At 41.0% G+C, this 60,948-nt stretch overlaps 2 protein-coding genes across 2 annotated transcripts; both read left to right on the forward strand.

Moving 5' to 3' along the window:
* Positions 1-20,471: 20,471 nt before the first annotated feature.
* fndc5b (fibronectin type III domain containing 5b) lies at positions 20,472-60,212 on the forward strand. Its single transcript, XM_085445447.1, has 7 exons — positions 20,472-20,996; positions 24,610-24,728; positions 30,078-30,276; positions 38,687-38,776; positions 48,139-48,331; positions 51,751-52,101; positions 59,630-60,212. The coding sequence occupies exons 1-5, from the start codon at positions 20,921-20,923 to the stop codon at positions 48,276-48,278; spliced, it is 624 nt and encodes a 207-aa protein (XP_085301573.1). The 5' UTR covers positions 20,472-20,920; the 3' UTR covers positions 48,279-48,331; positions 51,751-52,101; positions 59,630-60,212.
* On the forward strand, positions 45,462-47,708 carry LOC146683671 (E3 SUMO-protein ligase ZBED1-like). Its single transcript, XM_085445448.1, has 2 exons — positions 45,462-46,745; positions 46,909-47,708. Exons 1-2 carry the CDS (start codon positions 45,679-45,681, stop codon positions 47,582-47,584), a joined length of 1,743 nt encoding a protein of 580 aa, XP_085301574.1. The 5' UTR covers positions 45,462-45,678; the 3' UTR covers positions 47,585-47,708.
* Positions 60,213-60,948: the final 736 nt, after the last annotated feature.

A 60,948-nucleotide genomic window follows, 5' to 3' on the forward strand; every position in this document is an offset into this window, starting at 1 on the left:
GAACAGACTTCAGCGTGAACGACCAGTTCCCCAAAGAGATCCTGGATTCACGCATGGTCCTGTTCCCAGTTCAACGTAGCTTCATCCAGAGAGGCTCCCGGGCTGTCATTGCCATGGACCGGCTCTACGTGGATGGACAGCTCTACCGCGACCCCGGCACCACACCGTGGTTATATTGACTGCACTCCAGATAAGAACCCGCTACACTCTTTTCTTATTCACTCACACTCTACTTTAACATGTGTTTAACCTTGTAATATCAGTATGATGTCATAGCCGATATAACACCGTCACCCTCCTTCATTGCTTTAATTGGAAAGTTTCCATTTTTTTCTTTTTTTCTTTTTTTGTTGTCGCTCACCGTTCTCGTGGTTTCTTTCTTTCTTTTCTTTCACTGCGGTGATCACCTACTTCCCCACTCACCTACAAACAACACCCTCTATTTCTGCATATTCACACACCACAATCAAGCAAACACATGCGCTCAACGGCAGCACATTTACAACAGCCTCACAGTGCACACAGACTTATAGGACACACACGCAAGCCACGCTTGTTCATATTAGTGAATAGTCAGACTGATGGAGCCTCTCACCACACATTTGTTTTCTCTTTACAAACAAGTGATGTTTCCACATTCTCTTCACCCGTCTAAACGAAACACCCAGCGTACATCATTAGACATAGACACACAATTATGGGCACACTAAGGTTTGTTACATGGAATGTAAATGGAACTGGCACCAGAGAAAAGAGGTTAAAGATATTTAACCAGCTTAAAATACAACAGGCAGATGTTGTTTTATTACAAGAAACTCACAGGCCTGTCACAGGGTTTAAACAAACTTAAAACACCTGAGTTTCCTAATGTATTTGCAGCCTGTTATAATTCTAGACAAAGGGGAGTAACAATTTTACTCGATACAGTTATAGATCCAGAGGGTAGATTCCTAATTATTAAATTATCAATATTTAACAAAAAGCTGTTGGGGTGGGTACAGTTTCCTCTGCGGTGGGGTTGGGTGGGCTGCCCAGGTCCAGTGGGGCTTGGCGGTGCTGCTGCCATAGGCCCCTGTCTGGATGGGCCTGGGCTCCCTTGCCTTGGTGGGTGCCGAAGGACAGGGGTGCCTACTGGGGTCAGCGGGGGAGCTGGCCCTTCTTTTCCTCCCCATCCCCAGCTTCCTCCCTCTTCCCGCTCCGACACACCCACCCACACAAGTAGAGCCTTGGGGTGCGGGTGTGTCACCAGGGTGCAGGGGAGGCATTTCCCTCCCCTCTGTCTCCTTCTGGCCACCTGTGCCTCAATTTTATTCCACAACTTAGACATCCACATTACTCACACTCTCATAACACATACATATAGGGCCTTGAGGGTGGGCACGTCAACGGCGTCCAGTGGACAGTCTGTGTATTCAACCCCTCCTCTGGCGCCAGTGCCCACCTCTCAATTTTAAATCCATGTAGACATTGAGGAACCCTCGGGAGGGGCCGTGCTAACACCTGCTGTTCTCTGGCAACAGCACCATGCTCTCCCATTTTTTAAATCCACCTAAGAACAACACGCAGCAACACTACACATGAGCGAGAGGAGGGAGGTTTGGGGTCTTCACACACCCCCGTTCTCTGCTGGCCATCGGGGCGGGGGGGCTGGGAGGAAGCGTTGGCCGTTCGATTGGGATCTGGGATGCGGGGCCTCCCTGCTGCTGCGGAGCCCGGGGCGGTCTGCTTGCCTCCACCCCGGGGGAAAGGGTAACATTTCCTGGGTCTAGGTGCCGTTTCCCCCTCTGGGGGCGAGGGTACCTGGACCCGGGGTATAGAGTATGTTTGGGGAGGGTGATTGTGTGTACATGTCCATTTATGTCTATCCTTACGTTGGGTGAGTGCTGAGTATTTGTATATGTGTGCATGAGGGTGGGAATGCATGTTTGTGTCTGTGTGTGCCTGTTTGTCTGTGTCTATGTGATCAGGTCAGGTCTTACACTCCACCTCTCTGGGAACTCCCAGGCCCTCCAAAGTATGGAGGCCTATCTCCCCTCACCACACTCCCTGCCGGTGACTGATGCCCTCAGGGGTCGGTGCGTTGGTGGTTCTTGGTGTCCGGGGCTGAGCACTCAGGTATGTACCAGCTCACTCCTGGTGGCTACTTGGCAGGGACGGCGCCTGTTGCTCGGTCAGGGCTCTGGAGTAGGGGGCCCTCCGGCCTCTGGGCCTGCGGCTTGGTTCACTCTGGCACAGCTGGCTGCCGGCAGAGCCGGCGGGCATGCCAGTGCAGCCCCCTCTAGTTTCTGCTCCGTGGCTACTGGGTGACCCCTCATCTGGGGCTCTCCTCAGCTCTTCCCAGGAGGGTGGCACGGATGCCCCTCTGGTGGTCCTCCTTGGGCTCTCACACTCTGGGGCCTCTGGATCTCTGGAGCCTGCTCCAGACATCCAGACATCCAGCCTCCATGCCTGCTTCATGCCCTGGGGGACAGGGCTATGGCTCTCTACACCCTATAGCAGACCATTACATGGGGAAACCTTTTGAATACAAGCGCACTGATCCACATGGGTGTGCACACGGGTGTTCACTGTTCATAGACATAAACGACACCTTTCTTGACTGCTACTTCAAAGCACATTGTGCGCTGTCAGTCCTAGATTAACGTGATGGTGTTGTGTTTAGTATGTTGCTCTGTTTTGTTTTGCTTGTTTTCTCTTCTTTTTCTCTCAACAGGTGATCCAGGAAATTTTTTTTCTTCTTTCTTTCTCCCTTTCCTATCCCTCAGTCATGTCTGTCCCATCTGTAACAACTGAAAATAAAATAAAATAAATAATAACAGCAAAGGTCGATCAAATGCACCAATACGGCAAGGCCGTCATGATCCATTTGAGAACCAAATGGGACAGGCAAAAAAAATGTTTGTATTTACACTCACTCTTTCAAATAGAGTCAAGTAAAACACAGCAGAAAATAAATAAAATCAAAGATTCAGCAGCAGTCCTGTCGCTCTTAAATCTATTTTCACCTGTTTAGCAGGAGTGGAGCAGGCAGAGGTTTGCTCTGGTGCATGTGTTACATACAGTACACTACAGTTATGATAGTAAAGATTATAGCTTAACTCACAAAACCAAACTGGGTCAATTAAAGTCTCGGTTGTTTGGGGTTCTCATCATAGTGTGATATGTAATATATAAAGTTCAGGTGCCAGCAGTTGATTTCATAAGAATTTTTCAATATCTACAACTTAAATTAGTGGGTGCTGTTTTGAGGGAGGCATAATAGTTTTTATTCACGTATCTGAAGTTTCCTTATTATTTTTAAATTTCAGAGAAATCTGCCCTGAATAAAATCAGCATTAGGTTACAAGATGCTGTTTTATGGTTTGTTTTTTTTATTAAGTGCCATAGCCCCAGAACACACCTGTGCACCTGTGTGAAGACAAATTGCTATCACAAAGCAAACAAAGCAACATACTTATTACCATTCGGTTTCATCATACCCACAAAAGTCACTTTATCTCTTTTCTGAAGTTACCTGGGGACTAAAAAAAGGCCAAGACTGTGGTTGTTATTGAAGTTATTAATGTTATGTCCTTGTAAGCTATGCAGCATCCTCACTGGTATAAAAATAGGCTGTGTGTCTTTGTTTACTGTAGCAATGACTGTATGATAAATTAGGCCTTGCTGTTCATTAAAACAGAAAGTGTTTATGAGTGCATATAATATAACTTTTTCCCCAGTGACACAAGCACCATAACGCCTGATTGTGAAAACAAAACTAACCTGGTTTATATCACTACCCCCACCCCTACCCCAACCTACCCCCCACCCCCCTCCCTGCACAAATTCAGGCTGTTCAACACTTAAACCCCCGCGGAGCCATCATTTTGCGTTTCTACCTTTAAAAGCCGGAGAGCAGTCAAATGCTGGAAGTGGAAGCTAAATTGGCTAGTCATTCATATGTATATTAGGTTGTTACCTAGGAATTCTGGAGGGAGGGGAGTGGGGGTGTGTGAGCTAAAAGCTGTGAACTTCCCTTTTGTGTTTCATCTTGATGCATTCTCAATCATCCAGGGAAATAAATCTCCAAAAGTCACCAACTTGGAGTGTTACAGTTTGCCATCTTAGGGAGAAATCAACACACATGGGTGTATGTCCTTTGTTGCTGAGATTTATTGATAAAAACAGTACAAAAAACCAACCATTTGTACACATATTTACAAATAATAATAAAAAGCGAGTGAGTACATTACAACATTTTCAGCAATCACTCACAATCCTGATGACAATTGCAATAAATGCCATTAGTTCAGGGAGGTCCATGAACCAATGAACATGCTCCGTTTGCTGTGCATGTTGAATAGTCCATTCTTGAATGCTATGAAGCATGTCAAGAGTGATGAAACACAGGAAGCTCTGAAGGCGACTCGAGATACTTCTCCTGGCCTTAGCCGTTGGCTCTCCATCTGCAGCGTATGCTTCTATTGGGGTGAAAGGGAGACAGGTCCCCACCTGTTCTTCACGCCACACTGTGCCATCTTTCGCTGTCTCAGTCCCCAAACAAGCTCTCTTTTTCGGTGGAGAAGCAGTCTCCTCATCTGCAGTGTGAACAAATTCAAATTGTGAGCAATGGGAAGGTCAAGCAGCATGCACAGCGTGGTTCAGACTGATAACACTACCAAAAGGAAGCCAAACACTGTCACCCTTTACAACAAAACAAAGTGTGGCGTGGATGTGATGGATGCCAGGATTGTGAGTGATTGCTGAAAATGTTGTAATGTACTCACTCGCTTTTTATTATTATTTGTAAATATGTGTACAAATGGTTGGTCTTTTGTACTGTTTTTATCAATAAATCTCAGCAACAAAGGAAATACACCCATGTGTGTTGATTTCTCCCTAAGATGGCAAACTGAAACACTCCAAGTTGGTGACTTTTGGAGATTTATTTCCCTGGATGATTGAGAATGCATCAAGATGAAACACAAAAGGGAAGTTCACAGCTTTTAGCAGCTCCCCCACCCCCTCAATCACACACCCCCACTCCCCTCCCTCCAGAATTCCTAGGTAACAACCTAATATACATATCTTCCACTTCCAGCATTTGACTGCTCTCCGGCTTTTAAAGGTAGAACGGTAGAAGCCTGGGACTCCAGGTGTCAAGCAACTGATCTGCTTGCTCCCTTTTCCCATAAGTATTTCAATCGACGCCCTTTAATGGGACCAGTAATGGATTCCAGTTGACACCAGCTCAATCACCATTACATATAAACTGCACTCCAGCCCGCCTCTCGCCGTTTCATTTGTGTTCCATAATGTATGTTTAATGACGGCGTTTAATTGTCATTCTGAGATTCTGTTGTCATCTCTCAGTCATTTCTGTTGTGGCTGATTATGACTTTAATTGAATATTGGCTCAACACACACACTCATTAGTGTGTTGAGTTGATAAGGTGCAAATTGCAAAGTAACTTTGCCAGAAGTCAGTTGGCAGCCCCAAGCATCAGCCAGAGAAAATAGTGGGAGTGTTTGGCTGCCAAATCACACCAGCTCTAGTGCGGCTGACTGCATCCCTCAGCAGTAAGCAGTGGGTTGTTGCCATTTGCATCCTTACTCATATTTTGACTTTAGGCTAATACAAATGTGAAATGCATCAAAAAAAAAAAAACATTTACAAACCGAGCAAGTATGAAATTAGTGGAATGGGGGAAAAAAATACTTTCCACCTGTCAAAGGCACCCAGTGAGTCACATTTCCTGAACATTTTAAACGAGCGCTGATTTGGTCTCTCAGAACATCTCCGACTTTCTCAAATTCTCAGAAAGACAAAATGCAGCTCTTTAAGTGCACAGAGTGATTCCTGTAAAGCATATTTAGGTGCTTCAATACGAAACATTAACTGTGCTGCAATTAAGCCTCATTTCACCACACTTTGCACAACAATCACACGTGATGAGCACCATTCAGAGCTGTCACCCCGTTCAGCACCGACACTTCAAAAGCCACTGCGTCATCATTCGGTAACAGTCAAACTATGAAGCCCCTTTGATGGAGCAAACGTGGCATGCAATCTGCTCCTGTGTCACCTTTCACTCGCCAGGCTGCTCGATGAAGAAAAGACCGTCTGAATGATAAGTAGAGAGCAGGGTGTTTCAGTACGAACACTGTTTATTTTATTGTTAAAAAATACCTGTAAGATTGGCTTTTTAAGCTTTTCAGGGAATATCTGAGTTATTCATTGGAGGGAAAAAAGATCCTAGAATCTCTTTAAAATCTAATCCATGCTGACCGAAGGCAAAAATACCAACATTTGTATCTATCATGACTTACATTTTCTAAAAGCACTAATTTATACTTATATCAGGTGCACATCTGCATGTAAGTAACACTTGTGCTTGCATGTGTTTTAAACCTGAATGTGTTTTTCAGTTTAATTCCAAGTTTGATGTATAGATGGACAATTTCTACATGTTTAGGGCTGCTGTGCATGTCTCCAGCTTTCTATCCAAACTCTGTCCATCAATATTTCTGCCAATGTTTATCACGCTCTCTATAAATGAAGATCCACTGATATTGTATTGTTGTTGTGTATTGATATTGAAATCCACGTGCTTCTTTTGCTTTTACCCCACTAAGCATCACTCAGTACTCTTAATAAATTTCTGTAGATATTAATGTCTTTCTTTAATAGTAAAAACTATCAGCACAACCAGACTGAGACGGGCTTTGTGCATGTTTAGAGAGACTGGAGGTTTTACATGACTGATTCAGTTGCCTTCACAAAGTGTTGGTTAGTAATAAAATGAACAGGGCTCCTCTGGGTTGCCCTTCTTGGATCCTTAATAATTTTACCCAGGATGGACAGAAAATAAAGTGACACATTAAAAGAGATTTAATTGTGTCTCATATTAATCTTTCATTTCCAGTTTATTGTTTTGAGAAATTTAAACATACACAAAAGTCTGTACACACAGTGTATCCTGTGTATCCATTGTAAAAAACAAACAAACAAACAAACAAACAAACAAACACAAAACAGAAAAAGGGGGGGAAAACAATTTTTTTCATATTCATTATTTTATTATTTGGGTGTAGCATGAATAACCATGTGGGAGGTTTTTACCAGTAAAGATAAAGCTGTAAAATTTATGAAAATGTATGCCTTCCTTCATGTTTTCTAGTGGGGCCTGATTGGAGTCTGTGCTAGACCGATTCTGGCCCCTGGGCCCTATTTTTGAAGCTACTGTATTTTTCCTAATATTTCAAACAATAGGAAAAAACAACATGTCATAATTTCCAATCTCTAAATCTTATGGAAAATTAACAAATGCTCTGTTTATAAAGTTGTGGAAACCTGCTGAAACCTGAGACTGAAGAAGTCACTTGTGAAACGCTACAAAATGAACAGAATCAACTTTTTGGGATAAAACATTAACCTTTACAAGCACTAAATTTAGGAAAATTAAGCTGTGAGGCCTGATGAGTTAAGCAAAAATGTACCTTTGAGTTAACATTGAAATACATCATCAATAGCCTCGAGAGTATATCCTCAACTAGAATATCTTATAAATAAAAAACATATATTTGATAAATACTGGTGTAATAAACATGAAGATTTTTAAGTCTCTAAAATAAAGGAGCAGACAGGGTATATATATTATGTATATATCGTTACTTTTTTACTTAGGATTTAAGTATAGTAATAAAATAAAGTAACACTGTCACAATACTAAATAATACTGTTGACTAGTATCTTTCCACCACAAAAATCATACTAAAAAAAATCATACTAGTATATTTTTACGTGTTATTCTAAATGTAATGAGCTGACTACACCTGTGTAAGGCACACATCGTTCTTAATGTAACACAGCACCTGTGAACCTTTTAATACCCTGCTTTCTTTTGCTGTTTGCAGCCAGTTGGTGCGCTTTTTGAGCTCGCCCCCTGCTGGTTACATTTCAGAAGTACAATTTTTACGTGATGGAAAACAGCGAGTAATTCTCTTCCATATTCAAAAATACATGAAAAGCTTCTGGGAAGAAAAGATGTGTGTCTGCATGTGTTCCAGATGACTTGTGACAGCATGCAGTTATCCAATCCTCCCACTTCTCACAGAGCCACTGTTGTGAATTAGTAATGACTCCAGCTGGAGTCCCAGAGCTGCTACCTTTTTGATGTCTTGCTGCCAAATACGGGAGTAGAAAGAAGGGGATTATTACGCAACCGCCGCTGACCTCTACATCTGGACGCGCTTCATCAGTGTACAGTGCAGCACTGCGTGGACTGAGGCTGCACTACTGGTCCTCTGTTTTGATCTTCTGTTAATACTCGATGCGTTTTTTGGCAAGGTGCCTTGAGGGTGGTGGCAGTGCCTCCAGGTGGTGTCACGCGGAGCTGCCGTGGGTTTAGGTTGAGCTAATGCACACACGTTCATTTCTGCTCAGCCACGCACTTACGCTGCCCACGTGTCATCTTTTTCGCTGTCCTGCGCTGTCATGAGTAACATCCTCACATTTTTTCTGTGTTATCTCCTCCTCAGGATCACCTCAGTGTTAAAAAAAAAACAACCCACAGATATATAGAGTCATAGCATACATATGCACTTAAATATAAACGCAGTGTAACACACGTGTAGATAAAAAGAAAAAAAAAGATAAGAAGGCAACTTATCTTGCTTTCTTATCTTTATTATCTATATGTGTGAATGTGTGTGTGAATGGGTGGATGACTGGATATGTAAAGCGCTTTGGGGTCCTTAGGGACTAGTAAAGCACTATATAAATACAGGCCATTTACCATTTATCTGACAACACATGAGGACATTAGCAAGAATTTATTGTGGGGTTTTGTTTGTTTTTTTTGATCCAGTTTTAATCTGAATCAGTGTGATGGCCTGTGTCTGATGCTCAGGACACCGCTTTAATAGTCCTTTAGATTAAATACGGTTTATGATGATTGCATGGAATTGCTGGACCTTCTTTACATGTTGTTTCCTTCTGTTTTTCACCCTTAAGCACCAACAAAACCCAACTTTAGAGGATTTTCTGGGTCCTGTTTCCATATTTTAAAATGCACATTAGAACTGCAGTGATCAGGTTACAATAGGAAGAATGTCAGCATAATGAGTTACTGCTAAATTTGCCACAGCAGTAAATATAGAATAATAAAAAATTATCTTAAAAAAACAAAACTATTGTTAACTTTCATTAAAATAGTTCTGTAGTTCACTAAGTTAACCGCCCCCTTGAATCTATTGTCTAACAATGTGGCTCAGGCATCAGCACATTTCTTTCTGACACTTAAAAGCTGCATAAAGCGCAGTTAAATACTCTGGATAAGACAGCTTAGTGACAAAGGGGACCCAGAAGTACTTTGATGTCATCCTTAATCTTTATGTTATACGAATGGTCTTGAGTTGGTAAAGCTGGATTTAGAATCACACATTTGTGTGGCTCCCAGGCTGTGCAGAGAAAAGGATTATGGGAATTCAGTCAATGCAGACACAGGAATGTGTTCATTCTTCTATAAAAAACACACACAAAAAACAGACAATGTATGTAAGCGAACACACACACACACACACACACACACACACACACACACACACACACACACACACACACACACACACACACACACACAAATGCAGAGCTACATATTTGGACATAGACAGAGTGACCCACCTCCTCTCTCTCCTCCCTTTGGATTTTATTACAGGTTAAAATTAGACTATTGGTAAACCTCAAAGTTCACTTTTTTCCCACTGCCATAGCCACACCACATACTTGTGCAAGAGGGTGAATTTCTAAGTTAAAACTACATGGGTACATGACACAGGCCAAGAAATTAGTACTATGTGCCTGATTTCACTCACAAAATGATGCTGATGTGAAAACTTGAGCAGTACCTCACAGGTAGCCACATAATTTGGCAAATCATTCCATTAAAATGCACCAAAAGGCACCAACCCCACAAAATGCAGCCGGCAGATACGTTTCAGTGATTTGAATTGGAGATGGTGAGTGATGGTGACATTAAACTGCAAATTGCTCTGTCAAGCAAAAGTTTCCCCAAAGACTAAATTTTTTATTAAACACCCTTTCTATTCTACCCGTTCTATTTTACTACACTGAGATTGCACTTTGTGTTTTCTGTTCATCGTGCAGTACTGTTGAAAATGTGCTTCTGTGCTTACATCTGTGATTCTATTAAGTTTACAATAGCTAACAAAAGAAATGAATTCTCCCTGATGCTGCTTTGCTTTGTTGGCAATGATACAAGGGCGAAAACCCCCAAAAAACTAATGCAGTCGTTGAGCCAAACCAGTTGTTTTAATTGTTAATTTTAGCTGACTGAGCACAACACATCCAACTGGGCATATTCACAGTTGAGTTACTGGTGGCTTGCACCTTTTGTCCATTTCCATCATTTGACCTAATGGTCAGCCCCACAGTGTGTTCAGCTGAAACTTAAAAACTCAAACGCTTTGTTTTGAAAAGTAAACTTCAGAGTTATGTCAGTAATTGTCGAGCTGCCGGCAATAATACGCAACCCCTGCAGATGAAGATGCAATGGTAATGATTTGTACTCCTGAGCAAGGAGAAATCATACAGATCGTATGATTTCTCCTTGCACCTTAATATGATGGACTGAAAAAGGCTCTCACATCAATACGCTGTTCCCAGCGGCTGCGACATTACTGAAATGCTAATGAAGGAAACGCTCGGTGAATAGTAGGATCATTAAACTGTGTGGAGAGGGAGGAACAGAGTGGAGAGGCAAGGAAAGGAGCCTGATGGTGGGGATGATGATGATGGTGATGATGATGGTGATGTATGGATGTTTCCTAGATATGAAGCCCCAATTTAAGCTGTATTTGCTCAGCTCAATCTGGCAAAGATGCTAAACGTGCCCCCACTCCACCCACCTAATGAGAGGACACTGGCAATAATGTTCAAGCCTGGAGCCAGAAGAGAGACAGAGAGGGAGAAAGAGCACGATGGCATGTGTGTTTGTCTCTCGGAGGAATCAGTGGTGCGTTAGAGATTGGAAAACGGGCCCGTGTAGTGAACAGATGAGAAAATCAAGATTGCTCAGTGTCAGCCTGTGCTGGTGCTCGAGTCTTAAGAGAGAAAGGTGGGGAGGAAGACGAAGGAGTGAGAGTCAGGATGGTGGGAAACTCCCATTCATCAAAAACTCTTCAAATAGTCGGGAATGAATGCTGGAATTGGTTTAAAAGCAGATATGACGACAGCAGAACCAGTACTGATGGATCCCTGGTTCTCGTCTGATAGACAGAGACACACAAACAGACACGCACACACACACACACACACACACACACACACACGGTCTCTTACTGAAGTGTGCTGTCAGCATCAGTACCGCAGTTATTCATCAAAGGCTCTCCCCCCCTTCGTCTCACCTCGCCTTCTCTCCTCTTCTTTACACACTTTCACATACATGATGGTGCAAAAAGGGGGCGAGAGGACACCCGTCTCCAATAAGGTTAGCGTGAAAGAGCAAAATAGCATCAGACTGCAAGGTGTTACAGTAGTCAATTTCAAAGTCAGTGAACACGACTGTTTGCTAAGCCCTCCCTACCCCCAAAAAGAGTTATTTTACTGAATTAATATTACATACGTAAAATTGTGAGTGCACTGAAAACTCATCTCTGGCTGACTTTTAGTGTTTCTATATAAGCGAATGAGTTCAACCTTTGGAGGCATCAGTCACACAGACCTAAAGACTCCCTGGCAACCTCCAGCTCCCAGTTGACGACTGGTTGCTGATAGCTGCTAGGTGAAATCAGTTGCAAATAGGTTCTCCCCCAAAAGTCTCTTTGTTAATACATGGTTGCTGCACCTGAAATTTTATCCTAATTTCACTCTTATATTGAAGGATAAGGCCTAAGTCCATGGAGGACCACTATAGAAAACACGAATGCCTCGTTTTTACCAACCCCTAAAAAGGTTTTAGGGTATTCTTCCAAAAGAACTATGTCATCATTTGTGTAAGATGTTACAACCACAGACTGTTTATAAAGGATGTAGTTATCACCCATTTTTTATTAAAGTCTCACCTTGAAGACTGTGTTTTGAAACCGTAAGCAATGAGTGAGGGGAATCAGTTCGAGAAACAGTACACCCTGTCAATCACATGACAATAAAACCAAGAATAAACCAAAACAAGCATGCCCTGCTTTGTCAACTCAGACAATGAACACCATTTTGCATTAAATAACACCTGAAGTTCAGGTGAAGTTATTAAGACTATGAACTTATTAAGTAATGAAGGTACTACAAACTGGTTTCGCCTTTTAAATCTGGAAGCTACATACAGCAAACTTATACTTTGACACCTTTGTACCAGAGTGCAAACATGTTAACACACCAGTTTCCCTCAGAGCTCACCTGTTTTGTGTTTTGTTGAGGCTTAGGGGCATGCTTTGAATGACAGGTGTGCCAAAATAGGCTTCCTCTGATTCGAGCTAATTAACTGGATCGCGCCACAGTATTTGTGGTCATGGAGACTTTAAAAGCATTTGTAATGCAATTATCTGGCTAATACAATGGGCTGCTGTGTGGTACAAACTAGAGATGGACCGATCCGATATTACGTATCGGTATCGGTCCGATACTGACGTAAATTACTGGATCAGAGATCGGAGAGAAATAAAAAAATGTAATCTGACTCTGCTCATAACCGTAGCATGTCGGAGCAGTGTGCTCACATCATAGAGCGGCTGTGTGTATTTGAAGCCTGCTACCAAACCAGCATTTCATCTCTGAGAAGGTTATCCCAGAGATAAGTAAAGCAAGTGTGTAAGTTCATCTCTGAATGTTTGTAAAGCGTTCCTGCGTTAAGCTTAACAACCAATACCTGGAGCGACTGCCTCTTCTTGCTGCTACTTCAATCATGAAACTGCTTAATGATCAGCTGATCGGCTTTTCTGTCACGACTCCGTCTCTCTTGTTTGTTTATTGCCCACTTCGCGCCAGAAAGAGGAAACCAGCGGCTGAACAACAGCAGCACGTTTAAGCTTGATAAGCTGTTGTTAGAATTTATTTAATATTACTTTCTACACCAGGATCTTTTTCTACGCAGCTGACGGCTGGTAACTGTCCAGGGGCGGATCTAGCAAAGTTTAGCCAGGGGGGCCGATAGGGCATGAACAGGGAAGAGGGGGCACAAAGACATACTTTTCTTTCTTATTCTCATTTAAAATGTCTGGCTTTTAATCAATAATTATCTGAATCTTACACCCAAAGTCCATTACTGTATATAATAACTGTTAAGTCTAATATACCCTAGTAAGCTATATTACTTTTTCCTTTGGGAAGATACCATCTGTACAGTCTGCAGTTCTGTTGAAGGAAGATGTTGAATCTATTTAATTATTTTTCAAAAATAATTTCTTTCTGTGCATTTTTTTTCCACACTGCATCAAATTAAAGTTGATTACGTCGATTAAGCATCATGAGGTGGAGGTTTGGGGGGTGGTTCCCTATTTTTTATTTTTTTTTGCTGGGAGTTTGCAACCCTATTAGTTAGGTTGCTTAAGATTTCTGCTAAGTACTCTTTAAAATACCAGAATAGGAAGGATTGAGTAGGTTTACGTTTATTAGATTGATCAGTATTGCTGAACTATGAAATATTTTGGGTGCAGTGTATTTTTTACATACAGGTATAACAGAATAGCTTTAGTGTTGTTGTTTATTTAAACTTGAGTATGAACTTATACAAAATTCAGCAAGATATTAAAAAACAGTTTTATTGATTAAAAAACACTATATCGGATTCATATTGGTATCGGCACATATCCAAATTTATGATATCGGTATCGGACATAAAAAAGTGGTATCGTGCCATCTCTAGTACAAACCACCCAGGAGAGTGAAATTCTAGTAATTTATTAGTCCATTACTTAAGCTGCATCCATAAACTGTACACACTGATCCCTTCGACTGTTGTTATTTAAGCTGGTTAGTGTTAGCTGGTAACTTTGCCCTTTACCCTCTCATCCAGGTATGATCATTTCTGACTCCATTAAAACCACACATGGCTCACCTGGAGTCAGATTGTAGATTCCCGAAACAAGCAGCAGCATGGTGGCTTGTCCATCTTTTATATACAGTCTAGAACCAGCCACCTCACTATGCTCAACATTAACTTAGCTGTTGTGTTAAAGTGGGAAAAACTTATTATGCATACTGCCCCAGAATGCAAAGAAATCCAGAGCTTTGCAGGTCGGTAAGGGCTTTAGTGGGAAAGCCATTTGGCTTGAATAAATCTTTGATGGGGGATTAGAGGGTTGAAGATGCTGATATGAGAGTAGCTATATTTGCTAAAGAGGAATTCCAGGTTGGAGGGGGCTCCTGAGGGGTTCTCCCAGCAAAATGAGTTTAATTCCATAATAATTTCATTTGCCAGAGCATATCCCATTAGAGCCTGAATGAGGAAGGATGATTTAATAATAGACATCAACATTAGTGGTATTATATCCCTGGATACATAGCTAACTGTTCTACAGTTTAATACCAAACAATCAACTATAGTGTGATGTGAGGGTTCAGGGGCTAATTAGATCAGTCTACTGGGCCTAATCTCAGATTAACTGGAAGGCCAAGTTTAGCATTTTTTGAATATAGGGATCGGCAGACATGCAACATTTCAGTCCAGCTCCATTATAGTTACAGTTAAACCTTTGAGTTTGGAAACCCTGCACGAGTTGAAAGTGACTTTAACATGTCGACACAACGTGATCATGCTATCGCACACATGCATGAAATGTGACAGCACCCGAGCCAGCGGCTTCCTGTTAGGTAACACAGGGGCTTCCACCCTCAGCGCTGGGCATCTGTCCTTGCAGGAAGAGAGACATAAAGGGATGCTAAGAAAAGATGCTTACGTCAGGAGCAACCGTGGACTTCTCTTTCTCTCTTTCTTGCTCTCATATGCTTTCTAACTCATCGCGCTCTCTCCCCAGCTTTCCTTGGTTTCTCCTTCTAAGGAGGACAGCCTCTTTAGCTGATGCCAGCACTTCAATCGGAGCCACTTAAGAAAATAAGCTGTTGCCATCTTTGTGCTGCTGGTTGGTGCTACGGTCACATGCTGTAACACTCTCGGGAGGCAGGTGCAGAATTCCTCATAGGAACAGTTTCCTGTCCAAGAATGAACTAAAATGCAGGTTGTTTACCACAAAACAACTGAAGAATTGTATGTGCTCATTATATTTGGTGCATCTCATAATGTCAAGATAAAGCTATATTCACTGAAGTGTAAGCGGCTGACTGAAATTATGATATAATTTATAACTTAGACTAAGATTGTGGCTCAAGAGTTGGGAGTTCGCCTTGTAATCAGAAGGTTGCCGGTTCGAGCCCCGGCTCGGACAGTCTCGGTCAATGTGTCCTTGGGCAAGACACTTCACCCGTTGCCTACTGGTGGTGGTCAGAGGGCCCGGTGGCACCAGTGTCCGGCAACCTCGCCTCTGTCAGTGCGCCCCAGGGTGGCTGTGGCTACAATGTAGAGTGGGAGTGACCGTGTCCCAGTACTGAAAACCACAGTATTAATGAAAGTATTGCCCAAAGGTAATGTTTCCACCTCTCTGCTAGACTGTGAGAATGGCTTTCTTTGGTTCATACTCAGCATTTTCCAAAATACAGGGGGGTTGAGTTGATGCCAAAGACTTTTACTTTAGTTTCATCTGACCACAGCACTTCTCAGAATCATTTAAATGTTCTAACCCTAAGATTGGCCTGTACATGCGCTTTGCAGGTTCCGGAAGATTCCATTATAGCACAGGTACGATCTGATATTGTTGTGTTGGAGTTGTTTCTGGATCAACGGCGGTAATGTTGATCCAAGTTCAACATTTCAAGGAACTAATCACATTGTAGTGATGTCATAGTTTAGCATCTTGGAAACACCATCACACCAAACCATAACCCTAACCCCAGAACTCTAACCCTAACCGTAACCACGATCATATCTTAACCCCAACCCTAATTTTGACCCTAACAGCTCCTTTTTTGGATTTTCTTCCTGAGTGGACATCGGCAAGTATTCTTCTCTAAGTCGCAAAGCTATGACATCGTAACAATGCGACTGGTCAGATGAAATGTTGATCCAGGAACAACACCAAAACGAGAATATCAGATAGAGCACAGCGTATTGTGTTACCAGGGGTGTTCTTGGTAACAGTGGATCCAACTGCCACATGGATACACAGCCGATCTGTAGCTCCCTCAGATGCCTCCCTGGGTAATTTCACAGAAAATCCATTTCTAGCTTTTTTTTGGCTGAAGTATTATTATGATTGTCTCTCTATATTAAAATTAAACTGCCATAAAAATTTGAGAGACTGTTCATTTCTTTGTATGTGAACAAATTTACAAATTCAGCAGGGGATCAAATTATTATTTGCCCATGTGTATTTGAGAGTTTTTACGAAAGGATGCAGAGGATGAATACATGCATAGACTTATTCAAAACGGTTTCATAACATACAGCATGTAAATACCATACAAACACTCTATACATAACAGGTAGAAGTTTACCGCATAAAAACAGAATTCAGAAATATTACAAGGAAAAAATTGAAATAATGAACCTTTTCAATTTCAGTTCAATTCAATTTTATTTATATAGCGCCAGATCACAGCAACAGTCCCCTCAATGCTTGGTAGACCCTACAATAATACATACAAAGAAAAAAACCTCAAAATCATATGACCCCCTATGAGCAAGCACTTTGGTGACAGCGGGAAGGAAAAACTTCCTTTTAACAGGAAGAAACCTCCAGCAGAACCAGGCTCAGGGAGGGGCGGGGTCATCTGCTGTGACCAGTTGGGGAGAGAGAAGAAAGACAGGATAATATTACAAAGAAGAACACATTTTTGTTGCCTTTGGTTCAGGTCAGATCATGTTGGGGAGTGCACTTATCCCCTACTGGGATTGCATAAAATTTACACATGCACCCCACTGTCAGTAGCATCCTCGGGCAAAACAATAACCTACTTATGTGACGTGGTGGAAAGCAGGCTGCATCAGTCCTACATATGACCAACTTCCAAACTTTCCATTTACGGAGAATAGTTAGTTAACAAAAGCTGTATTACCAGTAATTTATTATTGATGGGTTTTTTTGGCAATCCAGAGAGAGTGTAAAAGGCAGTGTACACTTTCAGAGCAACTAAATTCACTTGCAAACACAAAATATGTTTCCGTGTCCCTGCTGTGCTGCCTGCTCGCTCACCTGCAGGGAAGACAGGAGTAAGGTGAATTGCTTTAGTCTCGTGAGCCTTAAAATTGAATTGCATCGCCAAGGAGAGAAGGGCCAAATATTCAAGAATGAGAAGAGATGTGATGATGTCAGCAGCTCTGAGGCAAGCACTTTTCCCCTTTTTTTTCAGGATAGCAGCATGCATGGATGATGTGCATGTGTTTGTGTGTCATTGTAGAGATGCCTCTATGCTGAGTTGAACAGCCGGATGGGTTCAGGTTGTCATTAAGGGAAAGTTGAGTAAAGCAATGGGCTGAAACTCATTTTTATTATCTCCATATCACACTCTTGACACTTTTCCTTCTGCTTTTTTCCTCTTCCTGACCTCTCCCACCATTATTCCCTCTGCTGGACTTAAATCTTCCTCGCTCACCGTCTGCCTTCACTTTTGTGTTGTTCGAATTTCTTTCAAGTCATTATTTTCCGTCCAATTTCCACCACAATTTCTCACCTCATTTCACTTGAGATCCTTTTTCGTCTTCATTTGCATGGCTCAACCATAAATATTCCTCTGTCCTAAACACATACACACACGCACACACACACACTACCATACACTGTAATTAAACTCCCCCAGGGGCAGTTTGGGGGTTAGCAGTGAGAAGAGATGAGGAGAAAGTGAGCGATAATGCCACTTCAAAGCGGCTGCAGACTGGCTCATTCCCCTCAAGCTTCAGATGGATTAAGGCCACTTCTAGCCTTTTTTGTACCCCATCAGCTCCACTTGAGTTCAACACAGAGCACCCTCTTCGACAAATGTATCCCGGTACACTCCAAACTCAACAGGCAACGGAAAACAACTCCTCAAGAACAAAAAGTAGGCACAATGAGCCGTACTTTGAGTGCTACACACTAATTGCAAATGTGGGAATAATTTAATGATTTGTTATTTTACTGTGAGGTTGACGTGATTCAGTCCAGATTCAACAAACATTTTTTTATAGCTTATCTAGCAAGCTAAGTAGTGAGATAAAGCTAATTCTCGCTAAGCTAAAATGTTGTATATCCACACAGCTATCTAAGATCATCAAAACACTCTTTAACACCCACTGGACAACTGTTTTTCTCATGTTGTCCAACAAATCGATCATATTAAAGCTTTGTTCCTGCTGCCTGTGTCTGTAAAGTGAAGCCAGCCGTTTTATATAAATCACTGGCAGCTGCAGAAGCACCTTAAATCTGCATTCTTTCTAATGAACAGTAGGGGGCGACGTCTTTGTTTTAAAAAAAGATAAGCTCCAATCAAGTACCAGATCCTACATAGGACAAACAGTTGATAAGATTTGCCTACTAATTAGGCAATATGCTTGGTTTATTGACAACTACATGTGAAGCCATATTCTTTGATAACTGCATGCAGAGACTGCTGAGATTACAAGTTTATTCCAGTTTGCAAAGACGTTTGTATTGTTCATGTTCAGCTCAACGACTCTACACAGGGGGGTCATACTGACAGTAAATGTAATACTATGACTGCAGTGTTGATCTTTACCATCTCCCTCTGATCTCTGGTAAATGATGAAGTATTCCTCTTATTTTAAACCTGACATTAAATCTGCATATGATTTCTTATCATTTCTCCAAACACATTAACCTCTAAAAAGAAGTTCTCCAAAAATAAATCTGTCAGCATCATGCTTCATGAAAACAACTGGCGTGACCACCAGTAAGGTGAAGATTCAAGGGTGGGGTTTTTTTTTTGTCTCTTCTTTTTTTATTTTGCAAGCTGAAACCAGAGGTCACTGGAGGAGACTGTGCTCGTCTGAACCTAAGTTGAGTGATAAAACTGTCAGCGGCACAGCAAAGAGATATGAATGTTGTCATCTTAAATTGTTCTTATAACCTTGAAAGACACTGAAGAGCAAAGAGAAGAAAGGAGAGGAGCAGGGCGTCACATCGGCATCTTCTCCCTGAAGCAAAAGAGACGTTAAAGGGGCGTCTGTTGAGAATGTTAATCATGTATTGATCTGTGTAATCTGTGTCCCTGAGTACCTATACATGAGCACAACGGACAGCATTTTGCCACACTCCAGGAGAAACACTGGCCCAATTTTATTCTTAATAAGGTGCACAAGCTTTGCAGGACCCTTGTGTCCCCTTTATTGACCTACTACTGCATGTTATTCTCTTTAAGAGACCATATAGGATACACAATTAGTAAGATTTTATGTGCCTGCCAGAGCCCTTTCATTTGATTGAGTGGGTATGGGATCAATAGGTCCTTCGATTGCACATAAGAGCCCTTTTACTGACAAATCGCACTCACAATTGATTTCCTGTTTATAGATTCATTCCTATTATTAATTTCTACACATATACAGTTCATGTTTTATTAAACGTTGCATGGGATCACTTTTTCCTTCCTTTAGCTTCTGGAATCCCATTCCAGCTTATGTAATGTTAGGAATCATTAAATGTCTTTAGAAATGTTTTACCTTTGTGTTGCATCATTTGTAAATGATGTACAGAGGATTCTAAATTAACGGTTGTGTCGCAAGGTCTAAGAGAGGCTGAAGCTATGGCATTTAAATGCATTTATTGCACTATCATAGACATCAGTGTTTCTCTTACATCCACAGGAAAGTGAAAGTTTTTAGTGCAGTTTTACTATTGGAAGATCACTGGCACCAGAATTCGGTAAGGCTGTTGGTGCACAAAAGATGATGGGGGGGGCAAACTAACAATCCTAAACAGCAACAGTGACATCATCACATCACAAATGCATTTTTTTATTTAGATATTGTAACTGTCCATACATTCTCACCCAGCTACTCTTCAGTTAGGGTCAGGCATGAAAAACTACTTATTTGACTTGGGAAATCATAATGTAAGGCATAATATGCATTATGTGTTAAAAACTTAGCTTAAAGTGGTGTTAAGGCAGCAAGGTGACATGGTGGATAGCACTGTTGGCTCACAGCAAGAAGGTCCAGGGTTCAGATCCACTCGGATCCAGTCTCTGTGTGGCCTTTCCAGCGTCCTCTCAGATCCAGATGTATTGATATTGCAATAACACATGTGCACAGATAGAACAGTGAACGTCTGTGCTTTATAAATGATTGATTGGTTAAAGCGTTTCAGACTGCTTCATTAAAAATAGCTGACAACAGGCACGGATATGTTACTTTTTGTCTAAAATGATGATTTCTCTTTGGAGGATTGGTTTGTTTTTCGCAAGTAACTTATAAGCGAGGACTGATGCAAGTGTGTGCGTGTGTTTGTGAGGGAGAGAGAGAGAGAGAGTCATAAGCCGTGGCTGCACGTTGCACTCTGCAGCACTTGCGCACTTCTTCCACCTCTCCGCATACTGAAATCCTCTCTGCGCCGACTTTCCATCACAGCCAGCCTGGAAGTCCGCCGGTGGTCGAAGGGCCGTCGTTGTGAGGTGTCCACCGAGACAACTGAGAACGGCATCGTGCACCACCACCACCCCGTCCCTTTCCCCACCCTCCCCTTAACCCTCCTCCTCTCCTCTGGCCGTTGTTGCGCTTCTGCTGCTGCAGAGTCCAAGTTCAGGTGAGCCCGGTCTCCGGTACAACAAGTACCTCCTCTCTCCGGTACCCTAACCGGGGGATGCTCGCCTCCTCCCGTTAAACGCCATGCTATAAATGGGCCGCACAGGATGTGAAGCCTCACCAGAAGAAGCAGGAGGATGGCTAAACCAGGCTTGTCTGCGGCGGTGCTGCTGCTCCTGCTGGGCTTCCTCTCAGCGTCCTCCGTTAATGCCGGTGAGTTTTACCACAGGTTGATGAGCGATCGTTGCGAGTAAATGTGAGTTGATGCAGCGGGCCGATTAAACACATGTCGTTGTGCTTTTATTTTAGTGTTATTTGGCAGCAGCTGACTGATGTCATGCATTTGGTGTGCATTTCATCCCTTTTTGGGAAGCCACCTGACGTGACACACTGCATGTGCGTGCATCAGCTATAGGTGGACACAGTGAGCTTTAGTGATGCCAAAAAAATGGCTGACACAAGTTGGTCTCACACTGCATCAGAGTGACAGTTTAATCCCAGTTTGTATAAATGTTTCTAGAAAAGTGTCATTCAAAAAAAACCCAGTCTTTGTGGCACCGTGTGATTGGCTCAGTAAGTTCTCAGATGACTGTTAAATTCAAGTAAAGACTAAACGAGCATTAGAGCTTTACATTTTAGTTGACTAACTGACCAATCAGTGGTCATTTTCTCAGATGTGAGTATTTGCCACTTTCTCTTGTGTCAGACAAAACAAGATATTAGTGAGCATCATTTTGGCTCCTGGAATATTTCAGTTGGCATTTTTTCACCATTTTCTGAAAATTCTTCATTGTTTGGGGAGATAATCTCTAGTAGCTGCTTTAAAAATGTGCAGGTTCATCCATCCAGTGTCCTGAAGGGATGTGAAATGTGATTGAGTTACTTCCATGTAAAGCCTCTACGTACAGCAGGTCCAATCCTCCTATATGTTCATGCGTGTGTGGGGTTGGGGGCTGGGGGACTATCTCATCTATCTTGTACGATATCGCATGTTTCTAACCTGCGGCAACATATGTTCATCTCATGCGTAAGATCTTGGTTACACTGCATCCTGATGATAAGCTGATAGATGACAGTCGCGTGAAAAGCCCAAATCTTGGCAATAAGCTCATGTGGGATTTATCTCGGCCTCTAGAGATTTGATATTTTGGCTTCCCGAGGCTGGGAATGGATGTAGTTTTAAGAGGGAATTTTTGTTAATCTGCAGCAAACGCTTTAAGAATGGACGGGAATCCCTCTCTGCCATTGCATTGTTTCTGTGTCTGTGTGAGAACAGGAAGATAAACAGCGAGAAAATGGCCAGTCAAACAGGGAGTCATAGCGATGGATCATGCCCGTACAGTACTTGGGAACACATCACACATTTACTCTGCATCAGCAAACACACACATACACACACATTCACATGCAGCCTTTGGGAGCCACTCAACTGAGTTTGTCGCCTACCAAAAATGAATTTCACCAACATGATGTAACACACTGTACTGTGATGATTGTGTTATCAGCAAGCAGAAAGGGAGGGAAGAAAATAAAGTACATTCTTGTTTTTCCTGTAACAACACTTTTTAACTCCAAGAACAAGTCTCAAGATTGTGTGCTCAATATTTGCAGCGGTTTAATGCAACAGTGTCACATGACTGACGGCGTTTCTCCTGGTAACAATATTTTCAAAGAAAAAGCTTGAAAGGAGCTTGTCCAGTCAGAGCTAAAAAATGGTGCAAATAAAATCAAAAATTGTTTTTCCTGTGCAATTGTGCAACAATGGGCTGACTTCAGCGGGAGGACAGATGGTAGAGCGGCCAGGAGTTATAATAATAATAATAATGGATTGGATTTATACAGCGCTTTTCAAGGCACCCAAAGCACTTTACAATGCCACTATTCATTCACTCTCACATTCACACACTGGTGGAGGCAGCTACAGTTGTAGCCACAGCTGCCCTGGGGCAGACTGGCAGAAGCGAGGCTGCCATATCGCGCCATCGGCCCCTCTGGCCAACACCAGTAGGCAAGTAGGGTAAAGTGTCTTGCGCAAGGACACAATGACCAGGACAGAGAGGCCAGGGATCAAACCGACGACCTTCCAGTTACAGATGCGATTCCCAACCCCTGAGCCACGGTCGCTCAGGGGTTGGGAATGACCATTAATTTCCTTTTTTAATGGCACGAAATGACAAAAATAGATAGTGAAGTACAAACTGTGCACAGGCCAGAAACAGCTATCCACTGCTGCTGACCATAGACTGTATATAAAAGACAGACATAGCAGTGGCGGCATCACCCATTGATTCCTTGCTCTCTGTTTTTTAAAGTCTTCTGGCTGCCATCGTGTTAGTTTTATTAGAGCCAGAAGTGAAGATATATGAACAAACACTGGTGTTCAGTTCACCGGTTCACCTTTTGAAATGTGTTTGGCTGCAGCAGTAAGACACAGGTTTCACTCAAGTGGTCTCCAGTTCTGGTTTTCACCTCATCTTTTCCACGTTTTACTACCACTCAGCAAGCAGTTGATGAATATTTGCAGACAAATCCTTCATGCAAGTTACAGACAGCCACCACAGTCTGCAAGCAACCAAAGCGATTACAAGGATTTTTTTTGTAAACCCATGGCATGAAGCTCCTGGTGCACAGCTTTTATGCTGATGTTAATATCAGAGGTTTGTAGCTCTGCAATTACAGAGTCAGCAGAGTGTTGGGTCGAGTTGCTGTGGTTCTTAAATATATATGTGCAATAATACTGTGTGCAGTTTATTGTTGAGTATCTTGAACTGGAAGAAATTTCAAAAACGGACTTGTTGGTATCATCCTATTACAGCGAGCTCTTTAGAATAACTTGTGCTAAAGAGGTAGACTGCATGAATGGGTGCTTGACCTTATTCAGCTATGGCCATGGGACTGAAAACACCTGAATTCAGAGATAAAGAGGTGTGGCCAAATATTGGGTATATGCAAATTAGTGCCAACTACCAGACTAATAAGAAGCACAAAATTCTTGAATGGTTTTTACTCCTCATAAACATCCACTAAAATGTCTCCAAAAGACTCAGCAGAAACACAGTGGACAGTTCAGTGACTCCAGTTATAGTTTGCAGGTGTCATTTAATCTATCAAAGATTTTGATTAACTGGAATTTCCGCGTATTCAACAGAATATTTATGTGACAAAATAGATAAATGTCCCTCTCAGTGACAGTTTCATGTGTGTGTGCACATGGGCGTTATCATCCTTGTGTGTACGATGTCAAGGTCTGATTCTGATGTTGCTTTACAAGTCAGGCTCATGGGAAATACAACTCTGTCTGTAATCGTAGAAGACCATGAGTTGGTCTTAACTCTCACATAACCATACACACTTTACTCTCTGCTACCTTCGCAGCTAAGAAATGAAAAATGTTAAGAAAGACTGTAATTTAGTCCGTCAAAGTTAATTTTCTGATTGATAAATGCATCGTGTTTTTGTTTTTTGTTTTTCCTCAAGAGTCATGGTTTAATGAGATATGTGGAGGAGAAAGAAGAGAGGAAAAGTTAAAGATGCGAAAGTGTGCGTGAAAGAAGAACAGAGAGAGAATGGAAAAAGTGTTTTTTCAAGGGAAACACCAGGAGACATGTATGTGCTTTATTAGGGCCGGTATTAATGAAAGGAGAGGGATTAATTTGTAGGAGGTGAAGAGAAGATCTTAAGGAAGGAGAGAGCGAGAGCACAGCGAGAGAGAGAGTGAGAGGGGGGACGATTTGTTCAAGTTGTAGCGTTTATAGTTATAAAGTGTAAAGAATATTTATGGCCTGTCTCTTTTTATTTCTTTCCTCTGGCCGTGCATGTGCGTCAGACACCCTGCTGTCAGCACCGCTCAATGTGACCATCAGAGAACTCGAGGTTAACTCTGCTGTGGTTACGTGGGAAATCTTGGAGGGAGACCCTGTCATCGGATTTGCCATCACCCAACAGGTACCGCTACATGTGTTGTAAAGCCCAGCAGGACTGATATAAATATCAATATTTGGTGATTTAGAGATGCGATTTACCGGCCGATATATATTATTTTTTAACTTTCAGCATACGTAACATAAGTAGTTTTCGCTAACGTTTGTTATGTGTAGTTTCTTATAAGCCACTAATAAGGTAATATGACGATGCAGTTTAAAAATAATCTCATTTCATTGTCACAAGCCATGGATTGCGCATTTACATTCTGCCCAGCTATGCTCGCATCAGCTGGTTTGTGTTTGCGTGACAGAGTTACAGAGTGCCCTCTGGTGGACAAACTATGCAACACATATATATTTGCAAATGCCTAATAACGCCCTACATATTGCCGATGCTGATATATTGTTATATAGTATATACAGGGAGTGCAGAATTATTAGGCAAATGAGTATTTTGTCCACATCATCCTCTTCATGCATGTTGTCTTACTCCAAGCTGTATAGGCTCGAAAGCCTACTACCAATTAAGCATATTAGGTGATGTGCATCTCTGGAATGAGAAGGGGTGTGGTCTAATGACATCAACACCCTATATCAGGTGTGCATAATTATTAGGCAATGTCCTTTCCTTTGGCAAAATGGGTCAAAAGAAGGACTTGACAGGCTCAGAAAAGTCAAAAATAGTGTCTCAAAATTGCAAAGCTTCTGAAGCGTGATCATCAAACAATCAAGCGTTTCATTCAAAATAGTCAACAGGGTCGCAAGAAGCATGTGGAAAAACCAAGGCGCAAAATAACTGCCCATGAACTGAGAAAAGTCAAGTGTGCAGCTGCCAAGATGCCACTTGCCACCAGTTTGGCCATATTTCAGAGCTGCAACATCACTGGAGTGCCCAAAAGCACAAGGTGTGCAATACTCAGAGACATGGCCAAGGTAAGAAAGGCTGAAAGACGACCACCACTGAACAAGACACACAAGCTGAAACGTCAAGACTGGGCCAAGAAATATCTCAAGACTGGTTTTTCTAAGGTTTTATGGACTGATGAAATGAGAGTGAGTCTTGATGGGCCAGATGGATGGGCCCGTGGCTGGATGGTAAAGGGCAGAGAGCTCCAGTCCGACTCAGACGCCAGCAAGGTGGAGGTGGAGTACTGGTTTGGGCTGGTATCATCAAAGATGAGCTTGTGGGCCTTTTCGGGTTGAGGATGGAGTCAAGCTCAACTCCCAGTCCTACTGCCAGTTTCTGGAAGACACCTTCTTCAATAATTCTGCACTCCCTGTATGTTGTTCAGGCTCTAATGTGTTGTGTGAGTATGTTATGTGTGGAGAGCGAGTCAAAAATGATGACTTAATCAAACGGAGTACGACTTTTATATAGTGTAGCCCCATTCCTAGAATATCAGTACTCCTGGAATTCTGAGTACTGATTTGGTACTAATACTTTGACTTTGGGTATCTGCTAAATATGCCAGTGATGCACTTGGATCCTGCAGCAGGCCAATGATCTGAAACACACCAGCAACCTCGGAGTCCTCTACCTTTAAATCTGGTTTAAGTCTGACGTCATTAGCCGTGTACAGGTCCAAACTCCTATTCAGGTCCCAAAGTCAAATGAACACTGCGGCATCACTGAAAGTTAAAAACTGTCTAAATTTTTTTATCTTTAATAAAATGATCAGTGTGGCTGCTTTACCAGGTGCAACAATTAAGCTTAACATCCAGACATCCATGAAAACAGAATTTATGAAATTTAGCAGTTAGAAGTTAGCAGAGAGCTAGCTCGCTAGTTTCCACCTAAAAATAATGCATCACGCTCTGACTGAAGGAATTCTGAAGAAATTAAAACGTACAGCTCTGCTATCGCTTCCGACTTAAATGAAGACAGAAAACTAAACAGTAGTGACGTTTGTAGGGTTACATGAAGTTGTGCTACGTGGTGGCTAGCTGCACAGCTGTGGTTAGCATAATATAAACACATTAGCACAGTGAAGCTGGAGGATGAACGCTAACTTTTTTCCACTCGATAAAAGTTAATGTGAGGGTTCCCGAGGGTTAGGGACAAATGCAATCGCATGGCAGGATGCTGTAAACGGACCAAACTTCAGTCAGGAGAACAACTGAGATAATCCATCCACAATACGAGGTTAGTCATTAATATACTGCTGGATTGGCTGGGCTCTAGTTACATTGTAAGGTTTTAAAATGAATAGTGGTAGATCGAGAGAGGCCGACAGTGATCACTGACTTTTTTTAGGGGCTTGGTCAGATTGAATAGAACAAAATACAAAAGCATTAAAACATGTTAAAAACACAACAGCCTTAATAAACGCAGAGTAGTTTGGACCCGGAAGCAGGATTCATACGTCACTTAAAGACCAGGTAGCTTAAGAAAAACAAAATGAATACCTTGGAGTGTCAACGTCTTGACCTGAATCCGATTGAGAGGCTGTGACATGACCCTAAAAAGGCAGTTCATGCTAGAAAACCCTCCACTGTGGCTGCATTACAACAATTCTGCAAAGATGAATGAGCCAAAATTCCTCCACAGATGTAAAAGACTCAATGCCAGTTGTCACAAACGCTTGATTGCAGTTGTTGCTGCTAAGGGTGGCCCAACCAGCTATTAGGTTCAGGGGGCAATCACTTTTTCACACAGATCCATGTAGGTTTGACACAACTGAGGAAGCTCCTCAGTTGTGTCAAACAATTTGAAAACTGTTTCTGGCTTACTCAAAAACGACTGCTTAGGAAAAACAAAACACTATAGGCATCGTAGGCATGAATGAGCCCTGCAAACTGTTCTCCTGCTCCCAAATGGTGTATTGTTGCTACAGTACAGAACAGATTTGAGTAGATTAGACCGTTGTCATCTTGGGTTAAATTGGGCTGGAGCAATTCAGGACCGCATTCTGGTATGGAGTTAAATACAAAATAATGTCAAAAAAGTTCATTTTTCATGCAGCTGATGCCATGGGGACAGTTAAGTCACCACCTGGTTCCACCTGCCCACATAGTTTTCTCTTTTTTGTCACTGTCACTGCATCCATGCTGCAGATGTCAGTAAAGTTGAGTCTGTGGCGCTTCAGCTCTACTCAAGGGAAGCGAGAAAAAGCAGAGTAACTTTTTTTAAAAAATTTAAATGCAATGTGTCAAACAGTTCAACAAACAAACAAACCATTTCTGTGGTAGGTAACGACTGCTCAGCAGGTGACATTTGATGAACTGGAAATGTAAATTTTAATCACACATCAGATCTCTACATGTGATGCTTATTAGGTTATTTCATATTGTGAAATGGCTTTGACAACACATTAAATGATCATTTAAATGTTATTCAGAGGTCATATATCGCTGCTACTTTAACCTCCTAGGACCTGGCGTCCACATATGTGGACATCACATTTTAGGGTTGTCTAGACCAAAATAATACATTTTTCTCTACAAGGGCCTGATATCCACTTACGAGGACATTATACTGCCACTGTTCTATCAAAATATAAAGCGAATGTCCTCATATGTGGATCTCATTTTTCTCAGAAACGAAAATCAGGTTAAAAAAAAATCACGTAATTCTTTGTTTTTACATACCATCAGGTCCCAATCAGCCCAAATAGCAAAGAGAAATTAAAAATGCATGCCGTGGAAGAGTTCGGGTCTTAGGAGGTTAAGTCCAGGATAGCTGCAGAGATGTAAGAGAGTGAGAGAGAATAAAGATGGTGGTAAAAAAATAACCCCCACAAGGAAAAAGCTTTAAAAACCTTATTTGTGGGCAAAGTCTGCAAAACCTTAAATTATTTTTGACAGTTCTAGACATAGGATAGTCTAGACATGCAGTTTTTGACCACAAATGGAGTTCATTTAGCTAACGCTTGAAAATAACAGGACTTAATTTTAAAAGGAGTCATCAGTCTTCTGCTTTATGTTGTAGAACTGAACCCATAAAGAGCAGCATACCTCAGAACAAGCAGCCAGCTAACCACAGCCTGTTCACCAAACAAATCTACTAGAGATCACAGTCCAGTGATTATGTCACTTATTACTAAGCGAGTCATATCCCCACTTTTACTGTTACACCAGAACTTAGGGTTGCACCACCTGCCAAATCACATTTTAACCCCTGTTTGTCACCAATGTCCAATTATTGGATATTCGGATCCCTACTTTAGATATCAATATCAAATAAATACCCATGAATCTGTTTAAAATTATTTTTTAAAAGTATTTGTATTACGACGGGAAAAGTTGCCAGAAGATCATCACATTTGAGGTTTTCTTCACAGTTAAAAAGGTCCAGGGATAGTTGTCTGTACATCTATTGGCTAATGGCTAATTCCATATATAGTGTGAAATATGGCACCTTCAAACCACAGGTTTAACATAAATAAACACCAAAAAAAAAAGCATGTGAAATCCAAAGTCAGAAAATCATAGCTTAAAAAAAATATCAGAAACTTGTATTTGGCCGTATTGCCAAATACAAATCCAACCTTCCCAAATGCACATGTAGATACAACATATGAGGAGAAGCTGGCATGAAGGTGGGTTGCAAAGAAGCTTGCAGATGCACGGCCACTGTGGTCAAGCCAAAGCGACTAATGTGCCATATATGAGATTTTCCAGTTGGTTTAATATTAGAGGGTTCTCTAGGCCAGTTTCTAGTTTAGTTTCTGAGGCCACATTAAGAAACACTTTCAAATGTACTTTTTCAAATGCACCTCTTGTCTACATGAAGTTTTAATGGTTTAAGAAATCTGCTTCTTTAATTGCCTGGTAAACAAAAGTGCCCCCAAGGTGCCTTACTTTTAATCTAGCAGGAGCCAATTGACCTGAGTAAGCAGCCCTAGCTGGATAATAATGTACATTTCTAGCAGAGTGTACACTGCCAGAGAGGCTCTCTCTCTGTCTGTCTCTCTTTCTTTATGCTTAATTACATTGTAAAAAAAAAAAAAAAAACCCAGAAGGCTTTATTTCAGCATTTTCCTTTCTATTAACCAAGAGAGACGTGTTTGCATTTGCACCACATCAGACCTAACCAGGAAAATTGGACTTTGCCACTAGAAATCTGAACTTGATAAAGCGTGCACCCTGGGAATATTCACTAACAAGAAGAAAGGAAGTATTGCTAAGCCTATTATTTTAAGTGGAAATATATATATATATATATATATATATATATATATATATATGTGTGTGTATATATATATGTGTGTGTGTATATATATATATATATATATATATATATATATACGGAAATGTATGGAAATGTCACCCTTTTCATGCCAAAGAATTCACAAGTGGGTACTGGCATATCGGGGGAAAAAACAAATACAAAATGTACACTTCTGCCTTTCTGATCTTTGTGCTTCTGCAGAAGAAGGATGTACGCATGCTGAGGTTCATCCAGGAAGTGAACACCACCACACGCTCCTGTGCATTGTGGGATCTGGATGAGGACACCGAGTACATCGTCCACGTTCAGAGCATTAGCATGGGAGGAAGCAGCCCTCCAAGTCAGCCTGTGCTATTCAGAACGCCAAAAGAGTCCGAGAAGATGGCTTCCAAAAGCCCTGGTGAGAGAGAGAGTAATACTTTTTTAAAAATTTCAGAATCTAGATATTTTAAAGTCTAACCCTGGGTGAAAACTTTACCACTGCCTTGTCCCCAATTTTCTCTTTGCTTGCGTAAAGTTTCCCAAATTTTTCTCGTAGTTTCTCATTCGAATCTGTCCCTTTGAAGTGCTATTCTTCAGACGTTTCTCAGCCAGACATAACCTTCGTATGCGTGCTTTACTTCGACAGCACACGCTACAAACACACTCGTACAAATCAATAATTTTAATTCTGTGCATGCTGGGCTCGCAAATCTATAAAAGCACGCTGAAAAAGCAATCGTGCATCAACATAAGGACACTCGAAGGGAGGAAACCAACATTCTGCTCGACTGTCCTTCCCCTGCTGACGAACATAGATCTAAATCTGCCCGTTCACAGGTAGGAGCACTTAAATAGCAGCTTTTAAACACAGACAATAACGTGGAGGGCTAATCTTCTCTTAATGTTTCATCGTCACAAAAATAGTCTCTTTTTTGACAGTTAAATCCAACAAAACACAGGAATTGCCATCTTTGCTAGAGTCCCTCCCACCTCCTATTCGATGCATTGTTCTCACTCTCAAGCACAGAGGCTGCTGTTATCAGAAGCGCCTTGCACTGCTTCCAATTTTATCATGTCCGACCCAGTTACTGTGCCAAAAGCAGCTGCTTCAGAGGGACACGGCGAATGCTAAATGCTCATCAGCAGCAAAGTGATAAGAGTGGAAACAGGAGACATTAGGGAGCGGTGGATTCCCTGGAAACATCACAGTGAGGGAGCTTGCTGAGGGTCTTGTGAGGCAGGAATGTGTTGATAAGTGGTCTAGAGTATAAAAAATCAAAGAGAAATCTATCTGAACTTATGTAAGCAGTAAAAAAGCAACATATTAGTACATTTTTCACTAGCGCAGACAAAGAGTCATTTTTAAGCCAGCTGATTGTTATATGACTGTTAACATTTAATTTCTTGCTGTTTAACGGCAGCAACAGGGGCAAACTTGAAATTCTTGGTGATTGATGACACAGTAGGTTCTTAATTTCAAGATATGCATGCGGGTAGACGTGGGCAGATTTATCAGCTCTGCGACCACCCATTTTCTGTGGGCGGATTTTGTCCCCTGTAGCTAGGCAGGTAATTAAGTTAAGCTGTGTGAGCTGGCCGCGTCCAGCTGACTATATAATGCTTCCAGCTGACTTCATTTTAAATCGAGACTCATGCAAAAAAGGGTCTCACATACTTTATGGACTTCATGAGCAACTGCATGTCCCTGAATAAACAAAAAGTTATTTTTATCACATGACGTTGCACTTAAATGATATGGAAATGATACTTTTGGCTATTTAACTCATTCACTGCCAGGGTTTTTGAGCATTTTTACTCATTTTTGAAGAGCCACAGAAAACTGTGTGTTATGATCATATAAACGCTGAACCTACCAAAATGAAGAACAGACTCTCTTCTTCCATCCAAAAAAAAAAGCTTGTTTCTACCATTTTCCATTCTTTAGTAATCAGCTGTAGAAGAGAGGTGGGTTCCACCAAAAATGCCTGTTTTGACCACAAAAAGGGAGAAAACGAGCTTTTTGTGAAAAATACATTTCAAGCAGTCTGATGTTCACTGACAAGCTGCCCGAGGTTGTATTCTAGCCCCTCCCATTGAAAAACGTAATTGATGTCTATAGACGTCAATGGCAGTGAATGAGTTAATTGTCATGGTTGGCTGTGTGGCAGGCAGGCAAGCAGGAGTGGTGGATCCAAAATGCAGGACTCAGACACAGAAGTACAACTTAAAGCGCAGCTTTATTGCTGGGAAAACCTCTTACTAAACTAAACTCACCAAAAGACAAACAAAAACGCTGGTGGACTAAAACACTGTATCAGAAACACTGAACTGGAGCTGGAGACAAAACACTGGCAACACGGAGGCAAAACACACAGCTTGTTGAGGGTACGACGCAACACTGACTCAGAGAAACACAGGGACTAAATACACTGGGAAGTAACGAGGAGAATGAGACACAGAAGGAGAGCACAGCTGGGGGAAATTAGAACTGACGAGACAAGCAAATCAGGACACATTCACATAAGACACGGACCTTCAAAGTAAAACAGGAAGGATCACACAGAGACGCGAACTTGACGCAGTGGAGACAGCAACTAAGAAACACAGAGACATAAACCATAAGGCAGAGGACTCTAAGAACCGAGAGACACAGAGGGGAACTCAAACATGCAGCCACAGACTTACACAGAACAGAGGGGACACAGAGAAACGAGAAGGGCAAGGGATCGAAACTAGAAACCATAGAATAACTCACACCAAGTACAACAATACAAAAATCACAAAGAACTAAAACGCTGGGTCAGGAGACCCAGGACCCTGACATTAATAATATCCTGTATATAAAAGATGGACATCGTAACATCACCCATTGGTGTATGGACTCTTTCTTTTTTAGACTCAAGTCATTTTTGAATTCTTGGCCTTTTTTTGAGCTGCAAGTGACCAAAGTTTAAAGACAGGCTGTGCAGCCTTAGTTAGTTATTAGGTAACAATATCTAACGAGCAAAGTGTCCTGTGATTAGATATTCGCTAATTCTTGTTAACTACAGCTGGGCGATATAAGATTTTTTCATATCACGATATGTTTTTTTCATTTCAGGCGATAACTATATCTATCACGATATAAGCCAAATAACTATATTTGTAAGATTTAAATGTGCCGTTGCTCACAAGTAAAATGTGAAATAATCAGCAGCTTGTTTTTATTTAAATATTTATTTCCCATAATAAGTTCAACAGGGTAGATGTACTTAAGGAACATGAGACTTTTTCAGATAAATAAAGGCAAATATTGCAAACTACACAAAAGGCAGCCGCTAAAGCGTTTAAGTTTCAAAATAGAACAAACGAAACAGACTAAATTGTCAATTCCACTTAGAAACAAAATATTAATTCTAAAAATAAATCTTAGTTTGTTTTACAGAAGAACAGACAAAATTGACTAACTTTTGTCAATATCAAATAAACTGAGAACTAAAAGGAAATTCTCAATCTCTCCTTGTTGTATAGCTTAGCTTTTCAAACAGTTTTAACAGTTACTTTAGTCTGACAAAAGCCTAATGACGAATTAGCGCTTCCAGTCAGAGACCGAGGCTACGTCCACACGTACACGGGTATTTTTGAAAACTGAGATTTTCCGTTTTCGTTTTAAAAAATAATCCCGTCCACACATAAAGGCAGAAATGAAGGAAAACGCTGCTATGAACATGACAAAGTAGCAGGTGGCGCTAGATTCCTAACCGTGTAGAAATGTTGGCCAATCAGAAGTCTAGAAGCCTCGGTGGGAAAAAGTAAACAAAGCTGGGGCATAGAAGCAGAAAGAAAGAAAGTGTACTTTATTGGTCCCCGTGGGGAAAATCCCTCTCTGCATTTAACCCATTCACTCAGTGAAGCAGTGGGCAGCCACTGGGCGCCCGGGGAGCAGTGTGTAGGGACGGTACCTTGCTCAGGGGTACCTCAGGGTAGTTGTTCAGGGGAATCGAACCCCCGACCTTCCGATCATGGGGCCACCACTCTACCTACTGAGCTATCCCTGCCCTGAACCAAGTCGTATGTGTGGAGGGACAGTAACTGTGTGTATATGTAAGCATTTAAACACTGCAGAGAGTAGAATTAACGGTAACAGTATTGTAGAAATTCATTTCACCGAAACAATAACGTGGTGCACAGTGTGACGTCAAAAAATGCGCACACCTTTGACGCTGCGTTTTCTCCGTTTTTCTAGTCCACACGTAAATGCAAAAACGGAGTTTTCAAAAATATCCACCCTGGCCGGAGTTTTTAAAAATCTTCATTTTCAGTGACCAAAAACGGCGTTTACGTGTGGACGAAAGGTGCAAACGCATAGAAAACTCTGCGTTTTCAAAAATACCCGGGTACGTGTGGACGTAGCGCATGCACCAGTTTATTGTATTTCCAGACTTGCTTTCGGCACAATTTACAGTGCGCGCTACTCTGTGTTTTGTCAGACTTGAAATAGCCGAAATACCTTCACACTACGGAACTTCTATGGCTCTTCAGTTCGACAATCTCTCCGGCATTGGAACCATCATCTGTTTTCTCTTCGGTAACCTTCGGTCACACTCGGTTGATTTTTCTAGTCGGCACACTCATTTCCTCCATTACCCGGGCGGTACGGTGGCTGGCTGCTTCCCAAACAAATACACATGTGCGGCTTGGCACTTGTGCTGTACGTAACAAGTCATGTGACGTGACGCTGCGGCTGTGATTGGTTCGGCTCTGCGCTACTTAATTTGGATTAGCTGTTCTTTTTTTCTTTTCTTTAAGAGGACAAGAGCGGCGAGGTCTATCGCAATAGTTAAATTTTTCTATCGAGAAAAAGTTATATCGCGATACATATCGTTATCGTTCTATCGCCCAGCTCTATTGTTAACATATGAATACATAAAAATAGAGAAAAAATGCAAAAATTTCAGTCACTAAAAGTGGTCCACAGACGTCTTGGATGATCTGTTAGTAAAGTTAACCAAGACATGTTATTAGTCATATTAAAAATACTTTGAATTCTCTTGAATTAGCTGACCTGTCACTCAAAGCACGCGTGGCCCTACTAATGCATAAATTTGAGCCTTAAGCCTAATAAAGTTTTATACCCTGTGCCGTTGCCTTGAAGAGAAAATTACCCAAAGAAACTGAAACAATGTTTTATACTTGGCTGATAAAATGCTTATTTTGGTTTTTAAGTTCAAGAGAAATTGGCTTGCTTTTAGAGTCTGCCACAAGTGGCCATCCAAGGAACTGCATTTTTTTGCACTGTGTTGGGCCTCGTTTTATTACTAAAGTCTGGCACTTAGCTTAAATAAGTACATAATTAAAAGAAAAGAAAAAAGATCTAAACTAAAATTTTCATAATCTAACTGATTTCACGCCGTTTTAGCATAAAGAGACACTCAAAGCTTGGCAAAACAATCTGATAATCAAAAGGTTAAGGTTGGTAAACCCTCTTTGGACAATTACTGTTTTGAATAGAGTTTTAATTGTTGGTCATAGTGACAAAGATTATGGACTAAATTTAGGGATTTCTCAGAATGGCTACGGCTAATGTCTTCAGCCTTGTTAAAAAATCGAGGTTACAAATCTTAATGGCGATGAACATTTTTGTTATGTTTCAGTGTACGTGAGGTCATGTGTGGCGATGTGTAGCACGAAAGTTTGTCTTGATGTTTAGGGGCTTTGACTTTGATGGAAGTTTCTTGTCTGCCTATAGTGTCCTGCATGTGTGTGTGTTGGTGGAAGCGTTCATTAGCTGCCCTGATTAAATCTCCCAGCCATTACTGCTCTGCTCCCCTTCTAAGCGGGTATTAATCAGCCTGACAGGATTTAGTATCTGTAGGTGCAAAGCAACACAACAGGAAGCCTGCTTGGGTTTCTCTCTGTTCTTCTTCTTCTCTCGTGGAAGTTTTGAATGCACTGACATTTTTTATGTAGCAAAATCTTTTAATTCAATTTAACTTTTCAATTTCAGTTCATTTCAGTGTTATTTATACAGCGTCGAATCACAACAACCACCACCTCAAGGTTCTTTATATTGTAAGGTAGAACCTAAAATGTAATTGTAATGTGTTCTTTTTATGTTGTTTATTACATTTTATAGGCTGCTGAAAAAGCCAAAGGTTTAGTAAATAAATCTTTTTCAGCAGTCTGATTACTGTCAGAACTGTTTTTACATTTAATTTATCTCTGAAATTGTGCTGAGCACCATGTTGCTCTGCAGCAGCAGATTGCTCTGTAACACAGCTGCACTCATTCATGCAGTCTGGAAGCTTCCCACTAAAACCAGTGCCTTCCCATTTAAACTGCAGCAGGTTTGGACTTTTGCCTCAAAATAGAATTTTGAAGTTTTGACTTGACAAAATGATCAATAATATTTTTTTTCTCTTAATGCAGCCAGAATATGTAGTTTCACATGAACGCTACATTCTGTATTTTCTTTGAATATTTTGATCCTACATACAACGGCATTAAGCTAATGCAGAAATTCCACAAACTGCATTTCCTTGAATGCTCAGTTGAGGCTAGCTCCCAAAACAGATTGATAGCTAAAGGCTCTCTTATTAAAATAACCTGCAGAAACAAACATGTTTACATACTGGTATAAAAACCAGTTTGGGTTTTCATAGCTCATTTGTTTAGGGCCTAAGAACTGCATTTTCATGGGCGTGGCCAAGCTAACTCAGGCTGCGAGGAGCATTCCTGCCTTTTGGAAAAATATGCAACTTCTTTTAACCATCTAAAAAATAATGTGGCTTTCTATTAGGGGTAGGGGGAGATATTGATACAGCACAGTATGGCGATAGTTTGTTTGGTGATATTGTATCACTACAGAAAACTAAATATCAGTATTTTATTAGGTAATTCAAATATTCTGGGAACACTATGAACAAGAAGGCTCATCTCATTCACCAGCATTCTGAGATAATGTTAGCCGAGCAAACTTGAATTAAATCTGCTCACCTGCAAAACCATCCAACACAGAATCCGAACGAGGTTGTAGGGACTGACTTCACTCATTGATGTTAAAATCAATCCATAACATTTATGTGAAGTGGGGGGGTTTTCACAGATTATTGGTTGATATTCTGTCTCTCTCCATTAGATTTAAACTTTTATAAAAATGTAGAGACTGTTTTTTTGTAATTGAGCAAACTTACAAATTCAGCAGTGGATCAAAATTAAAAAATGTTCCCACTCAGTCACAGACTGATATCTGACTGACTTATAACAGCATTTGGCAGGTTTTAGTAGAAGAAAAAACTGAAATGAAATAACTTTATCTTATTGGATAAAACAGAAACTGAAAAAGTTTGACTTCATTTACATAATTTGCAGCTGAAAAACATGATAAATTGCAATACTCAGCATATTGCAAAATTCTTAAATAATGTCATATTTTGAGTACTTTGATAATACTTTTTGTGTACTTAACTGTACTAACAGCCTTTCTAAGAAGTCAAAGTTCTAGTTGTGCTGAGTGAAGCTGTATTCATTTGTATGCTACATACCATTAATTAGCAGGTATTTCCTGTAGCCATTAATCTGAAGTAGAGAGCTTACGCCTGACTCTTCATGTCTCAAGGGGCTCGATGGCTGATGCTAATGTTACCAACACTTGCCAAGGGAGCAACCTCAAGGCTGCCGAGTGTTCAGCTCGTCTGTTGGCTGATATCTCCACACCTCTCCTCGTAGCTTTGGGTCTGCCCTCGCAACATAAACATACAATCTGCTCCTAGCAACTTATTAGAGTATAACCTTTCCTCTGCGCAACCCTAGGGACTTAGTTTGAGCTTAGAGGGATCACCATGGAAACAGCAGAGTTTTGAGCAAGCCAGAACACAGAAGTGTCAAAATCATCATCCCCGACTCCAAACGGCAAAACGGTGACCTGAAGAGACCACAAGTGGGGATGAAACGCACCCCTTCCTTAGAGGCCACAGCTGCACTTACCTGTCATAGTTTGAAATTTAAAAAAAAAATAGCGGACAGCTGTGAGCAAATCGAAGACTTCCCAGTAAATAACTAAATTGCAATAAAAGTGATGCTCGTCCTTAAACACGTTCAGATGGTAGCCTGTTTGATGAATTGCTGGTTCTGTCACGTTTTATCACTTCAACGTGTAATAGAAATCAAACATATCAGTGTCTTGTATTGTCAGCAACGGCTGGTCCATTTGGTTTTATTGCACCGAGGTTTTCTTTGCTGTCAGCTCCATAAAGAGTACTGTACACCTTTAAGATCAGCCCCCTTCAACCAGTGTGTGGTCAGCACTTCCTTTGGGGATATGCACATCAACTTAGGATGCAAGCCCAGACAAAGTATTGACAGTGATGTCTTTATTCAGTTTTTTTTCATGTTTTTTACCCTTTAGATAACAGACTGACCCAGGGGAAGCAGGCTGGGGAAGAAGGTGGAGGAAGGAAGGCTGCTTGACTAAGGGTATATGGGAGGTAGCATAAGGCCTTGTGTTGGCAGCAGGGAGGAAGCGGTTGTAGTCCAAACTGTGTTCAAACCTTTAACCCACTGATTGGTTTTAAGCTGCGGCTGCCAGAGTGCTGTCAGCAAGAGGAACACAGTGAGTGATGGGGTAGGGATCCTGCTTACTCTGTCTCTGCGGACCTCTGCTCTCACTTAGCTTTAATTACACTGACCAGAGTGGGGAATTTACACCAGTCAGCCTCTCTGCTCTCTTGTCACCCTGCTTGATTCTTTTATCTTTCCCTGCAGATTTTCAGAGTATGTGGGACGATGAATCGCAGCATCCTCACCGACGCTCTGTTGACTGTGCTCACGTTTCTGTGTTCTCTCTCCAGACGAGGTGACGATGGAGGAGGTCGGCGATGCTGCCCAGCTGAGGGCGGGAGAACTCATCATCATCGTAGTGGTGCTCGTCATGTGGGCAGGTAATATTTCTGTTCAGTGATGCACATTTGTCACCACGGACCTCGTAGGAATCCACTGTCTTTGGGCAAATGTTCCTGTTAAGAGAAACAGTGGCTGCGGTATCATCCCTCTGTAATGAGTGCCAGACGCCTGCAGGGCCTTCGAGATGATGTAAAGATAGCTAGTGTGAATTTGGGCGCCAACGCATCAAATCCAAGTCTCAGTTTGATAAACTCATCAACAGGAAACAACTGCAAAAAATAAGCTAAAGGCTTATCAGCAGACAAGCAGCTCTTATAGGAAAATGCGTATCGAAGATGTGTTTATGTAAAGCAACATACATACTTCCTTTATTATGTTATAAATGGTGCTGGTACATAGCAAGTCTCCTGTTATTATCAAACCTGACTGCTTCCTTAATATTCCCATGACATGGATAATGCACGTAAGATGGACGGTACTTATTTATGGTACCTTTCTATTCAGTAAGTGTTTCTTATTACAAGTCTCAATCATTTAAACACAAATTCACACACATTCAATTCAATTCAATTTTATTTATACAGCGCCAAATCACAACAACAGCCACCTCAAGGTGCTTTATATTGTACAGTAGACCCTACGATAATAGATACAGAGAAAAACCCAACAAGCATATGACCCCCTATGAGCAAGCACATTGGCGATAGTGGGAAAGAAAAACTTCCTTTTAGCAGGAAGAAACATCCGGCAAAACCAGGCTCAGGGAGGGGCGGGGCCATCTGCTGCAACCACTGGGGAGTAGTGATGGGATTTCCGGCTCTTTTTAGAGAATCGGCTCTTTCGGCTCTGCTCACTAAAAAGAGCCGACTCTTTTGGCTCCCAACCTGCTCTTCAGGTTGTTTTGTTGTTTTAATTAATTTATTATTAACGACAATATAAAATTATACACAAAAGGAATTACTAATGCAAAAAATGTGGTTTTATTTACACTCAACAAAAATATAAACGCAACACCTTTGTTACTGCTCCCATTCCCCATGGGATGGACGTAGAGACCTAAAATTCATTCCAGATACACAATATAACTATCCCTCCCAAACAGTGGTCACAAATCAGTCCAAATGTGTGGTAGTGGGCACATCTGCTATATTGAGATAATCCATCCCACCTCACAGGTGTGCCACATCAGGATGCTGATCTGACATCATGAGTAGTGCACAGGTGTACCTCAGACTGCCCACAACAAAAGGCCACCCTGGAGTGTGCAGTTTTTTGCGCTATTGGGGGTCTGGGGACCCAGAACCGGTCAGTATCTGGTGTGACCACCATTTGCCTCATGCAGTACAACACATCGTCGCATGGAGTCTATCAGATTGTCAATTGTGGCCTGTGGAATGTTGGTCCACTCCACTTCAATGGCTGTGCGAGGTTGTTGGATATTCGTGGGAACTGGTACACGCTGTCGTATACGCCGGTCAAGCACATCCCGAACATGCTCAATGGGTGACATGTCCGGTGAGTATGCTGGCCATGCAAGAACTGGGACATTCTCAGCTGCCATCTGCCCTGAACAATGTGAACCATGATTCATCCGTGAAGCGCACACCTCTCCAACGTGCCAGACACCATCGAATGTGAGCATTTGCCCACACAAGTCTGTTACGGCGACGAGCTGGAGTCAGGTCAAGACCCCGATGAGGACGACGGGCATGCAGTTGAGCGTCCCTGAGACGGTTTCTGACAGTTTGTGCAGAAATTGTTTGGTTGTGCAAACCAATTGTTCCAGCAGCTGTCTGGGTGGCTGGTCTCAGACGATCTTGGAGGTGAACCTGCTGGATGTGGAGGTCCTGGGCTGGTGTGGTTACACGAGGTCTGCGGTTGTGAGGCCGGTTGGATGTGCTGCCATATTCTCTGAAACGCCTGTGGTGACGGCTTGTGGTTGAGAAATGAACATTCAATGCACGGGCGACAGATCTGGTTGACATTCCTGCTGTCAGCATGCCAATTGCACGCTCCCTCATTGCGTGTGGCATCTGTGGCATTTTGCTGTGAGACAAAACTGCACATTCCAGGGTGGCCTTTTGTTGTGGGCAGTCTGAGGTACACCTGTGCACTACTCATGATGTCAGATCAGCATCCTGATGTGGCACACCTGTGAGGTGGGATGGATTATCTCAATATAGCAGATGTGCCCACTACCACACATTTGGACTGATTTGTGACCACTGTTTGGGAGGGATGGTTATATTGTGTACCTGGAATGAATTTTAGGTCTCTACGTCCATCCCATGGGGAATGGGAGCAGTAACAAAGGTGTTGCGTTTATATTTTTGTTGAGTGTATATATGTTTATATATAAATATATGCGGTGGCCCCTTGAGACAAAGCACGTACAAACTCCAAAACACATTTCTAGCGTTAACCGAACTTCCAAAACAGAGCTACCTAGATCACTTAAATTACACAATTGAAAGCATATGTGTATTGTTTGTGTATTTATACACAAGCACTCATATATATATGTTCAAATAATTCAAAAAAATGTTCATTTACCTGTTACTACCACACACCAAATCCGGTCGTTGGTACTTCCTGGCTTGTGTAGCCACTAGGTAACAAAAGCTTTTACGTGTTTTGGAGTTTTTACGTGTTTTGAAAGCAAAGCACAAGGCTCGCGTGCAGAGTGAAGAGAGTGCGAAAGTGCGAGAGAGAGGGTGAGAGAAAGGAGCCAATAAGGAGTCGGCTCACGTCGTTCTCTTCAAAGAGTCGGCTCTAAGAGCCGTTTCGTTTGCAACCGACACATCACTACTGTGGAGAGACCGGTCTCCCCAACCAGTCACTGTATTCCAGTGGATACAATGGTGTGTGTCAGGATTTATTACTGGATACGTTGGCACGAGGACTGTAGGAGTCAGGGATTGATTTCTAGCAATCTATAACCACCCGTCTGTAAAACATTGTCCAGTAACAAGACTAAACTTACAGCCCTGCTAGCAGCTCTGTGATGATGCTAACCTTAATGCTGCTTCAAGCTAAATGCTAACATTAGGATTCTACCATATTTACCATTTTCTCCATTTTGTTTTGACCTTGCTTCTATGCTAAATGCTAAATGTAAAGCACTGATGGTTCTGCTAGATTACATGTCAAAAGATCTTTGACATTGTGACGGTGAGACAGTTTGCTTGAAATCAGTTGAAATCATCATGTGAGAAGGAAAATTCTGTTTGTCAACTAAACCTTAAGAAAGGTTCATCTTGGAACCATGAGTACGAGGGTTGCGTCAGGAAGGATATCCTCCATAAAGCCCTGTCAAATCAAACATCTGGATCAGTCTGCTGCGGTGAGCCATTGGAAAGATAAGGGAAATAATAATAATGACTAAAAACATCAATGTGTTGCTAGTTTGACTCTGGAAACTCTGGAATAGCCGGTTGTAGTTAGGTAGAGCAACTCAGATCATAACCTCAACAGGAAATTACACAGCTGACATCTTTCTTCTCTTTACTCTCAGACTGCAAGCTTACTTATGATCCCTGCAGGCTTAGTCTGCTAGGCATTCCCATGATGCATTGAGTATTTCTTATTCACTCTTTTTTACTTTCCTGGTGTTTTTATCACTCATTTTAATTCATTTTCATCTCTGGCTCTCTTGCATGTGTGCATTTTCCCCCTCACCCCACTGGTCACTACTGGGGTTTCTTCCTGTTAAAAGGGAGTTTTTCCTTCTCACTGTCACAGAGTGCTTTCTCATATGGGGATCATCTGATTGTTGGGGGTTTCCTCTTTAATATTTGTAGGATCTTTATCTTACATTAAAAAAGTGCTTTGAGGTGACAGCTGTTGCCATTCAGCACTGTATGAATTGAATGGATTTGAATATCTGTCTTCTGCAAACAATCTGTAATCTGTGTGCAACTCTCCACTCAGTGTCAGAACCAAAAAATAAATATATAAATAAAACTCATCCTGTTATCACTATTGAGCAGAGTTACATAAACTAGTGTAATGTATCTGTCTGTTAAAGGGGCAAAGATTCATCCTCTGGGGATTACCCACACAGTCCCATAAACCAGCGGTCCCCAACCTCTGGGCCACAGACCGTACTGGTCTGTGAGAGTTGAGGCTCGAGTGTGAAATTTATGGTTTTCAGGGTTTTTCATCGTTAACTCTGTTTCCCTGGTTCTTTTCCTGTGTTGTAATTGTGCGTCTTATATTGAAAGAAATATTTACGCGTTACCATAGCAACCAGAGCGCATTAAGGGGCAGAGAGGAGGATGTTACTCTCAATATTGTTGGTGCATTTCAGGAGGACGCTGCTAATAAAGTTACACAATTACACAGTGAATTTGTGTTTATTATTATATTTACAAAATACCACAGTTTTTGTCTCGGTCATATCATTTTATTTAGTTGTATTTATCCGCAACACCGGTCCGTGAAAATATATCTGACATCAAACTGGTCCATGGACCAAAAAAGGTTGTGGACCGCTGACATATACGACCATAGTCAGTTGTACTTCCTACCAGCTGCAGAAACTCTGACTCATTCTTTATAGCGAGCTGTTGCTCAATAACAGAGGACTTTACATTGAAATGAATTTTATATCACAGTTCACTTTTTCACTCAAGGTTAAGTGCTTTGCTGTGGAAAAAGTAGACTAAATTACACATCCACATACAAGAATTGTTACTTCTTCTTCTAGTTATTAGTTGTATGATGCGTCTCAACACTGTTTCACACATGCAGCTATAAATATCGCTTCCTAACCCACTTCACCAAGTGCAATGATATACAAATATGGCCCAAATACTGTATAAGGTATATACAGTACACACAGTACTCTGCAGGAGACCTGGATCTCCACTGCCTATTAGCCGTGAGAGGACATGAGACGTGGTTGAATCCACGTCTCATGTCCTCTCACAGACAGTTGGGAGATAGAAAAGAGAGAAAAACTGAGTCAATCGAGTTTTGAGAAAAGAGGAAAAAAAGAAAAAACGAGGGCATAGTGAAAAAAAACTGAAAGTGAAGGAGGCGAATTATGTTTTTCACTTTTTAATTGGGCGTGTGGGGAATGCTTGGGGGATATCACAGCAAGATATCCCATCTCACTCTTTGGTATTGCAGTGATCAGATGAGCGGAGGCTGACATAAGCAGAACCACTGAGGCTGGAGCCCATTCAGGCCTGGATTGCACCCTCCACGTGCTCCCCCACCTTCATGAATTATTCCCTTTCTCCTTTTCTCCGCGCTTGTTCGCTATCTGCCGTCGCATCTGTAACTCCTCTGCCATGTTTTTAATCTCCCTGACTTGAAGGCAAGCTCCATGTGGCTATCTCAACATCACTTTCATATCACCATCTGCTCATTTCACGCTGCCTGTGTCTCTGTTTCTCTCAGCCCCATTTGAATGGCTTTATTGACACATCAGTAGCATGTATCATATCTTGCAGCTGCTGAAAGAAAAATATTTTCATGTTTTCACGTTTTGGTTTAAATCGGGCTATTTTATCAGCTTGTCAGCAAAGTTTCTAACAAACTGTTTTACAAGAGGTGATCAATGTCTAACTGAGTGACTAAAACAAGACTTTTTCTGTCTTATAACTATTTATCTGTTACTTAATTACTTTGGTGTAGTATGAATGGTCTTTATCAGTAGGAAAAGCACTAAACGTATTAAAATACATTTTAAAAGTCCAACATTTACACTCTCCGTCACATTTTCTAAAGCTGTCCAGTGGGCCAGATTGGAGTCTTTGCTGGGCTGACGTCTGACACCCTTTCGCAGTCTTTATCATCAGGGATAATATTAAATGACCCAATATGAATTGTAGCACTGAAGTTTTTCTCAGCATTAGCCAGTGGAGCTGTGTTTGCCATATAACAAGAATAAGGCTCTTAATGTATCTACAGCAGAAACAGGAGTCAAGAGTAATACAAGGGAATGTGCTCATTTAAAAAATAAAAATAAAAAGCTGTAGCTCTTTCAGATTAATTTCATCTATTATGGCGAGAAGCAAGTGTGGAAAAGCATGAAATAATACCATGCTGGATTGATTGGAAGGAGGATGTTCTTGGACAAGAAATCAGGCAACACACAGAGTAATGTATTTTTTTCTGCTCTTTGCACCTTTCTGGTTAACATCCAGATTCACATTTAGAAATGATTGCCTGGTGTTCATGCCTCTCTGAATGTGGTAAGCACGAGAGGCGCCGTAGCCTACAGCTTCCTAGTGCTGTTATTAGCGTCTTCTGCCACTAAAGTATAGCAGACCCATGGGACGCTCCCCTAAGTATGCAGAACATTTCATTGCAGTGCATTTTAAACCTCTTATGGAAAAGGCAGAGAACTTCATGGAGTTATGATTTTACATGCACCCACCTGCCTAAGACTTTGTGGCATCCATATAAAGCAGCAGTGGGGGTTTTTTTATTACAAAAATATGATTTGAATTATGAGATCGCACTGCCACTCAATAATTTTTGGCAAACAAAATGTGTAAAGTGATCTCCCTCAGTCCCACAGCATCTCCTCCTTTCATCCAGATCCAGTTTTGCTTTCTCTTGTTGCTAATGTTTTGGGTTTTTCTCCCTCCAAATTTGGGTTATATTTAACTACGTTCATAAACTTTGTTAAGTGTATGAAAAATTAGATTTGGTTATGTATAGATACTAAATATATATATATATTAGTGCTGTCAAAATTATCGCGTTAATTGTTAAGATCAACGCGAAATGTTTAATGCATTAAAAAAATTTAACGCTGATTTTGTTTTTTTATTAATTTCCTGTAATCTAAGACCTTTAAATTCATGAGCACCTCTGGAGGAGGGGGCAACAGTGTGCTATGCTGGCGTTTGGCCTGACAGAAATGATTAGAAGAAGAAGTGACACCATGCTACTATCTAGCTAACACTAGCTAACACACGCAAGCATGGACGAGGGCGGACTTTTGGGTGGAAAGTTTCTCTTTAAGAAGTTGCCTGATGGCTTGTTGGACAAAACGAGAGTAATATGCACAATTTGCAAAGCTGAATTCAAGTACCACAGAAGCAGTTCATCACTGGCGTATCACCTGAGAGCAAAACACCCAACTGAATCCACCTCTACGGGACCTCGCCAGTCTACGCTTCAGGAGTATGGTGCTTGTGGACGAATAACAAAAAATGTGAGAGAAAAGGTAACCAATTCCTTGGTTGTTTGGATAGCTAAAAACTGCCGACCAGTTAGCATAGTAGAAGATGATGGACTGAGAGAAGTCATTCGTGCTGCATCAGGAGATGTGTGTTACAATCTGCCCTCGAGAGGAACCATTGTGTCGAGACTGCACACTTTGTATGGGGACCAGAGGGCTCAGCAGTCCAGCAAGCTTGTGCAAGTAAGGAATGTCGCTCTCACCGGAGACCACTGGACTTCGGTGAACAACGATAATTGCTTGGGGGTCATGGCGCATTTTATTGATAACGACTGGACTATGCAATCGTTTGCACTAACAGTGAGTAAAACTGAAGAGAGACACTATGCTGAGGCGTGTGCTGACCATTTTCTGAATGTTGCAAACGAATGGAAAATCAAGGACAAGGTAACCACGCTTGGCACCGACAGTGCTCGTAACATGGTTGCAGCCGCCAGACTACTTCCATTTGAACACATGCCCTGCATGGCCCACATTCTGCAAAGAACGGTCACAGTTTCTCTTAATGACAGCGCATTTGAAAGGGCTCTGGCCAAATGTCGCAAGATTGTTGGACATTTTAAGCATAGTCCAGCAAACGCTCAGGAATTAAAGGCACAGCAAGCTGCACATGGACATCAAACAGAACCGCTTGTTCAGGACGTTCCAACAAGATGGAACTCCACCCTAGAGATGATCAAGCGGATCCAGAGAAACAAATTTGGGCTGACCACCATCCTGACTCAACAAAACAGCAAGGTGACTATGTTGACTGACCAGGAGCTTGACAGACTGCAAAAGCTGGAGGAACTACTGGAACCTTGCAGGTAAATCATTTTGTTTCTCATGATTGTGTGTCTATCTTTGCATTCTAGCTTTGTTTTCAAGTATGTTCTCCACCTCCACCTCTCTGTGTATTTTCATATGTGGTATTTATGTTTGTCTCTGTGTGATTAATAGAAAAATACAGACTTGATCTTTCTATTGCAGATATGTTACCGAACTGCTGGGAGGAGAGCGGTATGTCTCTTGTTCCATGGTGTTGCCAGCCTTGTGTCATTTGTTCAGGATTATGGAGCCCTCAGATGATGACCCAGTCTACGTTTTGAGGTTTAAGAAGATTTTTACCACAGACCTAGCTCAGCGGAGGGACAGCAGCAATCTCACATGGCTGAAGATCACTACTGCCCTTGATCCCAGGTTTAAAGACCTTAAATGCCTTTCCAAAGATGAAAGAAGAGAGGTGTGGGCATCAGTACATGACCTTCTGATGTCAGAGACGGATGCACACCAACCATCTGCTCAGACAACAGAGGAACCCTCACCAAAGAAGAGCAAGATGTCCATCTGCTTGCTGGGTTCTCCTGATTCAGATACAGAGGAAGAGGAAGATGCTATAGACTGCTGTCTGAATCTGTACAAAGCAGAGCCCAAAATTGACATAGGAGAGTGTCCACTACAGTGGTGGTTAAAGAGAGAAGGAGCACATGCCAGGCTGGCACCTATTGCACGCAAGTACCTGTCAACCCCTGCAACCACAGTGCCTTGTGAGAGATTATTCTCACTCTCAGGTCACATCATTCAAAAGAAGCGTGCTTCTTTGTCATCAGACAATGTAAACAGAATAGTCTGCCTCAGTAACTGGCTGAGTGCAAAGAAGGACTAATCCAGATTGCTCCTTTGAAGTGAAAAATGTTCAACATTCTGGGTTTTCAGCCGTGTCTTTTTGTGTTTTAAATACTGAGTTTTGTGCACCCTTTATTGTTATGATATTCACTTTAACCTGTAGGCCTGGGTTCAGTCACTGTTGATGGACTTAAAGGTTTTATGTAAGTTTTCACTGTGTTAAAGATTGATGAAAACCATTAAAATTCTCTTTGAATTTCAGCATACATTCTTTGTGTTTATTCTGCATTTACTTCATTGTGTTGCATAAATGTCTGTTACAATCTTAAAATATAAAGAATGAAAAAATGTAATTGGAGCCAGGCTATTAATAAAGTAATTGAGATTAATCGCAATTAATAACAGAAAATTGTGAGATTAGTTAGTTTTTTTTTTTTAATCTATTGACAGCACTAATATATATATATATATATATATATATATATACATACACATACACACACACACACACACACACACACGTAAGGTATAAAATCATATAAATGTTACTGCTATTATTTTACCAGAAAATTACGATGTACATTTGTCTCTCAGGTGTGATCGCCCTGTTTTGTCGTCAGTATGACATCATTAAGGATAACGAGCCCAACAACAACAAGGACAAAGCCAAGAACTCCTCAGAGTGCAGTACCCCAGAGCACCCGCAGGGGGGGTTACTGCGAAGCAATGTCTAAGATCAGCCCTGCGTCACCTTCTGCAATAACCAACTCCTTAAACCTCAGGACAGGTGAGAGACTAGAATTTTTTTTTACTATTATCTGCAAACGATCCCATCGTACGTCATACCTCAGGGATAGCTCAGTAGGTAGAGTGGTGGCCCCATGATCGGAAGGTCGGGGGTTCAACTCCACTGAATGGCTACCCCGAGGTACCCCTGAGCAAGGTACCGTCCCTACACACTGCTCCCCGGGCGCTGCATTGGTGGCTGCCCACTGCTTCACTGGGTGAATGGGTTAAATGCAGAAGAACTATTTCCCTATGGGGACTAACACATACACACATTATATTATTATATATATTATTACATACCTCAGAAATACCCGTCTTATTGTGTTTTTATGATGCATTTATGTCTTTTTGAGGCAGCAACCTTAATTAAGTTACGATATCAATGTTTTCTCTTTGACTGACCATTTATTGATCCCCTTTGCTGATGTGTTATTGTATCATTGTGTTTTATTTTGGTTGTGGGCGTAGATGGTATGTAAAGATGGATGTAGTCACTGCAGCAGGTAGATCCTGACTGAGTTATCAGGAAGCTGATATTAGCGAACGGTCAATCAGTTGAAACAAACCTTTGGAACAACAAACCTAAAGAGACACTTAAAATCACCTTTACCCAGATGAACATGGATCGTTTTCAATGAGCAAACAGAGAAAATGTGAAAGCTAAAGCTAAGCTATTCAAAATTTGCTAGCCACAAGCTATCAGCCTCAATATGAGCAAAGAATAAGATAGAGTGGTTTATAAACATACTGGAAAATGTAACCTTACATTTTTTTTAGTTATATGAATCTGTTGCAGCTGCTTGCTTTGGTAAGGTAAAACATATCAGATGAAGGCAGATGTGCAGCAACTCATTTTCAGCTAATAATTCCAATAGCAGAGCACTTTGTCTTCAGGTCTTTGGTAAGAGAAGGTCCAGTAAAAAATGTAATAATTTATTCTTTTTGCATCAGAGAAAAGTTCATTTTAAAAAAAAATCGGAAAAGTAGAAACAGCCTTTGATCATTTTATGAGTGATGTTGCATAGCTTGTCCGCTAAAGGGAGCTCTGCAACTTCCCTGTCGGCTGTTTGGAAAGCCACAAACAACAACCAACTAACCTGATCAGAGTCAAGAACGACGTAAATTAGTAAAAATAGAACAACGCATTATAATTTTTTAAAAAGTTGTTTATGTTTTATGTGTCTGAAAGGAAAAAAATAGCCAATATATAATAATATTGGGCTTTTAAAATCACCAAATATTGGTGTTGTTATCGGTCTTGCAAATCCCATATCCTTCAGGCTCTAGTGACATCAATCACCAATGTTGGGCAAGTTACTTTGAAAAAGTAATTAATTATAGTTACTAGTTACTTCTTCAAAAAAGTAACTGAGTTAGTAACTGAGTTGCACGATTCTAAAAGTAATCAATTACTTGAAAAGTAACTAATGCGTTACTTTAGAAAAAAATGTAACCCTCTGGGGTGCAGGGTGTAATTGGCCATTTTTAACTACTTTTGATTTTCCCTCCACATTTCACCTTTAAAAACTATTTACTTTGCCTTGCTTGGCATCATTCTTTTCAGCACAACCTCACGTGTCTGAATTTACAGTCATGTTTTCATTTTGACATACTGTATTAACACAATTGTTCTAAAATCAGACAAAAAAAACATAAAATCCGAGTAGAAAAAGTTATATGTTCTATCGTAACAACAACAAACATGTTTATTGAATCATATTTCATAACTTCCATCCATCCATCCATCCATCCTCATCCTCTGCATTACTGCAGCTGCAGCCCTGATCCGTCTGTCGATCTCCGGCTCCCTTCTCCCATCACTCGCGAACAAGACCCCGAGATACTTGAACTCCTCCACTTGGGGCAGAAACTCATCCCCGACCCGGAGTGGGCACTCCACCCTTTCATAACTTTAAATGCAAATATAAATTGTCAATTTTAAAAATCATGTGGAGAAGTTTTGCAAACAACAAAGTTATTTGCAGCTATTTACCTTTTACCCCTTCTTTAAATAACCATTTCAAACTATTTACATAACAATCAGCTGTTCTGCATTAAATAAGATGCCACACAAATTATTTGTGCCACTCCAAAAAACTCATTTTCTCTGTCCCCTATAAAGGAGAACATCACAGCCTGATACTTGCAGGCCTGACAGCAGCAGGTGTATCACGCCTCTTGTTTTCATTCAGCAGTCGCGTCATTGTTGTGACACACAACGCAAAACTATCCACAACACTACACACTAACTACACAAGACAACACATTAACTACACACTACAAAAACGCTAAACGTTACAAATCTCTTTTTCTGCTTTCTATCTCTCTCTCTCTCTCTCTCTCTCACTCCTAAAACTTCCACCTCTTCCTAAACAACCAAATGTCATGTTACCATATCATCTTTTGATTGGTCAACATGGTGCCAATCAGGAACCATGCCCGTTCCACCAACACGAATGGGCTGTTTTTTGTTTTGTTTTGTTTCTTGTTTTTTTGCTCATAAGCAGAGAGTGCTTGTTAGCACTGTACTTAAACAGTAAATGTGACGAAATTATTGAGGAAAAAACCCTGCGTATATATTGTTTATCATGACTCTGGTTTATCAGCACAATTTAAAAACTGTTTGTTGTTGCTTTGTCTTTAAGTGGTCATGTAATTGGCTTACCACGACTACTTTATTCTTCCTCAGCGAAACAGCAGCACTCATGTGATTGTTTTGCCCCTTTAGCTCCAGGTGTTGTGCCAAAAAGTGATTACCGTCCGCGGGAGCGCGCGCAGCTGCTTAAAGCTGTTGCGCCCAGATTACTTACGTAGACAGCTACTTAAGATGCGGTAAGCTGAACACAGCTTCAGCCGTCTGTTTGTTGGAAAATAGTAACGCGACCGCACCGCATTTTCTTGTTAGTAACGGTAACAGCGTTGTAACAATAGAAATAGTAATTAGTTAGATTACTCGTTACTGATAAAATTAATGCCGTTAGTAACACCGTTACTTGTTATTATTCCCATCACTGTCAATCACTAAGAAGCAAGGCTGCTTTATGAAGCCATCGACACGCTTTTGCTGTGGTCTGACTGAGAGACAAGGCCATACTGGACTTTTATCAGTTGGCGACTTGTCAGTAAAAAACACAGGCTTACTCTAAACTCATACCCTGCTTTTTTAGTGGTTATGGGGACAGTTATTTAAAAAAAACAAGATCGTGCTCTATTCAGCAAAATCCAAAACTAGTGATTAAGACCATAAACTCATTAACTAATTGGTGACTTGGGTCATATTGCAAGCGAGCAAAAAGCAAATTTTGAGTGCAATTATCCACACAAGAAAGTACATTTTGAAAATGGCACAAAACAAACATCATCCAGACTAATCTTCAGCCTTTTGGTGTTTAAGTAAAATGACTCTGTTTCTTTCAGATCCTGAAACCAACGGAAAGCCATTCTCAGAAAATATACTCAAGAACAGATAATCCATTACAGAAACTCTTCTTGACACAATGGAGAGCTCTGCAGCTACAACAGGCACAAATGTGAACTTGCAAAATGAAAAGCTGCAAAACAGTGAAAGAGGAAACACCAGATGATAAAACTCCTTTCACTTTTGTAGCAACCCAAAAATGGATCGCGGCTGATGCAGACACGAGATATTAAATGGCTGTCGGTCAAGCTCTTCTTGACGAGAACTGCTTAACCCGTATGTTCCAGTTACTCCACATCAGTGGCATCCAATCCCAGGAGTGGATCATTAAACATGAATGTCAGCTTCAGGTTTGTATCATCGGTCAGAGATGGCAGAAGTGCAGACTGCCACACACGAATAGCTGGTCCAGGAACCAGTCGGCACACAACAAAACAAGCTAAAGACTTTCTCTTTTTCTATGTCTGTCCATCTGCATCACCTCCTTTCTGTCTTTATAACAGCCCTCTGTGTAGCAGCTCATCTCTCTCCCTGTCTCTCTGTGTCAATGTCTCAATGATAAGCACATTGCTGTTTGGTGCTTCTCCTGTCGTGATTGTTTTAGCCCTTACAATCCCAGTCCTGATTATGGAATGATTATATTGTTGGGTCGGAAGTATTAAAAAACGCACAGTTATTTGTTTTTAAGGTTAGATTTAGGAGTTTTCCTTCTCGCTTAAAGGGACTCTTAAGTCCAGCTTGTTAATTTGGGGATAAAAGATCAGGACAACGTGAAAAACCATGCATGTGCACAGTTGCAGCCAATTTGTTACCACTTTGATTGACTGACGATGACTGAAAACCTGGATAGTGATATAATCTATGTGCTACTAAGTGTATTTTTCAGTTGTTACAATAACTAAAAATACAACTTAAACATGTGTCATTATTTTTAATACTCTTGACAGTTGAACAGTTCAAATTCATATTCATGTCTAATGTAACAACCAAACTAATCAGTTTTATGTGGCCCAACGACGGAAGGATTAAGTTTTTGTATTGATCCGATACCAATTAATACATAACAGGTATTACCAATACTAATACTGCTACTCTTGACCTATGAAGGCAGCTTATGTAGGGCAGAGCAGTGTGTCAGGATTTATGAGATGAATCGTTAATTTGCAAATTTTAAACACTAAATCATCATAATTTTTACTTTCCGTAATAATTAGTTAACACAACGAAACACAACCTTCAGCTTTTCATGTATTTTCAAAATGAATTTTTTGGAGATCTGGAGTGTAAATGTGCCTGTCTCTAAAGCACCGTGGGTCAACTTCTGCTGTTAAAATGGGCTATAGGATATGAATAAAATAGACATGACAGTCAACACAAAAAAGGGAAGACACTTTTCATAGTGTGTGTTTAAAGTATTTTTTTTTATTTCCCAAAAAAGTTATTGGGCTCCATATTGAACTTAGATGACGGAATCAAAGTATTGATCGTATCACACTAGTATAAGTGGGTGGATCCAACCGCCTCGACTCAAGATTCCAGCAGGGTATTTTATGCAGGAAGGAGTTAATTAACATGTAAAAAAAAATCATTAAAAAAAGACCAAAATCAACAATCAATTAGTCCTGCTACAAAGTATGTCTAACCATAGCCTTTTATAATTAGCTTTGGGGAGGGTGTGGCTCAGGAGGTAGAGCGGGTCATCTACCAATCAGAAGGTTGGTGGTTTATTCCTGTGTCTGTGTGTTGAAGTAACATTGGGCAATATGCATCCATCGTGTGCGTGAATGTTAGATGAAGGCACTTGTCTAAGACTTGTCTAACAAGATCTAGAAAAAAGAGTCACTGGGTGAATGAGGCTTGCGGTTACAACCGATGTCAGAGTTAAAAGAGCGCTATTTAATAGCAGTCGCCAACCTTTTTTGCGTAGGGTATGAATAACCCTATTCATAACACACTGGAAAAGACCCAGGGAAACCGAATTAATGATAAAAACGATAAAAAATATCGATAAAAACTGATAAAAACCCTGAAAACAATCAATTTCACACCTGAGCCTCAACTCTCGTGGCCCATTACGAAACGCCTCACAGACTATTACCAGTCCGTGGCCCAGGGGTTGGGGACCACTGCTATATAAGTACCAGTCCATTTACCACCAGTGTGTACTTAACAGCAGCTGAAAGTAGTCCCCAAAATATATAATCTGCTAATTCCTGATTAGGCAACATTTGTGGGTAAAAAAAAATCATAATTGCCCAGATGTTCCATGTTTAAAAACAGAAAGTAGATGTGTTTATGGCAGTTCTAAAGGTTTATGTCTTCAGTCGGAGCAGATGGATGAAAAGTGAGCGCTGCGGGCAGATTAGCGAACAGATTGTTGGTTTTAGTCTTTTCTCGGGATTTGCAGACAAAAACATATATATGTAAAATAAGAAGAAGCTAATTCTCAAAAGCAAAAACAAATGGAGATTATATTTGAAGTCAAGGGAAATCATAATTTGCTACCTAAGCTTTTAAGCAGATGTGGATACAATATTAATAAATGAGAAATCCAGTGTACATTTTCATAGTGTTACTATTCCAAGGGATACAGAAGAAGGAGCGAAACACATCATCTGGCTAAAGATAAAGGCTTCTTTTTATTTTAAAGTTTCCTGTTGAATTATATTGTATTATCTGCACAAATATATTGGACAGCAGCCCCTTTACACCGATGCTCTCTAGTTGAGTTCCCTCAAAAGGTCGACAGAAAAATGCTGCGAAGCTGAACTCAGCAGAGTTGCATCCTTATTAGAGATAATGAGTGAATGTCTGAATGCCTCGCTGGTTGAGATGGCTGCTAAAAAGGAGCACGTATACGCACATATACGATTTAAATACTGCCGCGTGCTGAGAGAGAGCAGGGCTTTGCGTTCTCATCAAAATCAATTCTGACAAGGCCTCGCCCTGCCATCCATTTTTCACCCTCTCCCTACTTTATCGGCCTTTCTTTTTTCTTCCTCTGTCCCCAGCCACCTTTATCCACCTACATTCTCCCCCATTTATGACTTCACCCTCACTTTCAATCCCTCTGTCACAATACTCTTTTCCTCATATATCACATCACCCTTCCTTGTTTCTACCCTTCACCAGTCTCGTCCTCGCTCTTCTTTCCTCTCCCCTGATTCTCATTATATCCACTTTCAGGCTCCCGTTAGCTGCCTTCTCCCTCTTGGCATCAGCTCTGCTCTCTCTCATTCATTCGGCGCCGGCCCACTGCCTATCCCTCGCTTGCTCTTCTGCCCATTTATCACCTTTTTGTCTCAGACTGGCTGAGATGGACACTTTACCTGGTAAACAAGTGAAAAAAAAATAGACTAAAGGGAGGAAGAAAATGAGAGATTCAGTGAAGGAGAACTCTTGAGGAAAGGGAAAAATAAGATAAGTAGAGGAATTTTTCACTGATAAGCACATTTAAGTATAGCTTAAGAAGCCCTTTTTACACAGTTTGGGGCTTTTCTAAAACAAACAAACAAAAAAATGTATTTACTCTAATAACTGTTAGCATGTCTGGTTAACTAGCTAACTAGACAGTCCTATTCTAAACCAGCATTGTGTTTATGCAGCATTTCTGACATTGTGGATGCTAGCATTTCATAGTTGCTAATTAGCTAGCCTGCACTCTTTATTGGATTTGAGTGAACAGCACCAGCCGCTAAACGTACCAAGCACATTGGTTAGTCTTTATCCTTAAAGCCTTTTTGTCTTTTGATGTGAGAATGGTTTGAATGTAATAGTAAGGCCTTTAATATTTCTTTATTAATACTATATAACTTCTAGTATATACCAGACCAGTCCTCTGAAAACCACAAGTCTTTAGGCATGAAAACAGTATAGGCATATAGCCAGTGTTGCCAACTCCTCAGTAAGGAAAATTGCTACTGGTGGTCCTAAAAGTTGCTAGAAGTCGCTAAATGACATCATCGCCTAATTGCATAATTGGTCATGCTCATGTAATTGTAACTGAGCCATAGGAGAGAGAAATAACATCGTGGAAGAGACATAAAATTAGTAAAAAAAAAAACAAAAAAAACATCCTAAATACATTTAGAATATATTTAGAACTACAAATTAAATTTCTTTTAGCAATTATTGTTTTTTTAATGTCCCAAATCCAACCCTCCTCCTTTATCCAGGCTTGGGACCAGTCAAAAGTGACTCTGGCAGAGTTACTTCTTTTGTGTGTGTGTTTTTAAGTAGTTTTGTGATCCACAAAAAGTAACAGTTAAAGAAGAACTGACTGCATTACAGTCATGGCGAGAGCAGCGGCTTCGCTCATGTGTGATTCATTTGCAGTTTGGACGTGTAGGGGTGAACATGTCCTGCTCTGACAGCAGATGGGGGTGACTCCTGTATGAGGACTACCTGCTGCCAAAGGCACGGTGCCCACGGCAGCACCCACTGCTTGTTGAGAGTAAGATCGATACGTGCTTTCACGTCAAAAAAATCATCATTAGTCTTCCTAATAACGCCAGCAAAAGTCGCCAGATTTGTTGCTAGTTGCTTTTTAGAAAAAATGTCGCTAATGGGGTCTGAAAACTCACTAAATATAGCGACAAAGTCACTAAGTTGGTAATACTATAGCCTTCAAGGCAAGGTTTTAATTGGAGCTAACTTTAGCTTCATTAGCTTGATAGCTATAGCAAATGTTGTATGCTAGCATTCGCTGTTTTTCAGGAGCCAAACTCAGCAGCCACTGGTTAGAATCCAGTGAACTGGTCACTCTTGAATGAGAAACCGTTGTCATCTAAATTTGCAGAATGGTTCAAAATAATTAACAATAATATCAAATGGTTGTACAGGGAAGACAAGTGTAGCTCAACAGAGGAAAGGTTTATTGAATGCACATTGGAAAGGTGTTCCAAATGAAAGAAGGAAAAATCCACAAAAGTAATTTAACAGCAGCTATAAAATCTCGTCTTTGCTGATCTTTGGTGTTTAATTTATATGCCTGTGATACTGAGGCATTAGGCTTTACACTTTTGATCACAGAAAGCATTGAAACATTGGTTACTCTTTAATGTGGGATGAAGATAAAAAAAATCAACAAATTCGTTCACATATCAGTTTCTTAAACTATATTGATGTAAAACAAGCGTGTCTACAGAGCAGAGGGATTTAAGAAATTACTTCGAATGAATAATAATTTAGTAGAGTATAGGGACAAACTGTCTGACATTAAAGAAACGAAATTAAGTGGTACAAAGGCAAACATTCAAAGAGAAGACTGGTGATTTTGGGGAGCATATGATACTTGAGGCGATGACAGAAGTAGGGCACCATGACCAGCACTGTAGAGCACAGCAGAATTAAAGAACAAGCATGTCAAACAAAATAGACTCCAGGGAAGTGAATGTCAGGCTTTTTCAAAGAGCAGTGTAGCTGGTCTTTTAGAAACTTGTGTTAGACTTGCTGTTGTTGCTCTGTCTGCACATGTGGACAAAGAGGAAAGCAGAGAAAGGTTTCAGTCAGCAAATCTGGAAGTATTTTTAAAAAGCCCTCTTGTTTCCCATTTGACATCTTTTTTAAAAGGTCTGCTAAAACTGCAAAAAAGAGGACAGGAAGGATATTCCTGTTGTGCTGGTGGTAACCTGACCATGCTTGTAGACCTCTCTATTATTCTAATATTTTCTCTAAGACATTCTGTGGAAAGATTGATTCTGCTGAAGTAAAACATTGTTTGTCCGTGTACATGCCGTCATGTGAACGGAGGAATCTGCGCTTTGTGTTAACATCTTTCGCAGAAGTTATTTACCTGCTCTTTAATTGTTTCTTGTTTAAACTGATTGGTGGTAATCAAAATGATTTTGTGAGCGTTTAGCTGAGATTCTGATGTCATACATGTCTATATCTAAATGACAGACCTAGTGGCACAGCCTGTGAAACCCTCTGACCCTGGTATCAGGGGCACTAGGGTTCAACGGGTTAAGCTAAACTAATGATTGGTTTTAGAACTGAAGAAGTCCAGTCACCTTGTTTTCAAGATCCCAAGACAGTGTTGGGCCATATTCCAGTCAGCACACTGCTTTCTATGTTGAACAAACCAGGCTAACGCAGGTGAATCCTCTCTAAAGTCATCAATAATTAAGTTGGTGCCCACTTGATGTGCTTTTCATTTGATTCACCCTCTCCTAAGCAAGGCAGTATGTGCACCGAGATAAGATCAGGCTTTGTAAAAACCAGCTGGTGCAGTCAGCCCCAGATCACTGCACATATCCCCAATTTTACTCGAAAACTAGTGCTACAGCTCTGGTAGAAGTAATTAAGTACCAGTGAGGTTTGTAGGCGAGCTTAAACATGAGAGCATCATCTTGTCTACAGACTAGACCCCAAGGAAACATAGAGTATAAAATGTGGACATACTGTAATGTCACGCATTGATTTGCAAAGTCCCTTCTTCTACTGAGCATTTTCATTGCAGTCTTGGTGTTTTGAAACCAGCTATGGTGAGAAAGAAGCAGGTCTGACTGTGAAACTGCATGCTCATTGGCCAGCTTATTGTTGACAAGTTATTAGCCAATGAACATACTCTGAAACAAGATTTATAAAAATGACCTTGTTTTTGTTCATTATGGCCCAAAATGAGTAACCACAAGCACAGCAGAGAACATGTCCAGAGGTCAAGCTCGATGGGACCAGGAGTCTTTTTTGGTGTCCCCCCCCTGATGGCCATTAAACAAAGCAAATATTTAAGGCATGTCGTATTGGCTTTACTTTTCAGACCTGGGAAGCTACGCCCATCTTTTATACTGTTTGACAAAATAGCAAAACTGACAAAAACTATTATAATGCAAATTAAACAAATCTAAATCTGCTCTTCTTTTTAACATCGCTTTTTTATTTCACTTGTAATACGTTCCTCTTTGTGATCATTGAGAAAAAAACTGAAACTTTTAACAATACTTGATTTTAACATTAGATTAATTTGACATAATGACATTTTTTTATTCCATTTACGAGCAGCTATTACTGCAAATGAAACCATAAATGTCCAAAAATATGATGAAATCCTTCTTTTATTTTGAATGCACAGATCCAAATTGATATTAGTTTTGACTCATGAAGAAATAAAGAATTAAGCTATTTGAAAGTACTGACTGTTTGATATTCATGTCACGTACGTGACGTGGGAACTTTCCCCTAATCAGGATGCACAGGGGTAAACACTAAATGTAATCTGAGTGTGATAAAAGTACAAATATACTTAGTGACTGTGCAGATACCGAAGCTGAAGTGGTCATTTTCATAGCGGTCGAATCCAAGCACACATAGAAGCACACTCACTCATCCACCACGTCTATTCTCCAACTGGCTGCAGTCCAAACTGACACATGGGGAGAGAAGCAGCAGAAGGTAGGCCTGTCCCAAACAGCTCAGTCTCTGTCTATCTGAGGCTGCAGGAAGCCACTGAACAGCTGCTCAAGGTGAACGTCCAATGAGGCATGTGCAAATATGAAGCTCGAGACTGGGAGAGAGACCTAAAGACAGAGACCGAGTGAGGCACACACACAGAGGGGAGGATGAGTCAGAGAATCAGAGGGAATAGGCTCATGAGTGACAGACGCAGAGGGGCAGGAAAGATCATTATACCCGATAGGGTTCGCTGAATCGAACCTCCGATTTCAGTCACGGCGACATGTTTGAATCTTAACAGGGGTGTCTTTTGTTTGCAGCGTGACAAGAGTCTCAATTTGGATTTGAATGTGTCATCATGGACAGAAACTGCTCTAGCGAAATTGTAAAAAAACAAAAAAACAATTGCACCACAGAAAATCTGACAACTTATCACATTGGCCAAACAGCATCCGATCCACTCACCAGTTCTTTTTGTGTCCATAGGTGTCCTGAAAGCAGCTATACTTGCAGCAGAGGACTTTTAAGTGCTCATTCACACTCGCAGCCTCCCTCCTTTGTACGTCATAAACCCAGATATAACTATGTAATTTAAATCATTGTGACATGATGAATATCTGTGAGCTTCTCAGTAACCCCGGCCTTAAATCCAACTCCTGTTCATCTTCAACCCGAAGCCTATGGCTAAAAAAGAGCCAATTCCCACTTGTTTGCCTGTACTGTAGACTGGATGACTGAATACTGAGAACCTTGAATAAGGCCCTACATAGTGTAGAGAAGAATAGGGCCGTTTACTTATGGCATATATTGTTCATTATGTCAAAGCAAATAACCAAGAAGCATGGATTTACAGCAGAATAATGTGAGTCTGTGTTTTATGTACACCATGTCTGTTGAACTATTTTGATGTTAATGGGATAAAACCTGTTCATGAGGGCTAGCATGACTCTGCTATTGTTCACACCCATGGTATATATATATATATATATAAATATACTATTTCTATGAAAATATAAATGTCTAATTATGTATCAACACGGAAAAGAAATAAAATATTTTCAAAGCACCATGTATGTGTCATCTTGTTTGCTGCACTCGCTGTACATCTGTAATAATTATACGTTTATACAAAATGGTAACTATTTACAGCTTTTGATTCATTCACTTGATCAGTTCACTTTTATTTATTTTATTTATCACTGTATATACCTCCAGTCCAAAATAACAATCATCTTGAGACCCTTTAATATTGTAGGGCCTTTACCTTACAGTATAGAGTTCTTGGTGAAAGTGGGGAGAAAGAACTCCATTTAGACAGGAAGACATTTTGACAGAACCAGTGCAGTAGTGGAATATGGATATTTGGGAAGTAAAAGAAATGAAACAAGCATCCCACTGGTCATGTAGCTATTTTTGAGTGCCCTTATTTTATTCTTGGATCTACTACAGTAGCTTAGCATGAATCACACAGTTTAAAATAATCCTTATTGACCTGGGACTAGGCCTTAGCCCAACCTCTGTCCGAAACAAAGCATTTTAGTAACAGTACTTTCTCCCAGGCCAACTTTCTTGTGACTGGCTGCTCTTCCAAACAAAAGGTTTAAAGAGCAGGTGGGTGGGGCTTCTGTGCTCACAGTCAGACTTGGTTGTTTTGGATTCCATGGAAACCATGCATTCCATGACACAAATTAAGGAAAACTATTAAAGTTTTATACACACACACACACACACACACACACACACACACACACACACACACATATATATATGTGTGTGTATATATACATATATATCATTTTTAGCAT

Source organism: Copadichromis virginalis, linkage group LG22 (genome assembly GCF_057382275.1).
Source record: "Copadichromis virginalis isolate Kocher_CV1m ecotype Utaka linkage group LG22, C_Virginalis_male_GT1.1, whole genome shotgun sequence".
Taxonomy (NCBI): domain Eukaryota; kingdom Metazoa; phylum Chordata; class Actinopteri; order Cichliformes; family Cichlidae; genus Copadichromis; species Copadichromis virginalis.

Excerpts from the sequence above, each read along its gene's own strand:
- fndc5b (XM_085445447.1), top strand. The coding sequence starts at position 20,921 with ATGGCTAAACCAGGCTTGTCTGCGGCGGTGCTGCTGCTCCTGCTGGGC. Across the intron at positions 30,277-38,686 it reads GATGGCTTCCAAAAGCCCTG|ACGAGGTGACGATGGAGGAG; the intron begins GTGAGAGAGAGA and ends TTCTCTCTCCAG. Across the intron at positions 38,777-48,138 it reads GGTGCTCGTCATGTGGGCAG|GTGTGATCGCCCTGTTTTGT; the intron begins GTAATATTTCTG and ends TTTGTCTCTCAG.
- LOC146683671 (XM_085445448.1), top strand. The coding sequence starts at position 45,679 with ATGGACGAGGGCGGACTTTTGGGTGGAAAGTTTCTCTTTAAGAAGTTG. Across the intron at positions 46,746-46,908 it reads GAACTACTGGAACCTTGCAG|ATATGTTACCGAACTGCTGG; the intron begins GTAAATCATTTT and ends TTTCTATTGCAG.